This window comes from Panthera onca, chromosome B4 (genome assembly GCF_046562875.1).
Source record: "Panthera onca isolate mPanOnc1 chromosome B4, mPanOnc1 haplotype 2, whole genome shotgun sequence".
NCBI classification, from domain to species: Eukaryota; Metazoa; Chordata; class Mammalia; order Carnivora; family Felidae; genus Panthera; species Panthera onca.
Window position 1 is genome coordinate 26,155,887 of NC_138345.1, and position 71,350 is coordinate 26,227,236.

Sequence of the window (71,350 nt, forward strand, 5' to 3'; positions counted from 1 at the left end):
AGTGCCCCAATTACCCAAAAGAGTACACTCATGGGCAGCTTGGTGAAGCATGAAGAACAGAGAAGACTCGAAAGCTTTCGATGAACCGTCCTGAGTCCCCCTTCCGCTGCTCTTGGGCTGTGTGATACTGATCAAACACGTGACCACTTGGAACTGAGGGTTCAGCCTCTGAAACAGGATGGTAACATCTTCCTTATCCGGATCACGGGATTGCCAGGAGGAACAAAAGAAGTAAAGCCAAAGCTCTTTGGCTTTGTAACGGTTACCGTTACATCCTTCTCCATGGGGTTAACTCTAGGAAACAGGTTGTAGGTTATTTAGGGACCTGTCAACAGGGGTCGGTTTGGGTGTCTGTCTGAAAGAGCCTCCCTCTTGGCTGGCAGGGCAGGTCAAGCTCTCTGAGCCGTACGTCAGTCTGTCATTTGGAGCCTCGGTACTTTGGTGCTTCCGTTACAGGGCTCAGCCAGAGGTTCCCGAAGTGTGGTCTCCTATCAGCAGCCACCTGGGAACTTAGTAGAAATGCAAATTCTCAGGCCCTACCTCAGCGTTTCTGAATCAGGAACTCTGGGGGAGGAACCCACGAATCTGTTTGAACAAGCCTTCCAGATGATTCTTCTGCTTGCTCAAGTTTGAGAACCATTGAACTAGGTCTTAGAGCCTCTGCAGAAACCAAGAACAAGGGCCCCTTTAACAGCCTGTTACTCATCCTTCACAATGTGAGCGGGCAGGACAAAGGAGGCTTAGAATTCCAGACCCAGGAGGGACGTGAGAAGCCATTTGTCCGGTTGGCTCATTCCATAGCTGAGGATTCTGCAACCCCGAGGGGTCAAGCAAGATCTGACCCCAAACCAGGCCGAGAGGTGATGTCAAGACGACTCAGTCCGGTGCTCTTCTCCTCCGTCCCATTTCCCTCTTGCGTCCAGATCACAAATGCCATGCAGTTGCTACTCAAAGAAGGGGGTCCAGCACAGAGAAGCAAAGTCAGGTGGAGAAGCTCGGCTTGGTTAGATCCACTTACCTCCAGCCCAGAGGGCAGGACTCCAGGGGAAGTCATGGCTGCCTTCCTTGCTCCCGGTCTGGAAGATGAAGTTATCTGTAGGTTCTTCGTAATTGGTGGCTCTCCCGTCCATTGTCCTCAAAACACAAATGAGGTATGGACTTCGGAGGCCCTGTCTCTTCCAATGGAAGCCACTTCCCTGATTGGTGTGAAAATTCTGGCTGGTAGGAAGGCTGGGATTCCTAGATGTTTCTGCTTATGCGCTTAACGAGCACTGAGGGTGAAGGTCAGGGATCCCATAGAAGATTTCCGCAGAGGATGGCCAAGTTCTGAGCAGAAGGGGCCTGCAGATACAATCAAGCCATCGGGGAAAGCAATCACTGACAGCTGCCTAGGCAGGTTGGTTCCTGCAGCAAAGACTGACGCCCAAGAATGACCCCAAAGCTCATTCCCAGAAATCCTCTCTTCAGGCTCATAGGACCTGAGAGAGGTTTGGGAGCGGCAGTGATTCAACCCACTTATAAACAGCCTTTGTTCTCAGCAGTCAAATGCCTCCCTTTCTCTCTTTCTTTCTCTCCTCCTTTTCTCAGTCTCCTTCAAATTACTCCATTTGGCAAGAGGTGATTTTACTTTATAATATGGCCGAAATGTTTCTATGGAATCTCAGCTCAGAACGCTAACAAATTTCCTTCTGTATCTTTGTTCACGGAGAAACTGACCCCGATTTACCAGTGAATGCAATGGCCCCTCACACCTTCCCACCTTTTGGATGGGCCAGAAGGTCGTGCCCTGAGCCCTGAGTCTCAGTGCAGCTGGTGTGACCTTGGAGAGCCACGTAGCCTTCTCTTGGTTTCTTCCGCTGTAAAATCAGAGACGGAAGTGATCATTTTCATGATTTAATATAAACAGTGGCTGGCGTGGCCTCATGCAGCTCTTAGTACCCAGAGGAACTGTTTGGTTAATTTCAGCAGTCGAGACTGGCAACTCGTGTAGAGTTGGGAGACTGAATTATCCTGTTAGACCCTTGGCTTTGATCTTGACCCAAATGAGAGTCAGATTTTCATGCCCCATGGCGGGAAGAGTCGGGTAGCTCCAGACTTCAATACAATACTGCCATGCTTGGTTCTGGGGGAAACGTCCATCACCCATCTTTCGGTGGAATACAGATCAGGAGGGGAGGGGATTTTCGTTTAACTCATCTGCGTGGAGGGTTTCTGTCTGTTTGCTTTTTAAAGCTGGAGCTGGCCAAAAAAAGTCTGTGGATTTGTAGAAACAATGCACACATTTAGACTTTAGAGATTAGGAGTCATGCTCTGTGGTGGTTCTGTTCAGTTAACACAGTTCCATTGGAAAATGTTAGAAACCAAGGAATGAACCAAAGTCTTTGAGAGTATGGACTCCTCTGCGGGGAGAGTCCTGGCTTGCCGGTGGGTGACACAGGCAAGGGTGTTTTGTTTAGAACAGTGGTCACTGTTGTTGTCCACGGCTTACCTGGAGTTGCAACCACCACCTTCTCCTGGCCTTACACACAGAGAGAAGCCTGTTCATTGTTGTCCAAAGCCCTAAGAAGATTCTGGAAATAGGGCTCACAGCCCTCTTACTGAGGTCACCACATGACACTGAGACACAGTTATTAAAATATTGACTCGGAATCTTCCCCTCGGTGACCTCGCTACTTGCCCCGACAGCAAATCACAGCTCCTGTCTTCCCAGCTGGGCGCTACTTCCCTCTCACCACAAGGGGGCGAGAAAGACACGCCACCGGCCAGCTCCCTATCGCCCCCCGGGGGGGATGTCCACCCGACAGGGGAACCGACTCTGGGCTGCAAGGACCAATGCAATCCACTCTCCGAAAAATAAAAGTGACAACAGATGTGCATAATGTAGTGCTGGCTTGGGGAAAAAGGGTTACCCTGGTGGGAGTTTTTTTTTTTTTAACCCATTTTTTTCCTCCAGAAAAGAACACATTAGTTTAGGTCACTTTAAGGATACATGGGTAAGAATTCAAATGCGTGATAAAAGAGAGGGTCTGGTGATGGGGAACAGAGGCCCTGTTCCCAGAGCTGTTACTCTTGCTTCAGGACCATGTGATGTGCAGGACATCTGGGAAGGATACTGGGGAGGACAATGCTTTCAAGAGAAGGCTAAGTTATGGTTCTAGGCTAAGTTATGGTGAATCTATTCCTGGTTTCGGAGTCCAGTTCCAGGCACACCTCGAGGGGTACTTACCAAGGAACTTAAAATACTGTGCTAGCAAAAGCTGAGAAAATAAATCTACAATTACATCATGAAGAAAGACAGGAGACCTACGTGGGTTCTTTCTCTCTTTCTCCTTCCTCTTTTTTTTTTTTTTTTTTTTGGTCTGGAATGAGGATATGATATGAAATCACTTAGGAGGAAGGTTGCAAAGGCCTGGCGAGCACAAATTGTCTTTATTCCCATTGAAAGTCAAATCTGTCCAGCAGTCAACCGAAAGAAGATGGGCAGAAGGCATTGTTCAGACACTTGTCAGGAAAGGGATATAGAATGCCTTTTGGTGACACAGGCAGTACAGGGTGGGGAGAATCTGAATCAGTCGAAAGTGGTTTTTGAGATTTTCTCCTTGGTCTTGCACGGATCCCAGCCTTGAATTAAGACCATCTATATTTACGTAGCTGTCTTCACGTGGGCCATCTGCCCTTTGGAGGCTATCATTTCCTGCCTGTGAACCAGTCTTGTTAATGTTAGTAAGGGCTGGGTCTCAGGACTGTGACTAGCTCATACTAGGCTCATTTTGTACATTAGAAAGAGGCACCCCCTCAAGCAGTCACAGCCAGCTTCGGGGTACACAGCCAAGTCTGAGAGTCACAGATGAGCCTCAGCCCTCCCTCCCCCCCCACCCCACCCCCCCCAATCAGGGGGACAGCCTCAGTCTTGAACAGCTCTGGGCAGCCCGAGTTCACTCTTAGGTCCTTACTCTTAGATGAGTTCCAGCGCCCCGCATTTTTCCTACTTCTGGAAAATGACACAGCGTCGTCGTCTTTAATATTCGAGCTGTAGCTGTAATTAGAGCATCTCAGTGTTGCAAGGGACGTCAAAGTGTCACCTGCTCCAACAATTACTTCACACCCCCATCCCGGGACTTCATCTCCGCACTTGGGAACCACACGGTCTCTTCAGGATGCCTCGTCCGCCCCCGGGGGGCATTATTGCTAGGAAGTTCTTCCTTATTTGAACTCTCCCTGGCGACTTCTGGCGGGTGTAGCTGGCACCCCCTGGTCCTTGTTACGCCCTCTGCGATTATACAAGCAAGTCTCTCTCTCTTTTCAATCACTGAAAGTCTTCCCTTCACATTTATCGTTCGATGTGGTATTAAGTGCTATTACTTACCTGATTGCTCTCCTTCATCAAAGGCCTTTTAAGGTGCTACACTGTGCCTTGAGCTCAGGCGTTTTGAAATGGTCGGATCAGTGCAGCCTCCAGTACAACAGTCATCCCTTGGAGCTGGACTTTTTAACACGTATCGGCACCAAGTTGCCCTGCCGGAACCTTGTGTTATTATTCACATCTGTTTTGAAGACACAACGCTTCTAAAGGACCGATGGGTCACCTAGCTGCCTTGTGAAGGCCTCCTCAAAGCATTTCTTGAAAAGCAGTAATTTTTTTTTTAATTTTTTTTTTTTAACGTTTATTTATTTTTGAGACAGAGAGAGACAGAGCACGAATGGGGGAGGGGCAGAGATAGAGGGAGACACAGAATCCGAAGCAGGCTCCAGGCTCTGAGCCATCAGCCCAGAGCCCGACAAGGGGCTGCGAGATCGTGACCTGAGCTGAAGTCGGACGTTTAACCGACTGAGCCACCCAGACGCCCCATTGAAAAGCAGTAATTTTTATTTGACTTGCTGGAGGAGGTAATGTCACTTGCTGTGTTCCACCCTGATTTCATTTTTGAAGCTGTCTTGCACCGAACCTCGAAATGGTCTGCGAGACCATTCTCCTGGTCGTGTCCGATCAGTGACAAAACAGCTCTAGCGAGATGTAACGATGTTTGGCCCCAACCACACCCTATGTTCATGTGCTTTGTTTCCCACGTGGCTTATCTTCAAGACCCCACTTAAGTTCCGGGGTGATGCTGGTAGTAATGGTGGGATCAAAGCGAGATGATGAGGACAGAGTTGTTTCCGGCCCTACCCACCCTAGCCTGGGGGGAATCTGCCCAGACCAGAAGGGTTTGCCCCCCCCCACAAACACACACACACAGCCCCCCTTTTACTATTGGGACAAGTCCGTGTCGCTGGACTAGTCACAAGTGAGAGAGGCGGCGGGGCGAGGCCGAGGACCCTGCCGGTGAGTCAGGCAGGGGAGCGCGGCCGGGCGGCGCGCACCTGAACTCGAGCGCGGCCCCGGGCGGGGCAGCGGCAGAGCCACGCGGGCGGGCGGACGGGGAAGGGCCCGGAGAGCCCCGCGGGCGTGGACTCGGCGCGGGAGGAGCCGAGCGCCGGTGCGGGTGCGTCCGGGTCGGGGCTGGGTGATGTAAAACAGAGCGGGGCTGCTTGGCGCCTCGGCCCCATTACCTCCAATTATAATAATTGGTGCCTCTCTGCCGCGTTTGCTTTCCCCCCAGGGAGCTCGGCTGCGTCTCCCGGTTTCTCCGCCTCGCTCTCCCGCTCCCGGCCCCGTCCGTCCGGCTTGGTCCGCCACCCCCAGCCTCGCCCTCCCCTCTATCCATCTGCCCTTCCTGGACAGTGTCCCCGCGGGGCCGGGGGTGGGGGGTGCTCCCTGGAGCCGACACGGAGTCCCATTGATTGGCCCGAAATGGAGCTGCTGCTGCTGCTGTGCTCTTGCTTCTTTCTACCGAAGCTTCAGAGGGCCTCTTAGGCCCAGGTACCTCTGCTTCCATCCCAAGAAACTGGGAACCAGGGCAAATGGGCGGGGCCTGGAGTTAACCCCCCCACCCCAACCCCCTGGATCTGTCAATGTGGAAGATTCCCCCTTGGCCACCGCCCATCCCCATCACCCTCTGCCTTTATCTCCTGACTCTTGCCGGACTTGGGCTGAGTGTTGGAAACAAGAAGATTTTAGACCTGACGGGGCTTTTGTTTGTACATTACCTCTGACAAAATAAATAAATAAATACATAAATAAGTAAATAAATAAAATCAAAACACGGATTCTTTTCTCTGCATGACCTACATCAATCAGGGGCCGGAACTCACCTATGTCCAGGAAAACTGTGCTGGTCTCCACAGGATGATTTCAAGGATTAGGACAAAAGGAATGTCAGCCGCACCCCTCCCCCCCCCCCTTCCTCCCCTCTTTCTACAAAACTTTGTTAAAATTAGATAGTCACCTAAAAGAAGGATGGCAGGATTGGAAGCATTTGGAGGGCAGGAGCCTCTTCAGCAACCTTGCTGATGATGCATAAAAAAGAGTATGGCTCATGGGACAGTTCATGGCAAATACATCCATAATCAATCAGGATTTTACTGGGAAATTCTTCTCTCTGACAGTGAGGAAGCAACACCAGAGTTCTTTGAAAAATGCAATTGACTTGGAGACAGATAATCTTTCAAAGGAGCCCAGTTACAGGGTAGAAGATACTTTTTGTGTTTGCCCGATGACGAGGGGCATGAATTAGGGCTCCTCCTTTAGTGAGCAGCTACGGTTCTCGTATAACAACAACTTAGCCGACCAATTTGTCTCTGCTGATTCTTAGACTAGCAGCCGTCGTGAGAGCTAACCTGTGTTGGCCAAGATCCATGCTGTGTTTACAGAGATATCACCACCCTGCCAAGACTGGACTGGCAGTGCCCTCATTTCTACTTCAGATTTCCAGCTCCGGGGAGAAGAGAATCCTGAAACCAGCTGAAAAGTCCCGACGCTACCGTAAACGTGTTCGAATGAGTGAAAAATAGACTTGGATAAACTCGTTGTTTCCAAGGAAAATCACTGAACGTTTCTGTAGCGTTTCACGGCTAACATGATGGGATCGCAAGTTACTCCCTCAGCAATCTCTGAGACAGCCAGGCCACCTAGCACTCCGGTCCTCGTTTTCTAGGACAGGAAACAGGGCCACAGAGGGAGCAGTTGAGTTGCTGGTGATAACACCCTGAACGGTGGAGCATGGGTACCAATTCAGGTCTCCCTCTCCCAGGGGATTGTTGTTTCCTCGTCCACAACGTTCTATCATTTCCATTCAGAATTCACTCGTTGACATTAATTCAGTAAAAAATGAAATTTATTCTGGATGACACTGTGAAAGGCATCAAAGGGAATAGAAAGCAGAGTAGAGGTATTTTCCGGTCTTTATTTATAATCTCTTCGAGGAGCCAGAATGAAAAGAGAAGTATAGTAACTATTGTAACCATGCTGCTTCTCTAGAAAACTCTTATTATATTCCTGTGATTTTATGAGGAAAAGCTAAGCGGTATGATGTGGAGCGGGGAGAGGGGGAGGACTGTAAGGAAGCAAATGACTATTCTGGCTGTTTAGTTGAGAGTTGATACGTTTTGTTCACCTATTACGTATAGACTGCAACACCATTTGCTCATAGACATGTCGGCACCTTGGCCTTGAATATCCAAACTACACGTATGGGATAAGCCAGGTGATTATTCACCCCAAAGACCCATCTTTCTCAGGAAACTGAAAAGCTCTTTCAGTTGCCGCAGTCAACTAAAAAGATGGGATATTCAAGATTGTTGTATATTAAACATAATCCAAGAGGTAAAGATGGTCCTTCTGTCCTTGTTTGGAAAGGTGCTGAGTCTTAGGCTCTATAGATGGGCTGCCTTCATTTGGTAACATGGTTATTTTATCTATCTATCTATCTATCTATCTATCATTTTTAAGCAGGCTTCTTGTCCAGCATGGAGCCCAGTGCAGGGCTTGAACTCATGATGGTGAGATCAAGAACTGAGCAGAGATCAAGAGTTGGTCGCTTAACCCACCGAGCCACCCAGGTGCCCCATGAAGTTTATTTTTGATGACAGCAAAACACTCAAGTGGCAAATTCACACTAAATTAATCACTTAAAGGAACTCACTCATACTTTTTTATAGCAAGTTAAACTTTATATGTGTGTATCATATCTACAATATAAGCAGGTATATGTTATGCTTTATGTTGCCAGCCTGTCCACCCACCCTTCCTGCTCTTCCTGGCCCGCAACCTTGATGAGGGGCAGCAGACACATTTTATATCAGCCAGGAGCGCTACCCTAGCCGAACAGACTGCAAAGTGCACATTTTGGTCTCTCCGTAAGCTGAACAGCAGCCTGTGTAACTTGCATGTCAGATTCACTTAGGAGCTGGAAATCCAGAAGCCAGAGGGCAGAGGTTGTGTGCCACAGGGACAGAAGGAGCATTGCATCTGTGTAAGGGATGCTTACGACTGGCGGGGAGAAAAAAACCACGCAAGCAGAAGTTACAAGAGAGTAAAAACTAGAGCTAACGAAAGGATGCCGGCTCGCCAGTAGAGATGTGGGAAGAGACAACCTTGAGAAAATGAGACCCAAATCTTCTCATTTCCCATTCCATGGACACTGGCTTCCCAGCAAGATAAGTAATGCTTATCAATTACCAATTAGCTGTATCCCTACAATAAGCCTATTGTATCTGTACAAGAAACCCCTCCTGAATCAACTAATCTTAAGTAGGTCTCTCTTTCTTTTCATTAAGCAAGTCTGACTGAACAGCGTACTCTAAATGTGCATATTTCAAATGATGTCTTTGAGATGCTTGGCTAAATATATAGGTAGGTGACATGAAACTAGGAATGGGACAGTGGAGAGTTATTTGCATTTAAACAAATTCACAGCAGAATCAGAACTTGTTTGTTAGGTGGCCAGGTGGAACAAAGGATGATTATTGGATATGGGGGTGAATGCATTATAAGTTCTTCCCTGAATATCAGGGAGGACAAGAATTCTGTTCAAGCAAAAGTCTAAATGGTTGGCTGTCTAATGAAAATATCAAAGCTGAATTCAGGTTTGAATGTGAATGTTTAAAAAAATTGTTTTTAATGTTTATTCAGTTTTGAGAGAGAGAGAGAGAGACAATGCAAGCAGGGGAGGGGCAGAGAGAGAGGGAGACACAGAATTTGAAGCAGGCTCCAGGCTCTGAGATCAGCATAGAGCCTGATGCAGGGCTTGAACTCACCAACGGCAAGATCATGACTTGAGCCGAAGTCAGACACTTAACCGACTGAGCCACCCAGGTGCCCCTGAATGTGAACATTAAAAAAAAAAATTCAAAAGAACATAAGCAAAGTACTGTCAGTTAAGGAGATAGAACTCAACAATACTGTTCACTGCATTACTGAACAGCATTCAGGGTCAAGAATGTTCCTCCAATTAAGTAGCAATTTGTTTAAGGTAATTTCTCTGTTTAAAAAAATTTTTTTTAACATTTATTCATTTTTGAGAGACAGAGCACAGACAGGGCTGGGGCAGAGAGAGAGGGAGACACAGAATCCAAAGCAGGCTCCAGGCCCTAAGCTATCAGGGTAGAGCCTGACACAGGGCTCAAACTCATGAACCCTGAGATCATGACCTGAGCTGAAGTCAGATGCTTAACCAACTGAGCCACCCAGGTGCCCTGGTAATTTCTCTGTTTTAAAGGACTGACTTACCATTTTAGTTATAAGAACCAAAGTGGGGGAAAAAACCTGGTTATTTGACATCAGGTAGGCAAAACTAGCAGGCTATTGAATAATTTCTAAAAGTTTTACTGGCTTAATTACATTAACATAAATGAATAGAACAAAGGCTATGGCTTATGGTCAAGGATCATACAGAATATATTTGATGCTATTGGATTATAAATAATACTCATGGTTAACTTCATAAGGTAATGTTCTTTAACCAGGGATATTTCTTACTGTATTCTAAACATAGTTGCTTTCACAATTCTTAAGAAAACTGGGGCACCTGGGGGACTCACTCGGTTGAGGATCTGACTCTTGATTTTGGCTCAGGTCATGATCCCGGGATCATGGGATCAAGCTTTGCATAGGGCTCTGCACTGCTTATGATTCTCTCGCTCTTGGGGTGCCTGAGTGGCTCAGTGGGTTAAGCATCTGACTTCAGCTCAGGTCATGATCTTGCAGTTGGTGGGTTTGAGCCCAGTGTCAGACGCTGTGTTTGAGCCTGCTTCAGATTCTGTGTCTCCCTCTCTCTCTGTCCTTCCACTGCTCACACTCTCTCTCTCTCTCTCTCTCTCTCTCTCAAAGATAAACATTAAAAAATTAAAAAAAAAAAAAAAAAAAGATTCTCTCTGTCTTTCCCTTTGCCCCTCTCCCCTGCTCACACAGTCTCTCTAAAATATAAATAAATAAATAAATAAATAAATAAATAAATAAATAAATAAAATTCTTAAGAAAACTTTAACTCCACAGACACTGCAAGGTTTATTTGTAAGACCCCATAGTGTTTTTGCTAGCTTGCAGGAAGATGGGCATTTCAGAATGTGGCCTTAAGTCTTTTTTCTATCACACTACCTCCTGGACTCTGCAGTCAGTTCATTTTGGAAAAAAGGGGGGAAACAAAGCAAAAAAACGAAAACAAAAACACTTCACTAGACAGCCATTCCTGTAGGCTGGGCTAATCACTCACCTTTGACTTCATTCCAATGAAAGTAAACTTGAGTTCTGAACGCCTAACTTCTGCTGAGAACAAATGACTTTTTTAAAAAGTTGCTACTGGGAATTCGAAGTGTTATCTAACCTCTGTGGATTGTTAGTTGGTAGAAGAAATGTTAGATTCTATCCCTAGACTGTAAGAGTTGTTTGTATGCTAGCCAGGGACATGAACACAACGGTTTCTCTCCGAACAAAATGTACCAAGAGTTATTTTTCATCTGCATTGTGAAGAGAGAGTCATTACTGAAAATGGGGATCACATATAACCTTGGAAAACAATGGCATTATTTGAGTAAGCAGAGACTGGTATTTATAGCTGTGTTAACAAAACGGGTTGAACATACACCACCTTTTTTTTTTTTTTTATAGAAAAAATAAAATTTAGAAAGTTATTCTGTGGTGTAGAACTACCATACAAATGTGTCATAGCAGCATGTTGTGATTATATACTTATATATAATATATATAATGTACATAATACGTATCCATATGTCTGTGGATAAAACGTATCTAGAACACTCTTTGAAGGTAATAATAGTAAACTATTATAACTTTTAATATTATTGTTAGGTCTAGAATCAGCTTTCTCTTCTCAGGCATGCATAGCTGATTCCAGCTTATATTTTCGTAATTCCCTTCATAAGAGTGAAAAGAATTTTGGCCACTGAGTTCATTTCTTAATTTAAATTTCCAAAAGACATTAGCTTTTACTATTTTCTCTTCTCCTTACCGACCTATGTGTAGGAAAGTAATAACTGAATTATTCATAAAATGCAAGTAAAATTCTATAGAGAAGCAATTTGCTTGAGTCTTAAATTGAATTAAAATTGTTACCTATTCTCTCAACTATGAATATGGCCTTATAATTGACATATTATCCATAAAATAATTTTTACTTTCCACATTGATTCAAACACTCTTGTTCACTTAGTTGAAAAGTCCACGTCTGCTCCAAAACCATTAGATAAAGCGCAGACTTGTTTTTCTTAAAACTAATTTCTGGCCATTTAAAAAGCCTGCCCATTAAACTAATAATAAAAACAAAAGAGCTGAAATCATTGTCTGAAGAATGGATCATACATTCTTACTCTGTGTTTGAAACAAAAAAAGTAGATATCCTGGAATGATGAAAGTCAAAATGAATTCAATAAAATACAAGTATTATAGTTCACACCCTTTGGGTTGAAAGTAAAAGAACCTTAAGTAAAAAGGGGAACTTACAGGGGCACCTGGGTGGCTCAGTCAGTTAGGCATCTGACTTCAGCTCAGGTGATGATCTCACTGCTTGTGGGTTTAAGCCCCTTGTCGAGTTCTGTGCTGATAGTTTGGAGCCTGGAGACTGCTTCGTTTTAAATTTTTTTTCAATGTTTTTTATTTATTTTTGGGACAGAGAGAGACAGAGCATGAACGGGGGAGGGGCAGAGAGAGAGGGAGACACAGAATCGGAAACAGGCTCCAGGCTCCGAGCCATCGGCCCAGAGCCTGACGCGGGGCTCGAACTCACGGACCGCGAGATCGTGACCTGGCTGAAGTCGGAGGCTTAACCGACTGCGCCACCCAGGCGCCCCTGGAGACTGCTTCGGATTCTGTGTCTCCCTCTCTCTCTGCCCCTTCCCCACCTCACTCTGTCTCTCTCTCTCCCTCAAAAATAAATAAATTTTTTAAATGGGGCACCTGGGTGGCTCAGTCGGTTAAGCGGCCGACTTCGGCTCAGGTCACGATCTCGCACTCTGTGAGTTCGAGCCCCGCGTCAGGCTCTGTGCTGACAGCTCAGAGCCTGGAGCCTGTTTCAGATTCTGTGTCTCCCTCTCTCTCTGACCCTCCCCCGTTCATGCTCTGTCTCTCCCTGTCTCAAAAATAAATAAACGTTAAAAAAAAAATAAAAATTAAAAAAAAAAAATAAAAAAAAAAATAAAAAAGGGGGAGAGGGGGACTTACCTAGGTGCCTGAGTTAACCTTAATATGGAACCTAAGGACCCGAAGTGGCACCATGTGACTGTGAATCCATTTGGACTTACATCTTTGTCATTTTTCTTTTTCTTTGCACACAGGTGGATTCAGAATTTGTATGTCTCCTGTGAATTGGCCTCTACAGATTGACCAGCATCTCTGGCCAAAGATGGAGGAGAGAGAACTTAATTGGCCCAACTGGGATCATGTGACTACCTATGGCTAGAGGGACAGAGGCCCCTGGTCTGGCTGCCAATGCCCACTACAGAGAAATCGGATATTCTTTGAAAGGCACTCAGAAAGCGTTCACTACAAAAGAACTTTCATCAACACATCCCCCAGACTGCCTTCCATTAAACAAGTATTTATTTGCATTACAGGTAAATCTAGTTATTTCCTGGTGCATCTCTGCCCACTCCTTGCTTCACATTTTATGCTCCAACAACAAAGAATTGCTCGCAGTCCCAACTCCCTATCCCCTACTTACCACCTATATCCCCCAATGCAGTCAATAAATTTCATGCCTAAGTTCCCATGGTCCTCTATGCTTGTAATGGTCTCCTTGCAACTCTCTTTGTTCTTTAGGAGTCATGCCTGATGTCACTGCTTCCAGCAGACCTCGTGGACTTCTTTAACTTCCTGTCTAGTTATCTCTTCTTTCTTTATGCAGCATAACATTGTGCACATAAATCTCTATCATCGCCCCACTCCATTGTTAGTGATTTACTGTTTAGGTTCTGACATCTTTATAACCCCAAACACTGAGCCTGGCCTATAGTGGGCGCTTCAAGATAGTTGAATGAATATACTCTAAAAGCTTCCTTTTAGCTAATGATGGACTCTTCTAGAGTTAAAAAAAGAGTGCGTCCTTATGTGAAAAGTACTGTCTCGTGAACCCCTTAGAACTGTTAACTTGTCAAAGAAGCAGATGTCAGGCAGTTCTAATCAGACTCCTCAGGAGCAAGGGTCAACCCACCATTTGAGAAATGCCTGCAGTTTACCTGGTGCTCCAGCCAGGTTAATTTCCCCCTAAAACTTCTCCCATCTTTTTTAGATGCAATTTTGATCTAGTGAAGTAATGGACAGCGCATCAACTTATGAAATTATTTTATTTTTTCTGCATATAAACATTATTTTTTAATGGCAATTTCATTAACTGTATCCTGTATCCTCTGTGAACTTTCAATAACTTTAATTTACAAGGTTCACCTTGATTTTCGGTCCTCCAGACATGTACATTTTTTTCTTAGTCTTCAAGGTCGTTTCTGTACAATAGTCCTAAAGGGTTTGACTTTACATCTCCCACCTTAGAATTAAATGCTTTTTTCCTCCTCCCCCTCCCCCCCGCTGCCTTGACATTTTTATCAGGTAGGGAAATGTTGGCTGATCCTAAAAGGAAATTTCGCAAATGGTTGACTTGTTAATCTCAGGTTATGGGAGGAAGGGATACAAGAGCATTCCCTCGGATCAAGAGTTTTAAGTTGAATTTCACCTCCTAAAAACCAAACCAAAACAAAACAAACCAACAAAAACAAACCAAACAAACAAAAAAACAGCACAACCTCCAGGAACGCCTTTGGGTACGTTGGGGCGGACAGCCCTGCAAGTCCTAATAAATGAATTAGTATCTCAGAAAGGAGATCACTGCGGGACTGATATTGATCAGAGTCAGCCGGTGTGTTTGCCTGCGATTGTTTGGGGGGTGGTTAATTGAGTGTCAGTCTCGGCCAGTGTCGTCTCGCTGGCGCCGGGTGCTTTTGGATTTGCTAATTTTCGTTAAGTGTCTCTAGCCGGCTACTCGTCCCCTGTCTACCCAGGAGAACTTAGCGGCTCCCACTGATCAACAGTCTGTCTGTCTGGGCTTTATTGATCACAGGGCAGGCGGCTCGAGGCGGATGCGCTGAGAGGGAGGGCGGCTGGGGGAAGGCAGAAAGCAGACCCTAGCGCCCGGCCGCCCCCCTTCCGGGCTCCCGACGGAACCCCCTCCTTGGCCACACGCAAGCCAGGAGGGTTGGGCAGGGGCGCCTTGGCCGTCGGCGCACGCCGGGGGACCGCCACTTGTCCCTGGGGTTCCTAAAGCGCGCAGCGTGGCCCGGGAGGGCTTTCGCAGGCGGCCGCGCGGTCTCTCGCGTGTTTCGGGGGCAACAAAAAAGAAGCCGGCCCAAGGCTGAGTTGTGAGGGTCTCGGTGTCGAGTGCCAGAGACAGACCCGGAGGCTGGGATCGACCCCGCGCCTCCACAAGGTCACGGACGCGCAGGCATCCGCGAGGGGGAGCGCGGGAGACGGCAGCCTCCCAGCCCGCGGCCCTAGACGCCGGCGCCGCCAGGAGCCGCGGGGCAGGTCTCTCCTGGCCCCCCTCTGGGCCCGCCTCCTCGCCGCGGGGATGATTGACTGGAGGCTGGCGGCCAATCGGACGGCGCTGGCGCTGCCGGGGCGGGGCCGGGGGCGGGGCGGTGTCTGGCCGGCTCCCGGCGCGGGGCGCTATTTACGGCGCGGATCCGGGCCGGCTGAGGCGGGCGCAGGCTGGAGCTCGCGGCTGGCGGTCTCTGCGTGCGCTCGGGGAGCTTCTCCCCTCGCGGAGTGCCCGGCCAACGCGGATCGAGGCCGGTAGCTCACGCGGGAGTGCACCGCCGAGCGGAGCGGAGGAGCCGCTGGCTGCGGAGTCGAGTCGCGAAAGTCGTCTGGGCTCCTCCGCGCCCCTCCAGCCGCGCTCCATGCTCCGGCCGCGGCCGGGGCCCTCGCCCTGTCGCTGACGGCGCCCGCCGCCCCGGGCAGCACCCATGCACTGCGCGCTCCGGGAGTCGTAGGCTGCAGTTGCGCCGCGGCTCCGGGAGCCGGCGGGGGCGCCGCGGCCGTGGGGGGCGTCAATGGATCGCCATTCCAGCTACATCTTCATCTGGCTGCAGCTCGAACTCTGCGCCATGGCCGTGCTGCTCACCAAAGGTGGGTGCCCGCCGGCCGGCCCGGGGCGCGGGCTCCCCGGGGAGGGGCGCGGGGGGTCCCGGGGCGGCCGCCGCCGCGGGCCTTTGAAGGCGGCTGCCAAGGCTTTGTTAGCGGCGGGCGAGGTTTCCTCCTGCGCTGGAGCCCGCAGGTCGCGACAAGTTGCCTGTTCTTAGAAGTCGCGGCGGTGGCTTCGCGGCCGCCCCCTCGGGTGTCCCGGGCGCGGCGCGTGGAGGTGGAGTCAGACCTCAGGGCAAGTGCTTGTCACAATGTTTTTGGAAGTCCGTCCGTAGCGAACTTCTGAACGTCTGCAGCCGGGGAGCGGGGCGGTGGAGTGCGCTGGGCCGCCGCCTCCCTGCGCACCCCGAGGGCGAGGGCGGGGGCGGCCGGGCGGCACCGCGCTGGAGTGTGGGGGTGTCCCCGCACGTCTCCACGTGCGGCCCTGTCCGCCACTGTGGCTTTGTGTGTGTGAGTGTCTTTGTGAGCCAGCGAGTGTGCGTGACTCCCTGTGCGAGAGTAGGTGCTCGAAGTGTGTGTCTCTGTGCAGGAGTGTGTGCTGTGTGGCTTCGCGGTGGCTGGGACGAGTAGGCTCTGTCAGCGGTCCCACTTACCGCTCACCTCGTATTTTACACACTACCAAAAAAAGAAAGAGAAAACAAAAGAAAAGAAAGAAAAAGAGGCACAGGTCAGGGTCTTTATTTCCCCCTGCAGGCTTTCGCCTTTCAGGTCGAAATAACCAGAACTCCTAGATTTCAACGTTACCCTCCCCTCACCTCCCCCCTCCCCAACTCCATGAATAGTTGTGTGAACAGATAATTTTTTTTTTTTAACTGGGAAGCGTTATTTCGCTTTTGCACCACCCCCCTTCTCTAATTGCCATGTAGCAGGCATGAGGTTAAAGGATAAGCTAGCCCAGCAAGGATGATGTGCTACAGTATTTATTTATTTTGGAAGGAAGGGTGTAATTAACCCTAAATAACAGCCCTGGTAGCCTGCAGAGGGGAGCCTCCTGGCCCTATCAAAGGCCGGCAGAACAGGGAGGGACTGAGGCTGACATGAAGTCACAGATACCGAAACTATGTGCCTGATAATGATATAATTAGGGGATCAGAGATTTCTGACTGCTGCGGACTTCAAAAGCTTTAAAAGAAGCCAGCAGTCTCTCCTGTAGCCATCTTGACTAAAGCAGACATTTTTGTGTAATCACTACATACAGTAACAAGAAAGGGGGGGGAACAGAAGAGCATTGTTCACTGTTTTCAAATACCAGTCCCCTTTTTGGGCCTTTCGCATGCCACAGGAAGAAACTTTATGAAACGACAGAAATATAGTTTTAATACAGTAATACAAAAGTCCATTCAACTTGTTCAAATGTGGCTCCAATTAAAAAAAAAAAAGTTGTTAGAACTTTCGTAGTTACCTGTCAAAATTTTATTAGACTGTTTTAGGTCATGGCAAATATAGCATTTTAAATAGGCTCTCATAAACATTTAACTTTTTTTCTTTTTCTGTGCTAGGAGTGAGGTGAATAGGATCAGAATGGACTTTTCATCTGTTTTATTTCTACTTTAAATCTATACATGGAATTTGTTAGACTAGGGATATGTAGTCCTCCCCACCTAGGAGTGGTGACCTTTATGCAAAACATCAAGATTGGAAAGAGGAGACAAAAACCCAGCCAAAGCGGGTTTCCAGCCCCAAGGTCTTCCCCGGGTAAGGGACTTGGGCCCAGACCCGGGACAGGGAGCGCAGATTTAGGATAGGAGAAAGACCTCCAGCTTTGGACGGTTTAAAAACTCCCCATTGCCAAAGATCTGTGTTTAGCTGGCAGGTTTTGTTTTTTTGTTTTTTTGGTTTTTTTGTTTTTTTTTTTTTAAGAACCGAAGCATTAGCAGCCTCTGGTGAAAACTGAGCACACCATACGGTGGCCTGGAATCTGGACAGATAATTAAATGAGACACCTTACTCAGGCATTCGCATTCAGGGAGAGGAGGAGGAAGAAAGGAGAGGGTAGGAAGAGGTCTATAAAGCCACAGTCCCTGGTGTTTAATTTCAGAGCACAGGTTTCAGTAACTAGACAGAACTTCAGATTGGGAAGCCGGGAAGGGGTAGTGTGCCTAAGTTCCGTTCTAGTAGCTTTAGTTGTGGCATACGACAGTGACCTGAGTCCACTGTCAGCTATGGTATTAGGGATAGCTCGGAGACCCAGATTATTTCAACTAGAAATTGATGCTAAAAGCTTCAGGGCGCGCATGCAGCAAAATGTTACTAGTGACTTGCAACTCCCCAAATAAGTTTTATAAAGGAAACTTTTAATCACTTCCTGGAGAAAAATTTGAGGTTTCCTTAAGGATTTTTCATTCAACCAGGGGAGGATTTTCAGTTTCAACGTTTCCCCTTTTAGATCCCATGTTGAATTACATGTAAAACTGGGGAGTTAAGGGGCGGAGAAGTTAGCTTTGCCTTTTTTTTTTTTTTTTTTTTAATACCCGCCACCCCTCCTCCCGCTCTCCCCCCCCCCCCCCCCGCCCCCAGTTTTATGACTTTCCATTTGGGTTGAAAGAAATTGACTTTGGCAAGCAAACCACTAATTGTAAACTGCCTAGTTCCTGTTTTACAATATACTGACTAAAAGCTCCTCTGCATGAAAAGATCTTTATAGGCAAAGTTTGCCTTTTCTAGAGAGGTTGCAAATAGCTGCCCAGTTTCATAGTTTTAAAACCTCCTGACCGGAGCAATTTCTAGATTGTTGTGTTTCTAGTTAATAACTTTATAAGGTGTTAGCTAAAGCTCTTAAATCTTGGCACAGCCCTTTAAGGTAGTAAACAATTCAGTAGTTCCGATCAAATATTTATACTGACAAAATCAAAAAGCCTAGCATTTTTATGTTGTATGGTCACGTAGGATTAAGATGAATAAACAGTGTAATTTACCTTACGGTAGAAATTATCGTGATGATTGTTTTCCTTCAAAACCAACAGTAGTATTTTTAATTCCTTGCTAACTCATCAGACGTGGCTGAACTCTGATACTCTGCAATTGGGATTAATACATTTCTAAAATTACATTGAACTGGATTGAAACTTAAGCACCTAGGGCTTTTCCAGTCTACCGGGGACTGCCATTGTAGGCGCTCAGCTGAATATTCTAAAAGTTAGTGCCTTTGATCTTGGCGATTTAGCAGTTGCTTAGGGGGATGCATTATCTGCCCCCTGAAGGAGTGTGACGCAATTTCTCCTTGTTTTCAGGTGAAATCAGATGCTATTGTGATGCTGCCCACTGCGTGGCCACTGGCTATATGTGTAAATCTGAGCTGAGCGCCTGCTTCTCTAGACTTCTCGATCCCCAGAACACAAATTCCCCGCTCACCCATGGCTGCCTGGACTCTCTCGCGAGCACAGCGGACGTCTGCCAAGCCAAACAGGCACGGAACCACTCTGGCACCACCATGCCCACGCTGGGATGCTGTCATGAAGATATGTGCAATTACAGAGGGCTGCAGGATGTCCTGGCTCCTCCCAAGGGGGAGGCCTCAGGTAGGTGGAAGCCCTTTCTAACCAGAACGCTTGCCTGATCTACGGGCTTGTGGCAGCCGCGACTTGGTGTGCCTGCTGCTGTTGATTTTGCTGTGAATGTAATTAGAGACACCGGAGGGAGAGGCATGGCTGGGTGCAAAGATGCATCTCTGTTGAGTCGCTTTTATGTCTGCCTGAGCATTAGATGTCTGTCTACACGATAGGCTTTGCCTGGTTTTTCTACACGTTCAAGACCTCAGAAGACCATTGCTCTTCAGTAACGACAGTCTCTAAACACCTGTTTTTTTATAAGCCTCTGGGCATCGTGTTTGCAACATTCATTTTCTGAAAGTTGCCGAGGTCACTGTAAGCTTCTTTTAGATGGGGTGCGTCGTGCCAGACGGATAGATGATCGTAAGTGTCCAGTCCACAGGAGGGGTTAACACAGTCTCCTCGTTCCTTGTACTCCCTCAGGACCAGGAAACCGGTATCGGCACGACGGGAGCAGGAACCTCATCACCAAAGTGCAGGAGCTGACCTCTTCCAAAGAGTTGTGGTTCCGGGCAGCGGTGATCGCTGTTCCCATCGCCGGCGGCCTGATTTTAGTGTTGCTTATCATGTTAGCCTTGAGGATGCTTCGAAGCGAGAACAAGAGACTGCAGGACCAGCGGCAGCAGATGCTGTCGCGTTTGCATTACAGCTTTCACGGACACCATTCCAAAAAGGGGCAGGTGGCAAAGTTGGACTTGGAATGCATGGTGCCCGTGAGCGGGCACGAGAATTGCTGCCTGACCTGTGACAAACTGAGGCAGGCGGACCTCAGCAACGACAAGATCCTCTCGCTCGTTCACTGGGGCATGTACAGCGGGCACGGGAAGCTGGAGTTCGTATGACAGGGCCTCATCCGCACCCAAGTTCTCGGACGCTTTGAAGGCCTTGAGTTCTGCTGGACAGGAGCACTTTATCTGAAGAAAAACAAACTCACGTCATCATCTGGGAGAGACCAAACGACCTCTGCGGACAGAATCTTGGATATTTCTTCTGAAGGATTATTTGCACAGACTTGAAGGCAGTCAGATGTATTCTTTGCTTTAAAATTAGAAAAAGCAAAGAGAGGACTGTGCACTCAACTGTTACCAGGGTTATTTGCATCTGCGCGAGCTGGAATCGAGCACCTAAATAAACTGACATGTGCTCTGTGTCAGCTCTGACGTCCTGATTTATTGTAAAGATTTAAAAAATATATCTATATTTTTTGTCTGAAATTTAGCCGTGTCTTGTCATAAATTAAAAACAAACTAAGTGGGAAGTGTAAGAAACGACACGTTCATTCCACAAACGAAGATCTGTTGTTGATTCTACTGTTGCTGATTCTGATAAGGTCTCCACTCTAGGATTGGGCTTGACTTTTGTTTTGTTTTGTTTTTTTTTGTTTTGAAACAAGACCAAGATCTTGTTCATTCTTCCTTGTGTATTTGTAATTTTCTCACAGCGTGGAAAATTTCCAAATGTGTACTGCCCATCGTTCAGTGTCTCACCCCCCCCCCCCACCCCATTTTTTGTTAGGACAGTTCTGGTTTTTAGCTTTTATCTGCGAGAAATCTTAGACTTACTTATACCAGGTCAGATAAGATGGATCAGTATCTGGAGTTGCCTTAGCAAAGGTAATATTTCTCAGCTTACTCCAGATGCTCTGGAATGCTTCTTTTTAAAATGTGTCTACCTCCAACCCCAAAAGGAAAGCCAGACCAAACCCACTAAAGGAAACTTCTCCTAGTCCAAGTTAGTCATTGTCTCCTTTTGCTGTTGATTAATTTATCGGTTAACTTTGTGTCAAATCACGTTAAATATTGTGGACCCCAAATTAGCCAAACTTGATTGTATCATGCTCCTAGTTTGCAAACCTTCCTTCAACACAGTGTTATGCTAACTTGTTTTTTGTTTTTTTTTTTTACCTCTCAATGTTTAGAAAGGGTTTCAACAGTGAACGTTATTTGTATCAATTGAGATTTAAAGAACACACAGTACCACTGGGACCCCCTGCCCCTGACATTGACTTCAGCCACTGATAGACTGTGTTTCCATTCCTGCCCGACTTTTCTGTCTGGCAACACTTCTCAGGCTGAATTTAAACCCATGCTGCATTTGCATATTTTTCCCCCAAATAGGTCTTTGTTATCTTACACGTGAGAAGAATTTGCCACATAGGATTTTTTTTTTTCCTCGATTCTTTTGTATATCTGAAACTTCTGCTAAAAATTAACCTATAGTCTGCATATTTGAGTATGGGGTTGTCTTTGATAAGTGTTAAGGGATTCTTTGCGTGTGTGCGTATTTGGGGGAATATTTTATGATCAGCATAATTTGGATCCCTGAAGACAGATGCAGTAGCCACGTTCATGGAAGAATCTGAGTTGCAATGACTAGTCTAAAAACAATAACCTAGATTATTTAATAATTGGTAGACCACAGCCCCATACAAAGTAGGCTATGGAATAAATACACATTTTAATAAATGACAGCATTCGTATTGTGCTTTTTGAGAATTACGGTTCTTGCATGCGTGGTTTACAGTTTATAAAATGGGTTAAGTTTTAGGAGTGGCACTTCTTGAGGGAGCCACAGAATTGTGGGGCCTAACTATGCACACCTGTCTAGGGAAGAGACTTCACTGAAGTTGCCAGTCGTTGGGGTTTCTACCCTCACCTGCACTTGTACTCCAGATCAAATTACAGGAGCTTCGCAGCTTGAAAATGAAGACTTCCCGCTCCTTTGCCATTCTCCTTTCATGCACAGCATCCTACGAGCTCGGCGATTCTTCCGGGTAGGCAGTGTTTGTATTAGCTCTGTGTAGTTAGTTTTCCCCTGCTGGCCCTGCTGTTATTCTCTATTCACCTCATTTCTTCCAAATACCAGTTAACCAGGAACTCGGCAATTCCTTAAATAAGGCAACGAAGGATTTCAAGTCCTGTGTTGGGGGTGCCTGGCTGGCTTAGTTGGTAGGGCATACGATTCCGGATCTCGGGGTTGCGGGCATTGGGTGTAGAGATTACTCAGAAATAAATCTTTAAAAAAAAGAATAAAAAATAGTCTTCTATTTTGAAACACTCGGAAACCAGGAAACTCCATCCTCCAGGAAGGGCCTGGGTCTCGGCGGGTGCTGCGATCACATTTTGTGGAAGGTGAACGTCGAATGTCTCCACTTCCGTGTTCTGCGTTCGCTGCCTCTTGTTCCTTCTGGAAACTCACGAGGCGGTTGACACCTCCCCGTTCAGTGGGGTGGTGGCCCTGTGGCCCCCCCCCCGCCCTCGTGGGCAGACTGGGTGTCCCGGGTGCTAAGGTGCTAGCCGCATAAGAGACTGGCCTTGTGTCTCTTCCTCATTACGAGCCCTTTCCCCTTCATGGTTAGTATTCATAAATACTAAATGAGATATTTATTCACTTGTATTCGCACATGCCCTCGCCACCAGTCTTAAAAGTCAGATCTGGGCAGAACTTGGCCTTTCGACGAAAATATTACAGGTTTCTCAACTTTGATTTTTACCAAGAACTAAATATAGGCGCTCCTTTTGCTTTCCTCTGAGAGGGTGGAAGTTGCCAAGCGAGGAGATAAAGGGCCCTTCATGAAATAACTACCTACCTGATTCGGTGATGTAAGAAAGGTGATGACTGGTTTGTTGGTTTTTCCCTCATAGAGATGTTTACTGTTACTCTGAGGTGACAGTACAAGGCCGGGCTGACCAGGAACAGCCCTTGTTTAATATTGACATAGAACTCCCCCCAAAAGTAATATTTTTTCCAAGTGGAAATTTGCCCAAACCGGAGACAAATGGGACCAAATTTGCCATGATGTTTCTATATCTACACCCCTTACGTTCTACCCCTTTGGAAAAAATGGGTCTGTACGCGGTTATGTCTTTTATGTTCTTCCCCCCCTCCCCCTTATTTTGAATGGTTCAGAGGCTTCCTAGAAATTGACTGGGGTGTCTCTAATTTCTGCTGAACTGATTTTATTAAAAACACGGCACCATAGGGGGTTTGACCTTCTAAAATACCAAACATGTCTGCTTTAGAAAATCACAAAGCTCTCCTCTGAAGAGCTCGTAAATCTGGTTTCAATATGGGTTGATTATAGGCTAAAAGCTTGAAAGCAGTGACATCTAGTATCATGAGTCTGGAACTAGCCTTTTTGGGGCCAGGACAGATTTTTTTCCTTATAACCTCTAATTGGTCCTCTTCTCTGTCTCGGCCCGAATAACGTTAAGCCTCTGAAAGTTACACGGAACGATGAGGCCCAACTCATACAGGATAGTAGTGGTCAAGTGCACTTTGGAGTCTCACAGCCTGGGTTCCAATGCTGCCATTGTCTCTACCAGCTGTGTGAACTTGGGCAAATTACTTAAGCTCTCTGAGTACTCAGTTTTGTTACCCATAAAATGGGGGCGATAATCTCTATAAGATTATTGTATGGAGGTATAGTCGTTATTTCTATTAATATACATGAGGGTCTTGGGTGAACCAGAGTGGCCCAACAGAATATTCCTCAAAATTTGAGAGCTATTGCCTTTCCAGTGGCTATTTACCTGACTGTAGTATTTCGGATTGTGCATACTCAAGCTGAACTGCAGAATGCATATAGCATTTTTAATATTTGTTTTTAATTTATTGCTTTTAGCCTCTCATCTACTAATGAGATATATAATTGTTTCCTTTTGGGTTAATCTAGTGGCCACTGATAACATTTTGGTTTTATGTACCTATTTGGGGTTGTGGGGGGCGGGGTGTGGGGTGGGGAAGGGTGTCCTAGTTAGCAAAAAATCCAGTTCATTTCCCTAGATGAAATTAATTTAGTCAGTGACTCTGTGGGTCACAAGTGTAATGGAAAAAAGGACTGTTTTAGACACCAACTCACTCTTCTTCCCTCTCGTCATTCTGTCAATGTTGTCCTCACTCGGCTGATTTAAGAATTGATCTGAGAATCTGAGATCCAATGAAGTAACAAAATTAAACGCGCTTTCAAAATTTGACAACTCTTTCTTTGGAGTACAGTTTTCGACCCTGAACATGTCCTGGCTAGTCGACTAATGCTGTAGCCCATTTTGCGGTGTGATGGCGTAATTCACCTGTCTGCCATTCTGGAAATTTGGAGATAGACCTGGGGAGGTGTCGGAGACGGGGGTAGCCAGCTAGGGGCATACTGCTTGCAGGATAGTGGCGATTTTCCAATGGATCTGCTTTGGAGAGTTTCAAAGTATGTATTATGGGGGAGGCCTGCCAGCCATATTTCTACAAACTTTCGCCATTCTATGAATATTAAAAGGGATTCCAGGAAAGGCATTGATGAGCTATCCTGGGAGACACTTTGGATAAGCAATTACACAATATCTCAAGGCATCCATCCATCATTCCTCAAGACTTCTAGGAGATTCCTTCCATCTAGTGTAGCTAGTAGCCAGCCGGCCTGTTGGAGGCTATTTCAGATTGCGTTTAGCAGCCTGTATCTTGCAGATCAGACTGATGTTGGATTACCCTGAGCAGAATCCTGAAGAGCGGAGTTGATAACTGTTTATATGTATATAAATACACGTATGTATATAGCATGTATACATATGTGCCATGCTAGCTGAACAGTCTTTGAAATCCTGGACTCATTTTCCATTGAACGAGTTTTCAAGGCAGTGTGTAAGCAGATGTTGGAATTTGTGGGAAGTCAGCAATTTGTTTTAGACACGTGAAGACTAAGTTCGTTGTGATGAATTAATAAAGTCAGAGGCTGTTGTGTAAATTCACTGTGAAAGCTCTCATATTACAAACCTAATGGAACAAAAATTGTTTTAGCAGTTAAAACCAAGAGAAATACAGAAAGCTCTTTATCCCTGGTCTCTTCCCCTTGGAATTTCCCTGGGGAACTGATGAGGACAGTGGAAAAACACCACACTTCTAAAAGCAGTCTCTTACTTTTCCAGTGTTGGGAGTCCACGCCGAGGCATTTCTTTTCTTTCTTTCCTTTTTTTTTTTTTTTTTACTACATTTAGTGGATGTGATTTTGATACCCAAGACTTTCACTCACAGTTGCCTCGATAAATGGGGTATTTCTCACCCGGATTTGGGGATTAAACTGTGAGCTCCCAGTGGGGAGGGTGATCTCCTTGTGATCCAAGGAGAGAATGAAGTGAAGGGAGAATGAGATGTCTTGCAGTAAGCATCTGAATCCAGGCTGTCAGTAAATAAACAACTGTCTTTCTCTTTGGTTTCCCCACTCTTTCAACTATCGTTTAATTTTTTAAAATATTTTAAAAAATGCTTATTTTGAGAGAGAGAGAGAGGGGGAGAGAGAGCATGAGCACACGAGCAGGGGAGGGGTAGAGAAAGAGGGAGAGAAGAGAATCCCAAACCAGCTCCATATTGTCAGTGACGAGTCCCATGTGGGGCTTGAACTCACGAAGGGTGAGCTCATGACCTGAGCCATGACCTGTGCAGAAATCAAGAGTCAGATGCTTAACCCACTGAGCCACCCAGGCACTCCTGAACTATTGTGTTAAAGAGTTACAATGTCGTATGGGAAGTCCAAAGGAAAACAAGTTGCTCATGAAGGGAGTTAAGGAGAAGCAATTGAAATGGATCTGAAAATTAATGAAGCATTGCTAAGGTCAAATGCATCCCCACCTTTTAAACTTGGTGCCCATCTCCAAGCTGATTTAAGGATACTACTTTTCACCTAGAAGCATATCCTTATTCTCCATCAAGCTAAGAATTGTACTTTCATTCTAGGTATTCCGAAGTATCCAAAGTTGTCATCACACGGTGTTTCTCCAAGGAATTAAAAAAAATAAGCCGCTGAGAGTTTTGTTGGGCCAATAGGTGAAGAACCTGAAATCCGCAAGCTATTTCATCTTCAACCTGCTTGTCCCAGCCACACAGGGGTAACTTGGGCGGATCCTTTTTTCTCCTCCGGAACTGAACCTCTCACCAGAGGCTATAATAAAAGCAACAAATATCTTGCTGCGTCCTGCATTCAAGGTCACACCAAAGGTTAGTTACACATTACCCACCCCTCTCCACACACCTAGCATCTTCATTAAAGGATTACCTTTTACTTCAAAATCCAAATGGCTCTTATGCATCCATTTGTACTTTTATAGTTGAGTCTATATGTTTCTTTGATTATCAGTGTTCTCTCAAGAAAATTACTTATTGCGTAGGTAACTTTAAATAATGAAGTGCAAGTTAAAAAACGTGTGCGTGGGGAGGGGGGGATGATCATGACTTCCTAACTATTGTTTCTAGTTTCCCATAAGCCTTTTATTTATTAAAAGTATTTTATATTTATATTATTTATATTTATATTTATATAATAATGTATAAACATACATTTATATTTTCTACGAGCGCTGGATCAAACCGTCAACAGGCTTCCGGTAGCGTGTGTTAAAAATACCAGTATGGGGTGCCTGGGTGGCTCAGTCCGCTGAGAGGCCGACTTCAGCTCAGGTCATGATCTCACAGTTCGTGAGTTCAGGCCCTGCATTGGGCTTGGGGCTGTCAGCAACGTGGAGCCGGCTTTGTATCCTCTGTTCACCGCCCCCCCGCCCCTCCCCCTTGCATGCTCGCGTGCGCTCTCTTTCAAAAATAAATACAAAACATCTAAAAAATGTATTCTTCCTTACCAACCTTAAAAAAAATATGAAAAAAGTGTGGAAAAGAGCAGCCCCATTTCTTTAAAAGCAGCAGTGTTGTCAACATTCAAACGCAAACTGTTTGGCAGGAAAGAGGAAACGTACCTATTCTCTGTGCAAAATCCGGGGCAGCACTGATCGCGCTGGAGCTCGTTTTCCCCTGGGATTCTTCGCTTCTGGCTACCGAATTCACAGGCTGACATAGCCTGGAGGTGGTGCTGCTTGGAGACTAAGGCGGGGGGGGGGGAGGGGGGGGAGGGGAGGGGAGGGAGGATTGTCCATCCGGGATTGCTAAATGTCAAGGGTCATTTCCCAGCCTGACACTTGATTGTGAAGCAGGTTAGGAGGTAAATCTTGCAAGGCCCTGGATTGTGACAAACGCTATTGGTGGGCAATAAAGTCCGACCGCCTTAAGCGGCTTGTTTTAACAATGGGAGGTTGTTTGTTGGCATTTGTATGCAAATTGTGGTGAGTGGCTAACAGGTTGCTTTGAAATGCTGAATTTGTTTATCCCAAAGCGGGAAGCCCGACCTTTTCTTCGTGGGCAGAAGATTTATGGAGCTCTTTTTTTCATGGCTCTCAGCATTGAATTAGGTCCAGCAGGGCCCCAGCATTGTCATTAACTCAGGTTGGGCTTCAGGGGCGGAAGTGCACTGCTGGTCCCCAGACTGACCCAGACGGGGGTAACCTGCTGGGAAGCCATGGGCTCACAACGTTCTGGAGTTTCTCTAGGTCCCCTGGCTAGGGCTGAGCCACCAGAACAGCAAACAACTGAAAGGAAAAATACTCCTGTCTTCAGAATATCCATCACATAAATACCTCGTCTGGAAAAAAATAAATCGGCCATTTCCTTTGGCTTCGTCTTCATACCTATTCCGGGAAAAAGCACCTCCCTCCTAGGCCAAAAGAAAGACCTGCCATTGAGTCTCTCACTGGCTTGTGTCTTCGTATGAACTTTTTAAGTCAAAAGCCTTTGTTCGAAGTGCTCATCCTAACATTTTTAGAGTCTTTATAGCCTCCGTGGGTGTGTATGGTTTTGCCCTCAGAGGGACCTGGGTTCAAGTTCAGTTTCTTCATTTACATAATGGGGATAATAATATTATCAGCACTTTGGGTTGTTGGGGGGATTAAATGAGATGATGCAAACAAAGGTTTAGCTCGATTCTTTGCAAAGCTGTAAACGTTAGCCGTTCCTACGAGATACTATTCCTTTAAGGGCCCTCGAACCGTCTAGAAAAGACACACAGGTGGTCAGCGGTCATCACTCTTACTTTACGGACTGAATAGATTCAAAGATTTAGCGATGCTTAATCTCTTTTATTTGTGAGTGTCTTTCATTTGCTCAATTTCACCTTTCCATGCTTATATTTTGCTCTAGACAGCAGGAAAGTACTCAACGTTGAGGCGAAAATATTGAAACGACAACATCCCTTGCAGGAAAATGCTGCTCCTTAGGAACAATTATCGTGCTGAACATCAGCACAGGACAGTTTGTGCTAACACTGTCCCAAATCAGGAAGGGCACGTTATCTGCTCCCTGTTCCAGCAAATACCTGTTTTTGCACATCCTGTTAATGAATACACACCTGTCGAGCGTGTTAGTTTGCTCTGCTGACTTAGTTGACAGAGGGCCAAGCCACAGTTCACTGCATTGAGTACAGGCGGCAGGAGCACTGCGGCTGTCTTGCTGCTTGGGGGTTCGGGTGAAGGGCCTGCAAAGGTCACCCGCACAGGAGTGCGAGAGGCGAAATAGAATTTTGTGTCAGACTGCATTCATAAAGAAGGTTCTTTCAATAATCTGTGCTTCCAAGAAATGTGTTAGACTAAAAACACAATTCAGCCTTTTTTTTTTTTTTAAAGTGCACTTATTTATTTTGAGAGAGAGACACACAGAGAGAGAGAGAGACAGAGAGACCGAGGGAGGGGCAGAGAGAATCCCAAACAGGCCCAGTGCTAACAGCATGGAGCCCCATGTGGGGCTCGATCCCACGGACCGTGAGCTCATGACCTGAGCCGAAACCAAGGGTCGGATGCTCAACGGACTGAAGCACCCAGGCGACCTTCCGCTTTGGTAATAAAGCTGATTTGTCACTTCCTGTCATTTCCTATTCCTTACTAAGAATGTTGTGACTCGTATGGTTCTGCGCCTTTTTGTGTTCCTGTATGTTAGCCTCTGGTGTGTGTTCCCTGAGATAGTGACAGATCGGCGGGACTTCTGCAAGCCCGGGAATTTGTCTGTGTGCCTCACGTGTGAGCACAGCATCTGAAAGCAGCCACCTGACACTTGCTGAGGATGTTCGCTGAGTGAGACACGGAAGCCAGTTGCAGACACATTTCTCAGCTGACCAGCTCTTAATCTTAAGCCTTTCCACTCATTTTGGGTCTTTCCCTTTCCCCTGTTTCTTCTGACCGCCTTGGTCATGGGCTTTCTGGCTGAGGATAGCGTCCTATCTCCACTGCTCCCTTTAGACTTGAGGTTTCTTGCCTGTCTATGGCTCCCCACAGCTCACGCCGTCTCTCTGGGTTCTGCCTCAAGCTGGTTCTGACCCCTTTTGCCCTGGCTTCATGTCCTTTCTCTCTTGATCACGTATTTGGCTTTTGCTTTTCTGCCCAGCCGGTTTGTTTTCCAGTGACTTGATTGGACCGTCGCTCTTGACTTAGGCTTTGATTGGGAAGCTCTCTCGCGTTAACCTTGTGCCGTGACGTCAAGGTCCCGGACCAGACCTGGGTGATCCTGCCTGCCTGGGCCTGGAGCACTGGTTGTCTAGATACAGCCTTGACTACACATTCAACAATCACGTTGTACGTCACCTCACCAACCCCCCAGACACACATAGCCTTACCTTTCCTGGTGGCCATTCTTTATCTGCTAAGAACGTGGGGTTGGAACTTAGGGACTTAGGGGGTATGAGGTAAACTGGGGTGCTCAGGCCCAGGAAGGTGATGCAGAGAAGGGGCCACTACACCTGGGACTGAGAATATACTGGCAATTTCTCTGGGGCCCTTTGACCCCACAAGTCACTGTCCATCCCTCCAAGGCCCTTGCCTGATAGCTCTCATTGAAATCTGAACTTCCCCAATTATAACTCCTCTAATTCTTGTCGCAGGCAGAACAATTGAGGAGCATCCACTCTTTGGTTAGACTAAAAACACGATACAGCTCCGATGAAACTGAGTGGGTGCCTTTGACTAGGAAAATGGAAGAGGGAGCTTCTCCCAGAGCCACCGGGGTGTCTCCTCTGGGCCGTCACGGTGGGGATCCTGGGAGAGCTGCGAGGTGGGGGTGCGCACACGCGCCCTGGCCCATGCTGCCCGCCGCTAGGGAGGGGGCTTGTCAGTCTCCTCGGAGAGCGCACGCTCCAACTTGGCACTTGCCCCCTTCCCCCCTCCCCTCCCCCCCCCTCCCCCGCGCCGGGGTGGGGCCTGAGCGTCAGAAGCTGCACAGCCTCCCTGCGCGTTCTGGCGGGTTCCTCGAGGAGCCCCGTCGCCCGACGCCTGGCGCAAGGCAGGTGAGTAATAAAATCTGCGGCGGCTGCAGCCGCAACTCTACTGACCCCATTCTTCTGGCTTCCGCCGCCCCACCGCCCAACGGGGATGAACAGTCAGCCAGCAGTTTTTGCCAAAGGAGCCCTTGGTTCAAAGATTCGGTACCGACGAGTGAGATTTAGTAAGTCGCGCCCTCTTCCAGCTTCATCCTTGTTCTTAAAATGACAGTCGCAACACCACTTTTCTAGAGTGCTAGTAAGCCCCTTTGCTGCCCTTGGGAAAAAGCACTCGAAAATAGGAATTACTGTGAACATGCTACTTTGAAATAAAGATAATTTATTTTTTCTCCTGTGTTCCCATAGGTTTTTTTTTTTTTTTTCCTTTTATGGTTTATTTATTTTGGGGCGGGGGGAGGGGTGCGCAGAGAGAGAGGGGGACAGAGGATCCAAAACGAGCTCTGGGCTGACAGCAGAGAGCGGATGCGGGGCCGGAACCTATGAACTGAGATCATGACCTGAGCCGAAGTCAGGCGCTTAACTGACTGAGCCACCCAGGCGCCCCTCCACATTTTTCGTTTATATTTTTAATTCTACTACTGTTTAATTTTTTTAAATGTTTATTTATTTTTGAGGGGGGGGGGGAGGGCCAGAAAGAGAGGGGACACAGAATCCGAAGCAGGCTCCAGGCTGTGAGCTGTCAGCACAGAGCCCCAGTGGGGGCTCAAACCCACAAACCGGGAGATCATGACCTGAGCCAAAGTCGGATGCCTAACAGACTGAGCCACGCAGGCGCCCCTACTTTTTAATTTTTTAATTACATTTGTTTTTAATTGTTTTTGAGAGAGAGAGAGAGACAGAGCGTGAGTGGGGGAGGCTGAAACAGGCTCCAGGCTCTGAGCTGTCAGCACAGAGCCTGACTTGGGGTTTGAACTCCGGAATCATGACATCATGACCTGAGCTGAAGTCAGACGTTCAACCGGCTGAGCCACCCTGGCGCCCCTCTATTACTTTTTAAAATATAGGTTTTAATCGTGTCTCCTTTCTCTAATATTTATAAGTAGCCAGCCATGAAGTTTGCTTTAAGAAGACAGAAAGTGGTGGATACAGCAGTTATATGCTTAAGACCATCTGTCCTTTTCTTCAACCAATAAAAAAGCACTACCCGTTTGAATTATTGTTTGTAATTGAATTTACGTTGACAATAAACCTCAGGCTTAGAATTTGAGCTGGGTGGGTAGGGAGAGAAGACAGAAAAGTCCAAACAGTGTAATTAACAAAAGTGGGAGAAGCTTTGTTGGGTACAGCTTGAAACAAACACGAGGATTGCCCTTAGTGTCTTGAATAAAATGAAACAATATAAAAAAGTATAACCTCCCTCCTCACCAACCCCCCCCCCCCCCCCCCCCCCGCCAAAAAAAAAACCCTGGTGAAAGTTGTGCTTAAAAATAACCTTCATCTTTGTACTTTTCCCCTACTTAAGACAAATATTATGTGACAATAAATTTGCCTTTTGTTTTTGAAAATTTTCTACAATTAGCTGGAATGTTAAGATAAGTAGACTTTGTCGGTTAGGAATAGCAAGAAGGAATATTCATATTGCTTATTGATCTGTGCCCAGATGTTTGATATTTAAGTGGTACTTAATGATTGCAAATTTAGGGGGTCTGCTGCCTGCTTCACAGTTCCAAGAGTGGCTAAGTGACTTGCCCAAGGCAATGGGCAAGGATTTCTGCCCAGGATCATCTTTCTTCCAACAGATACTGAAAACTTGTGGCAAAAATAAAACCAGATTCACACGATTTTACTTCTGAATGGAAACTTTACAGTGGCGCTTTGTCTCTGCCTTTTAGGAAGGCAAAGCCATGCTCAACCCTAACCACATTCTCTCTGCCAAGTCCTGCCTCATCCGTCCCAGTGAGACCAGGAGAGAATTCTCTGCCCTGCTTGTTTCTGGGGCTTGGGGGATGAGAAGAAATTCGTTCTCTTCATTGCAGTTTTAATTCCTTGAGGGATGATTCCACATTTATTTTTATTTATTTATTTTTAAAGTAATTTCTATGCCTAACATGGGGCTTGAACTCAAAACCTCGAGATCAAGAGTCATATGCTCTACTAACTGAGCCAGCTAGATGCCCCAAGATTCCACATTTTATATCTTATCTTATTCTTCAACGTTCCGCATTTTATTCATTTTGTGTTATTTTATTATTTTTCAAGATTCCATATTTTATATGTTGTTCTGGCAGCTGTGGGGAGAGGATTTTTATTCTCTTCTCCGACGACCCCCTTATTGTGGGGATTCAAAAAAGGGCTCTGTCAACTTTCCTCTTTCTGACTCTTGGAAAGGACGTAGAAATGGAGTAAATACGCAATCTTATCCTTTCTCTTACTTCCACTTGCTTCTTACCTTCCTATAAACCACCTTCCTAACCAAAAGAAGCAGAAATTAGTTGGTTTTGGTAAACTTTTTAACAGTAAGTTTTAAATTTTAATTCTAGTATATATAACATACTGTGTTATATTAGCTTCGGGTGTATGAAATAGTGATTCAACAATTCCTTGTATCACCTGATGCTCATCATGGTAAGTGTACTCTTTAACCCCCATCACGTATTTCACTCATCCCTCCACCCCCCTCTTCCCTGGTAACCATCAGTTTGTTCAGTGGAGTCAAGAGTCTGTTTCTTGGTTTGTTTCTCTTTTTTCCCTTTGCCTGTTTGTTTTGTTTCTTAAATTTCACATTATGAGTGAGATCATATGGTATTTGTCTTCTTCTGACTTATTTCACATAGCATTATACTCTCTAGCTCCGTCCATTTTGTTGCAAATGGCAAGATTTCATTCTTTTCTATGGCTGAATAATATTCCATTGTATATATATGTGTGTGTAGACCACATCTTCTTTATCCATTCATTAATTGATGGACACTTGGGCTGCTTCCATAATTTGCCTAGTGTAAATAATGCCGTTATAAACATAGGGGTGCATGTATCCCTTTGAAATAGTTTGTATTTTTTGGTTAAATACCGAGTAGTGTAATTACTGTATGGTAGGATAGTTCTCTTTTTATTGAGGATCTGGTGAACTTTTGTGGCCTATATTGATGAAACTTTCTGGAAGATATTTTATTTTATTTTATTTTATTATTTTATTGTATTTTGTTATTTTATTTTAGAGTTATTTTCCCCTTAGAAACATAGAAGTACTTGTAGAAAAAAAAATGATGTGTCAAATTCTCTCTTTTAATAGTCTTATTTTTTAATTTTTAGTAAGAACAGAGAGATCCTGGTGGAATTTCAGTGAATAGTATCAGGATATATTTTGGAAAGCCAGGAAATGTCAAACTTTGTGTAAATTGGTATTTCTAAGGCTTCGATAACACTCAGAAACTGTAATTATATCAGGACAAGGTCTTTTTCAGCAAAAGAGGCTCAAACAACTTTCTTCATGATTATGCTTTGACCACTCCATTTGCTTTATTCATAATACTGTCCTAAAAGAATTTCCTTGCAGAAAACAGTCAATGAACCTAGCATAATGGGAATTTTCTACACGATTAAGTTCATGGAAGCGTACATTCTATTTCCAGAATAATCAACCAGTCCAGAGACACTCAGCTTCTCACTGTACGATGAATAGTTGATATTTCTGAACTAAAGTGAGCAGTATTATGGGAATTTTCAGCCACTGATAAAATGCTAGAATCAGAAAGTTAAGACATCAAGTTACATGGAATGCTAAACTTAAATCTAGCGTACAAAGGGGCACCAGAATGACTAGCTGTGAAAGGTCAATGTTTAACTTTTCCAAGTATTGCTTAAAAGAAATGTATGAGGCAGGAAGGGGAAGGAAAGAGAGAGAGAGAAGCTTGGTTGGTTATATCAATGCATTAAAAGCTGCATTGGAACAAACTTGCAAAGAACAAGAAGAAAGTTTTTAATAATTTTCAAGAAGTCTTCATGTGCTATGCAGACCTAATTTGTCTTGTTTTTCTGTATTCTACGGATACATATATGCTGAAAGAGAGAGGGAGATGAAAATAAGCAAACAAAAAGAATGGGGGGTGGAGAAAGAAAACATCAAAAATTATTAGAAGAGTAGGTGGATATTAATTTTTTTTCTTGGGTTTGGAAAAGGGAGCCAAATAGGACAGTTTAATATTTACTAAAACAAGCCCCAGGATCACACATGAGCTTCCAAGTGGCAGTTAATCTGGTACCCAGAGTCTTGAGAGCTCAGACTGGGGTGTAAAGAAATGCAGGGTCTCCAGCAAGAGCCCTTTTCCCAGCATCTGTACTGATTCACAGCAAAGGTAGACCCTGCCCCCTCCTACCCTGTCAATTACTCATCATTGTTGTTTATTGCTCCTTCCCTTTACCTAGTCTCTGCTGGCAAAACTCTCAGGCATCCATGCTCGGGGCTGGTCCACGAACTGTTCTGTACTGGTTTGAGATGAGCATAAAAATTGAGAGTAAGCATCGAGAAACTTTTAAGCAACTCAATGGAGTCATTTAATGTCTGTAGAATCTAATGAAAAACGGGGCTTCGTTTTATGTATCTTTGCTCTGAATTTCATTTCAGCTAGCAGTTTATTTTTATGGTATTTTACAAAATATCATCTGTGATAGGTTGGGAAAAAATGGTCTTATGTTACAGTTCGTCTGAAGCACTGCTCTGGAGAACCAGGAGGTAGTGCTTCGAAGGTAAGGGTAACACACTTTTCTAAATGTGGATGGAGTTTATGCTATGCATTAGGGGAGGGCCAAACATTTCTCCCCCTGAAGAGCCCAGTCAGAAGCAAGAGTGTCTAGTTAGTGACATTTTTTACAGCAGTGGTTCTACAACATATTTGTCTTAGCACTCTATTTAAATTTAGAAAAATTCAGTTTCCAGGTGCTCATTGCTAGTATATAGAAATACAACTGGTTTTTAAAATACTTCCTTTGTATTCTGTGACCTTGTTAACCTCACATGTTTGCCCTAGCATTTTGTTTTGTTTTGATTTGGTGGAAGCCTACATAATTGATTTCAGGCTTTTCCCTTTTTCTTAATACTGTCAATTTTCCTCTAAGCCCTGCTTTAGCTGCATCCTATACATTTTTTTATATTGCATTTTTATTTCCTTTTAATCCAAACTCTTTTCGAATTTTCCTTGTGCTTTTTTTTTTTTTCACTGATTCATGGATTCTTTAGTAGTGTGTTGTATGTCCAAATTTTTGGTGATTTTACAGATATTTATTGATCCTTGTTGAATTCCATTATGGTCCACGAACATCCTTTGTATAATTTCAATTGTTAACATTTGTTTAAAGGGATGTTTATCACTCAGAATATGTTCTATCATGGTGAATGTTGGGTGTTAGGACTTGAAAATAACGTGTGTTAGACCAAAGTAGGGGTTCTGGCCCAAGATGGTGAGGCTCCTAAATTCATTTCCTCCCAAAGACACACTGAATGTACTGTTTATGTAGAGCAGTTCCCTCTGAAAGAAATCCAGAAAAGAGGTGAGCGATTCCTACACGTCAGGTTAATGAGAAAATAACCACATCGAAACAGGTCTTCACAGACCCTCAGCTACCAGAGGCCACTAAGAACAAAGAAATCAGCTTGGACAATCAAAAAAGTTTGAGAGACACCCAAGAACTTGGGCTGGGCTGAATGATAAGGTTCACCACACAAGACCACACCAGCAAGAGAGGTAAGTGTTTTATCTCATGAGCAGAAAAGGAAAATGAACAAATAGAGGAATATATTCCAAACAAAAGAACAAGATAAAACTCTGGAAACAGGTCTTAACGAAACAGAGATAAATGATTTACCTGATAAAGAGTTCAAAATAATGGCTGTAAAATAATGAATGGACAAAGTGGAAATTTCAACAAGGAGAAAATAAAGTACCACATAGGAGTCACAGAGCTAAAGAATACAATAGCTGAAGTAAAAAATTTTTTAAATATTTATTTATTTATTTTGAGAGCGAGCAAGCAAGAGAGAATCCCAAGCAGGCTCTGCATTGTCAGCAGAGAGCCTGATACAGGGCTTGAAATTAGGACTGTTAGATCATGACCTGAGCTGATATTAACAGTTGGGCGCTTAACCAACTGAGCCACACAGCCACCCTGAACTAAAAAATTTAATAAAGGAATTCACATAAGACTAGATGAAGAGGAGGAAAAAGGAAGCAAATACAAAAATGGCAGTAGAATTCAACCCATCAAAGGAGCAAAAGAAAAAAAAGGCTAAAAAAGAGTGAAGATAGTTTTAAGGATTTATGAAACACTATCAAGCAGACCTATATGGATAATAGAGGTTCCAGAAGATAAAAGAGAGAAAAGGAAGAAAGCCCATCTAAGGAAGTAATGCCTGAAAACTTCTCTAATCTGGGAAAAGAAACAGACATCCAGATCCAGAAAGTCCAGAGAGTTTCAAAGAATATGGATCCAAAGAGACCCAATTAAAGGAATATCACAATTAAATTGTCAGAAGATAAAGACAAAGAGAATCTTAAAAGCAGCAAGAGAAAAACAACTTGTTGCATAAAGGAAACCCCATAAGACTATCAACAGACTTTTTCAGCATAAACTGTGCAGGTCAGAAGGGAGTGGCACAATATATTCAAAGTGCTGAAAGAAAAAAACTGCCAATTAAGAATATTCTACCTGGTAAAGTTGTCCTTCAGAATTGAAGGAGAGATAAAGTGTTTTCCAGACAAACAAATGCTGAAGCAGTTCATTGGTACTAGACTGGCCATGTAAAAAATGTTAAAGGGACTTCTTCAAACTGAAACAGAAGGATGCTAATCAGTAACAGGAAAATATGAAAGTATAAATCTCACTGGTAAAGGTAAATACATAGATAAATTCAGAATACCCTAACGTTGTAATGGTGGTGAGTAAAGCACTTATAAATCTAGTATGAAGGTTAAAAGATGAGTAATAAAATGGAATTACAATTGTTCATTAATGAATATAAATGACATGAAAAACAAAGTGTTGGGGGAGGAGAATGAAAATGCAGAGCAGAGCTTTAGTATATGTTGAAATTTAAATTGTTTTCAGCTTAAAATAGACTGTTATAAATATGTTTTATATAATCCTCATGGTAACCACAAAGCAAAACTTATAATGGATGCATAAAACATAAAAATAAAGAAATCTAAACATATCAGTACATAAAGTCATCAAATCACAAACAAGAGAAAAAGACAGGAACAAAGGAACTACACAAAACAGCCAGAAAACAATGAAAACAATGGCAATATTAAGTTCATACCTAACATTAATTACTTTAAATGTAAATGGGCTAAATTCTCCAATCAAAAGACATAGAGTAGCCAAATGGATAAAAAACAAGACCTAACTACATGTTACCCATAAGAGACTCACTTCAGATGTAAGGACACATATAGACTGAAAGTGAAGGGATAGAAAAAGATATTCCATGCAAATTGAAACAAAAAGAAAGCTGGTGTAGATATCCTTATATCATACAAAATAGACTTTAAGACAAGCACTATAATAACAGACACAGAAGGTTTTTCTGGCTTCTTTCTATACTTTGTAGGTTTGTTTGTTTGTTTGTTTATTTGTTTTTGAAATCCAGATATCTTGTTTCAGACAGTGGAGGCCGAAGTAAATGGATTTTATGCCTGGAAATGAGCACTTTTTTGTGGCCTAGGCATTTAGTGTGTTTTTTGGGCACTGTGTATCTGGGTCTTGGGGGGTGGGTCCTGACCTATACCAGTAATGGAAACTCTCTAATAGTCTGGATCCAAGGTACATTTCTGCCAGGGTTAGAGAGTTTTTTCTCTTCCCTTTCCCTCACTTTCCTGGGTCTTCACCAGTGCCCTAAGATGACAGTTTCCTGTCTTTTCTGCAGCAGTTTAAACCTCCATGAAAGTGAAGAAGGGTCTTGTGCCTTTCTTTCTGCTCCTACTGTCCCCTCCCCAGGTTTATACCACTCTTGCCCCCAGGGTTTCTTGTGAGTATCCAGTGATGTCTGGAGAAGACCCTGTGAGTGTGTGTAAAGTCGTCTTGTATCTGAGGCTTCTGGGAATTCCCTATCCTCGCAGTAACCCATATTCAGCATTTAGCAATTCATTTGCCATTTTAGCTGAATTCTTCCTACCAGCTTGTATGATGTGTGGTGGCATCGGCCCCAGGCAATCAAGCACTCAACTTTTTTCTCCTTGTAGGTTCTTTCCTTTCCTTAGATTTCAGGTTAGTTAATTGCCCTGAAACCTCAGGTTTCTGATAGGCTCAAGAAAAGTTGTGAATTTGCAGATCACCTGACATTTGTTGTTGTTGTAGTTGTCGTCATTGTGAAATAGCAATGCTCTTTCCAGCTTTCTAGAGCTTAAGCAAAAGCATGAACTTTCCCAATTATTAAAGACCAAAAAGAGTTTTAGTTATTGTAGGTTAATCTATAGATACTTGTCATATTACGAATTTAAATGAGAAATTTAGAAAATATTTATTAACTTATTAAAAAATAACAATAATATATCCATTATAAGTTGCTATGAATAACCCATTTTATTTATTTATTTATTTATTTATTTTTTTAACGTTTATTTATTTTTGAGACAGACAGAGCATGAACAGGGGAGGGTCAGAGAGAGAGGGAGACACAGAATCTGAAACAGGCTCCAGGCTCCAAGCTGTCAGCACAGAGCTTGACACGGGGCTCGAACTCACGGACCGCGAGATCGTGACCTGAGCCGAAGTCGGCCGCTTAACTGACTGAGCCACCCAGGTGCCCCTGAATAACCCATTTTAAATTTTAAATGAAAAGTAGCTACATTTTCCAAAAACAAAAAAAATTAGTGAGAAGAGTGATTGTGTAAATTTTTGAAAGTCTCTTTAATGTGTGGATTAATAGAAGATGGCTATATTCTCATATCTGCCTCTGCATTTCAGTCTGTTGCAGTATCACTCATTGTGAAGTCTCTGGAATACTCCATTATACCTTAGTGAGAAAATGAGAGTAAAAAAGACAAACAACATCTTATTAGGAGAATAGTTTTGAACTTGTAGAACCCCCCAAAGGTCCTCAGACCTTTGAGAACTTCTGGCTTACAGAATTTGCTCAGGCAGTAATAGAAAGTAATAGAAAATAGGGGCGCCTGGGTGGCGCAGTCGGTTAAGCGTCCGACTTCAGCCAGGTCACCATCTCGCGGTCCGTGAGTTCGAGCCCCGCGTCAGGCTCTGGGCTGATGGCTCGGAGCCTGGAGCCTGTTTCCGATTCTGTGTCTCCCTCTCTCTCTGCCCCTCCCCCGTTCATGCTTTGTCTCTCTCTGTCCCAAAAATAAATAAAAAAAAATAAATAAAAAGCAAAAAAAAGAAAGTAATAGAAAATAGAAGTAATTTGCTCAGAAAGTAATAGAAAGTTTGCTCAATCAGCAAACAAAGCTTGAATATCCTCCAGTATATGTGTATTTGTTCACAAAGTATATATACGCCTAACATCCATCTGTTTATTATATATAGTAGTGAAGCAATTTCTTATTGTTAAGCTAAAAATAAGATGAAACAGAAAATATAGTATTTCCTTCCTCACTCCTTTCCTGCCATCTAATGTACCCTTGACCCTAATTTGGAGGACACTGTTTAAGAGGAGCAGCAGGGACACTGAAGTCCTGCTCTCTGGGACCTTTGCTCCCAGAGTGTGGTGAGGCTTGTTCCTAATGTCGTGGGCAGTGAAGAGTACGATCAAGAGATGAACCCAATGGTCTGCCAGGAGGCGGAGACTAGGAGTCAGCCGTGGAACCGGTGGTGGATGTAGGAAGCCACAGGAAAGCAGCATGCCCTTGAGATGAACGACACCGTGGGATCCTATACTTGGCAGTGTCGAGAAGTCACACGAATATTCGTCTCACAGGCTATAAAATACCTCAAAACATCCCTCCAAGGAGTTCAATTCTGTGATGGAATTCTCTATTTGGATCTGGATTGGAACCAGCATTCAGATTCCTTCAATAAGAGGGTATTGGCAGATGGGCTTGCTTCGTTCCTTCCTGGTCCTGGAGCAGAGCATTGGGTTCTAGATTTATGCGAGGATTAGACTGTTCCTTGACTACTTTCATACAGTTTGAATGCTTTTCTAGCTGGATGTAGGAAGATAGTTGTTTTTTAAACTTAGTTTTCAAGGAAGATACCAGAGCCCTATAGCTTATGAGTATGAGGAATGTATTAGGTTATCTTTTGCCTTAGTGACAAGTAACCCAAACGTGCAGCTTAAGACAACAAACATTTATTCACGGTTTCTATAGGTCAGGAATAGTAACAAGTGCCTGTGGTTCAGAGATGCTCACAAGTCTGCAGTCCGGGAGTTGGCCGGGCTGTGGTCAACTCAAGGCTCAACTTAAAGAGGACCTACTTCCAAGCTGACTTGCTTGGCTATTGGCCACAGACATCAAGTTTCTTGCCAAGTGGGCCTCTCCCTCAGGTAACACACAACGGGCAGCTGGCTTCCCTCAGAGCGATCCAACAAGAGAACAGAGGATGCCATGGTCTTTTTGTATCTAATCTCAGAAATAATGTCCCCTCATTTTGCTGTATTCTGTTTGTTAGAAGCAAATCACTAGGTCCAGTCCACCCTCAAGGGGAGGGGACTCCAGAAGAGATGGATTTCAGAGGGGAGGGACCTCCGGGGCTATCTTGGAGGCAACATACCACAGGAAGGGAAACCACTACCTAATTTCCCACTCTTGGTCACTGAAATGTTGTTCTTTATCTTTATTGCGTATTTACTAGAACAGGAGGACAGGAGGACAGAACTTTATCTGACTTGCTCACCTGATGCACCTCCAGGATCTAAAATGGACCTGGCATGAGGGCATGTCGTGCTCAGTAAATCAGTATTTGTAGAATGAATGCGTATATCTCATTAAGTGATGGCAATAGAAGACTCACTATAGAGTCTCTCAGTCCTTCTTGTATCTTGTTTTGCTTCTTAATGATTATTATTTAGAGAATGCAGGCCCAAGGAGAATGGCATTGGTAATCAGTCCCCACTCCAGACTTTAAAATACAATTTCTCAGAGTGAATTCAGAACCCTGGTGCCCGAACACCTCAGATGAGCGAGAAATCAAAAGTGTTTGCCGAATGCCTAATACGCACATGAAAAGATGCTCAACGGTACTCTAGCCAAGAGGGAAATGCAAGTCAAAAGCATAATGAGATAGACACACCCGGATGCCTGGTCTTACAAACAACAATAACAATAGCAGCAACAACAGCAATAAGAAAGTGGAAAACAAATGTTGGTGAAGCCGTGGAGAAATTGGTGTCCTAGTGCGTTGCTGGTGGGAATGTAAAATGGTGCAGCCAGCGTGGAAAACATTTTGGTGGTTCTTCCAAAAGTGAAACACAGAATCAACATATGGTCTAGGATTTCCACTTCCTAGGTATATATCCAAAAGAACTGAATGCAAGGATTCAAATAGATATGGGCACACTAGTGTTCAGAGGGGCATTATTCACCATAGCCCAACGCTGGAAACAATCCAAGTGTCTACCAGTGGATGAATGGATAAATAAAATGTAGCATTTACATAATATAGCATGTTATTCATCTATGGAAGGAATGAAGTTCTGACACAGGCTATAACATGGATCAACCTTGAAAATATTATGCTAAATGAAATAAGCTAGACTCAAATGGAGAAATATCGCACGATTCAGGAAGGCGCATCGGGGAGGGCAGGCTGCTTTACTCAAGTCTACCGATTCAAATGCCAATCTCATCCAGAAACACCTTCACAGACATACCCGGAAATAATATTTAACCAAGCGTCTAGGCACCCCGTGAACCAGTCAAGCTGCCACATGAAATTAACCATCACCAGGGCAAAATATCTTCCAGATTCTAACTGCTGCTGGATGGGCCTCCCAAGAGGAACCTCGCTCTGGTCAGGCCTGGTGTGGAAATGGTGAGAGGCCAGCAGAGAGACCCCGGCTGATCTGGACAAATCAAAGACTGACAGAATGGGACACAATTATGCTTCAGATTCAGTTCAGTTTCATACAGAATTATCTGTACTAGAGAGAGGTTAAAAATGCCCAACATATTTAAACAACTTCTCCTCCTCCTTCTCCTCCTCCTCCTTCTCCTTCTCCTTTTCCTTCTCCTTCTCTTTCTCCTCCTTCTCCTCCTTCTCCTTCTCCTTTTCCGTCTCCTTCTTTTTCTCCTCCTCCTCCTCCTTCTTCTTTTTCTTCTTCTTCTTCTTCTTCTTCTTCTTCTTCTTCTTCTCCTTTTAGAACTGGTTTGCTGAATAATGAGCCATCTATAAGATTCCTGGTGATGTCCAGTGAGGATCTGTGGTAACTTTGCTTCCACCTTCTGGTACAAGCTTCAAATTAGCAGCTTTGATTTGTGTAGTTTCAGACATCAGTGATTTTAGTGTTCTGACCTTTGGTCGTGTTCTCTTCCAGAGAAGCCACGTTTATGTATCCACTTTTAGAATTCTGGGAGCATGAAGATGGCTCAAGAGGCTGAGTTTGCCATTACTTCTGTTGACTTACCTTCTTCAATCCCTGGAAGATTTCCAACTGACTCTGTCAAACCTGTTCCCAAAAAAGTGGAGTTTGGTAAAGGCAGTCTCTCACTCAGTACTTCAAATTTGGGGATTTCGCTAATTATTGTCTGATTATCTATTACTTACTAATTATATCCTCTGCAAATCTGGATGTTCCTTATGATGCACTTCGAGAGGCCGACCCCCTGCGTGAGAAGATAGTCTCTATTTGCTGCCGTAGATCACTTCTTGCTCTGTAAATTGCTCCAGAAGTTTCCTTTTGCTGGGAGCAGGGTGTCATTTTGAGTGGCAATCCGGTTCACGAATGCCTTCTCCTTTTCCATCTGTTGTCACCTTTAAACGCGTTTGGGCAAAGCTTCACCACAAAGGATGAAACCAGATGTGTCTTTCTGTGCATGTGGACATTACGGTAGTTGTACCTGTACAGTAATCAGCTGGGGGTGCCAAACAGTGCGGATGCTTCCCTCACTCACTGGGAGAGGGGTTTCAGATGGACTCCACTGCATTTGCTTCGTGTGAGACATCCTAGACCCTCCCACTTGGCCACTTGGGTACTTACTTCAGGCGAAAAGACAAAAACAAATCAAAGCAAAACAAACAATAAAAAAACAAACAAAAGCCCCCCCCCCCCCCCCCCCCCCGCAACCTGCAAACCATTAAAATAATGTCCAATCTACTCCAGACTTTTGGTACCAAAATCAGAAAAGAAAGACGATTGGGTGTGGGAGCCTCACAGATGGCCAAAGGCCTTATGGCAACTTTAAGGGTAAAACTCTTCAAGCAGAAATGCTGCCTGAAAAAGAGAAGGAAAGCTTGCAGATGAGAAAATGAATCAGACAAGTGACCATGAGTTTGAAGAAAATGTAGCTATCTTCCTCCTTTTTGTAAGCTTGGGATGGAAAAGGCAGTCATTGTGGGGATAAATAATCCATCACTGGGAGGGGTGGGGGAAGGGGAGAGGTAGTTTGGGGAGTAGGGAGAGAGCCCAAAGCCAGATGCCTGCACACAAATAATAAAATGTTTTCCCTTGCTGTCATCTAAATGGGGAATGAGAAAGGATCCAGGGATAAGACCAACCCCTGAAGCGGCTTGGGGAAATGCGTGCTGATGTTTCCCATTAAAGCAGCAGTAATCATGGTAGCACTTCACAGAATGCATTTCATGCCTGGGATTCCACTGGGCTTTAACGGAAGAGGATCTGATTCACACCTCCTACCAAGAGAATGAATTCATTTTCAGTTCTCAGGGGTGGCACGAGGGACTTCTCACCCGAGCTTAGAGTCATCAAATCGTAGAGCCAAGTATAGCCCGAGGTAAACTAGTCCGATACCCTTTTCTGATGGGCCCAGAGAGGTTGAGTGACTGGCCCAAGGTCACAGAGCTACTCAGTAGAATTGCTTGGACTAGAATACTTCAGTTAGGGTTCCTCTGGATCCAAGTGGTCACTTTTGTAACTATGTGCCATTGGGAAAGCCACCTAACCTCACTGAGCCTCAGTTTTATTGTCTAGAAAGTGTGGATAATCCTAGTACCTACATCAAAGGCCTGTTGCAAGGATTAACTTAGTTAATACGTGTTTCAAACAGTGCTTGGCACATAGTAAATATTAAATGTTAGCTGCTAGCTATTATTAGCGGTTGTTCGTTTTAAGGGTAACATTCATTAAGAAAAAAAAAAAAAGGCCGATGTGACCTCTTCCCATTTGCCACACTTTTAATACAACCGGTTGGGATGGAAATGGGAGATAGCACCGGTGGCCGAGTCCCTTTTTGCCCCAGACCTTGAGCAACTTGGCTGCTAGATTACTGGGAGTCTGAAGCGGCTCTAGCTTTGTGAGCCCCCTCACTTCCGGGGCAGTTAGAGACTTTGACAAAACACCCATCCTGGCTCCTGGTTAGGTCTTTGGCGGAGGCTCTATGTGGCAGCCAGGTTGAATCTGGGAGGGAGGGGAAGCATACACCCTCTGGTTTTGTTCTGGTCAGGACTGCCTCACTTGATTAGAGGCAAATAAATCACTGGACTCTACTAGAAGGCACAGTCAGGGGCTGTATGTTCTGTAATTCCAGAAGCTCTACCACTCTCTCCCCTTCGGTTTCTCCTTACTGTTGGCAAATGTCTGATCTGTGGAAGCAATTCCTTTACATAAGACGCCAAATCCCTATCAATAAAAATCCTGAGGCAAGAGCTAATGTTTGGTTCATTATCAGTTATAGTTAACGCCAACAGGTTCTATTCTTTCTTGCAAATGCATTTTAATGGGGGTGGAGGATAGAGGAAGGAGCTGGGGTGAGACGGGTACTGGAGATACTGCAATGGGGAGAAAAAGATTCAGAATTCAAGGGCAGATATGTTGGAAGATGGTACCTTTTTTACAGTTCAGTCTAATACGGGAGGTACCGGAAACCAAAATAATCTACAATCAAGTGACAGTAACCTGTCGCCATTTTGAATTCCATAACAACCATAGGTGAACCATTTCCATGCCTTGTGGGTCTGGATACTCTCCATAAATGCTGCTCTCCCAAACCAAATCTCTACTTTAATGATTTATTTCCCTCCCTCCATCTGAGGTAATTTGTCAAATGAAATAACTTATGGGAAAGGGTTCTTTGACATGTAAGGGGCTACAAAAATGTTTTGGTAATACTATGGTGATAATGAATTTTATTTTATTTTATATTTTTATTTTAGAGGGAGTGGGGCAGAGGGGCAGAGGGGCAGAGGGAGACGGGGAGAGAGAGCCTCTGACTGTGCTTTCTAGAGAGAGCATGGAGCCCAATGCGAGGCTGGAACCCATGACCTTGGGACCATGACCTGAGCCAAAATCAAGAGTTGGCTGCTCAGTCGACCGAGCCAACCAGGTGCCCCAAGGATGTCTTTAAACCACTGCACAAGGGCAGGTAAGCTAAGCCGACCACCTACCGAGGTAGATGGAGGCTGCACAGAGAGGAGGAGCAGCATGGCCTCATGAGTCAAGCAAGCCTAGGTCTACTCCTTGGACAGGTTGCTTACCCTCTTTGGGACTCATATCTGCCCCATCAGAGAGCTAAATAAGGAAAAAATATGCTAAGCACTTGGTACAATATTTTGCTCCTTACTACATGCTTATTACTATTACTATTGAGGCAGAGATACTATGTCTTTTGAATGTAACTCAGATTCCAGCAGTGACAAATAGACGCCATTAGCCAACATCCTCCCCTAGCCTCTTGTGCAGAAATCCCAACTTCCGCTTTATTTCACGTTTTCTCCCCCTTACGGATTAAAGCACTGGCTGGTAGGAATTTTGGTGAGTAAATAGATTTGGGTCCATCTGGCACAAGAAAGTTCTGACGATGGCTTTGAACCGTGTTCTGTATGAATCCGCGGTGGCAGTGATGTGCTGTCATGATAAAAGCCAAGAAGCATGAGGCATTCCATTAAAGGAAGCAAGCATTAACTTTCCTTTCCCAGCCTGGTTACTCGGGACATTAATCAGCCCATAAAAATGGGATTAAGTCAACTCTCAATTTAGTTTTGTAGTTCACCTTTAAAATGTAACCGCTCGTTTGTGTTTTAATATCGGGTGATCACATTTTAGATGTAATGAGAGAGCAGGGATATTTTCCCACAAATTTTCACGGGGATTCGTGACTGCAGATGGAACCCTCCCTGAAGACGTAATGAACAATTATTCAATCTGGGGAACAGCTTTGGAGGGGCCATGCCAGCTGGGGGTATAGAAAGTGAGTTTCCTAAAAGCTGTATAAATGAGAGACCAGAGCAAGCCTCAAACATACACTCAACTGTTTTCTCCTTTGTTGCCTAATGAAGATGGTGTAATAGGAGGAGCCGATGAGTTTGAAACTCCGCTCTCGCCCTGAATCCCCCAAGGCAAACAGATGGATTTGTAAATCCTTTTCTTAAAGTCTTGCTGGATGGCAAAGCCTTTGCTGACGTGTGGAGCCTGAAATTGTCCTGAGTTCGAAAACATCCTCCTCAGCTTTAAAGGAACTTCCCCGACTCTGTGCTAAAGGCTTGCTTTTCATTTTTCCTTCCCCAGGACACCCTGCTGGAAGGTATCTCCGGGTTCACTCCGGGCCAGAACGCCTTACTACTCCCATCTCCAGAGGAAAGATTAAGGCTGTAGTGAGTTTTCCCATCAAACTACATTTTTCATTTTAAATTACTAGTCTTTTAAAACTTTTTGTTCTTTTTCTGTCTTTTTTTAAAAGTTTATTTATTTTGAGAGAGAGAGAGAGAGAGAGAGAGAGAGACAACATGAGTGGGGGAGGGGCAGCGAGAGGGGGAGAGAAAGAGAATCCCAAGCAGGCTCCTTGCTGCCAGCAAAGAGCCTGACACGGGGCTTGAACTCACGGAACTGTGAGATCATAACCTGAGCCCAAACCGAGTCAGATGCTTAACTGACTGAGCCACCCAGGCGCCCCTAAAGTACTAGTCTTTCCTCTGAGATTTTGTTCTTTCTCTCCTTTTCGTGTAAATTATGTTCTGTAAGGGGATGATTTCTTTAAATGTTTATTTATTTATTTATTTATTTATTAAAAAACTTTTTTTTAACATTTATTCATTTTTGAGAGTGAGAGAGACAGAGCATGAGCAGGGGAGGGGCAGAGAGAGAGGGAGACATAGAATCTGAAGCAGGCTCCAGGCTCCGAGCTGTCAGCACAGAGCCCCACGCAGGGCTCGAACCCACAAACTGCGAGATCGTGACCTGAGCCGAAGTCGGATGCTCAACTGGCTGAGCCACCCAGGTGCCCCCGGGAGATGATTTTTTTAAGGTGTCTTTTTGAGATAAAATAAAATGTTTTTGAAAAAAGCTCTCTTTCAGAAAATTTGCTGTAAAGTCCAAGAGTCTGGGAAACACCGGTTTAGTGTAATCCCTCCATTGTGCAGTTAGGAATCTAACGGCAAGGCCATCGCACTTCCCCATGGCTGCTGAGTCGGTGGCCGAGCTGGGACAGCACCAGGCCTGGTTGCTTTTTGTCCATTAGGCTGTCATCTGGAAGTTGACAGAGAAGGTCTTGCTAAGTGGCCAAGGGAAACCGGACATCGTTCCTGGTGGCGAGAAGCGTCATTAGACCACTCCACGGGGTCCCGCTTTAGCACGATTCTGAAAGTGGGTCATGTCAAGGGCAGAGAAAGCCTCACATGTAGATGAGAGCACGACTGTGGTGAAATTCATCATGGCTGACTTCACCTATTCACACCGCCCGACAGGCATCTGCAGGTAGCCGAGTACGTGATCTGGTTCTGCAAGAATGATGCCTGTGTGTGCATGTGTGTGCACCTTCACAGAGAGTGGACGGTGGGGAGGGTGCCGTGGGGCATTCTGGCCACCTTTCGTAAAGCATTGTAAGGCTTGAGCTTGAACCGCACCAAAATGCTGCTGAGTTGGTCCACGGCCCAAGATAAATTCATCCCACCTCAGACCAAACAGGACAGTCCTCTTAGGTCAAAGCAGGATTTCTAAGAAGGCCGTAGGCTCCTAAAGGATCTTTTGGTTCCCACTTATATCCCCAGGGTGTAAGGAAAGGATCCCAGATGCAACCTCTTCCTGTTGCTGTGTGAGCATGAATTAAGTGATGTGACGTCCCAGGGCTCAGGCTGCTGAGTGCGATGAAGAGACACTGGTCCCCCTCATTCCCTCCCGTCCCCGTCCCTGTGCTGCAGAGCACATCTTTATTCTGGATTGGTTCAGAGCAGGCGGTATGTGGGTGAAGCGGACCCAGAGAAGTCTGGCGCCCCGCATGAGCAAGGAGTTGGGACTTGCTGCCAAGTGGGGAGATGTCCAGGGCCAGCAACAACCCCAAAGGGTAAAAGCGCTGCCTGGATTTCGTGTTGGCTGAGCTATGTGCTACGTGAACGGGAGAGGCATCTGACCGCAAAGTTCAGACACGTTCCGAGTGGCTTTTCGGTCAGCCCCTTCTTAGAAAGGCTCATCTGCTTCCATCTGTTGTCTGAGATTTTTAACGTAAAATTGTTACGTACCTGGGGATAGCTCCCTACGGCCTGAAGTCCGTCCAGGTGAGGTGTTGACAAAACACGTGATACTTAATAATCTTCAGCCTGCCTAGTGCTTTTCCCTAGAGCAACTACTGCTCTTATCATCCGGACTGCTAGACCAGTCACCTCTCACGAGTTTATTCTAGATAGAAGGTTTTTTTTTTTTTTTTTTAAATTCACCACCTTGACCTGAAAAACGCCAAGCCCAAGGATGCCGATTCACATTGGATGTATTTTGTACCAAGCACACCCAAATTCTCCTCGATCATTCCTTTTCATTGAAGACGGGGACTTCAGCACGCCGGAGAAAACGGAAGACCATTGGGTTCCTCCGGGCCTATAGTCCGGACTCGGCAGCCAAGATGGTGTTTCACGAAGCCCACTTATCTGAGCAGGGTGCATCTAATTGAAGCATTTAGCCTTCGGTACGGGCTTGTCCTTAACAGCATCCAAATGGTGGTTCTTTCTAGTTTTATTAAAGGAGCCGGATCCTTCTCATAAGTTTTCCATTAATGGGATTATAAATTGATATAATTTTAAGTCCAAGAATGCAGAACTGGTATGTGGTAAACATAAACATGTGTTTGGTGTTAGATGCAAACTAGTGTAGCCAAAGTGGGCAAGTGTTGTAAACTTCAAACATAAAACAGATGTCAGGTAATTAGAGGCATGTAAGTGATGGCAACAGCAGTGAGCTGTAGCAGTGAAATGAATTGTTAGTTTAGGCAGGAATCGCCGCGGCCCTGGTGGATTGATCACGTTTCTAGCTGCTGTATGAACTTGATGTTACCCTTGTCTAGGAGAATACAAGAATGGCTTTTTTAACTCAAAGGCAGGAAGTCCAACTTGGGAGCGTGTGAACCACAGTCCTCGTTTTCTGAGTCTGAGGAAACGGACTGGCATTGCCTGTTGCAAAACGGCTTACCTAGTTGGTGAGCAATTAAGAGATTTTTTTTCTCTAGTGTTCATAGGAGAGGCTTAGAGCACTTTGGGAGGAGTCTGGTCGGATGGCTGGTAGTCTGTGCCATAGGTCTCCTCCCGGCGGTGGGGCAGGGGCTGCTCACATGTGCACAGGTGACAGTGGTGTATTTTAGGGAGTCCTTTCAGCTTTAGAGCAAGTTTCACAGTTGAGTCAAACTGAAGGTGAAGAAACCCTTGCTGTAATTTTCTGATGCCCAGAAAGTTAAATTTTAAGCAAAAGTCTTGGATTTGGTGGGGACGGGGGGGGGGGGGGGGGGGGAGGTGGAGGGTTATGGGATTTTCTTCTGAGGTACCAAACTGAGAACACCACCTCTGACTAGTTTTTTTGGAGTGGGAAATCACTATTAGCCAAAGGTTCATTTTAACAAATTATTTCCCTTCTTCCTTCCTCCCTCCCTCCCCTCCTCCCAATTAGAGAGAGAGAGAGAGAGCTCGGTTGGGGGAGAGGGGCAGAGGGACAGGTAGAGAGAATTCCAAGCAGTCTCCACACTCAGTGCGAGGCTCCACCCATGACCCTGGGACCGTGACTGGAGCTGAAATCAAGAGTCAGATGCTCGGGGTGCCTGGGTGGTTAGTCGGTTAAGCATCTGATTCTTGATTTTGGCTCGGGTTGTGATCTCACGGTTTGTGGGATTGAGCCTGGCATGGGGCTCTGCACAGATAGTGTGGAGCCTGCTTGAGATTCTCTCTCTCCTCTCCTGCCCCTCCCCCCACTTGTGCCCTCTTTCCCTCTCTCTCTCAAAATAAATGAAGAAACATTGACAAAAAAAAAAAAAAAAAAACAGAGTCAGGGGCACGCGGGTGCCAAAGTCGGTTAAGCATCTGACTCTTGGTTTTGACTCAGGTTGTGATTTCACAGTTGTTGAGTTCAGGCCCCCTGTTCGGCTCTGTGCTGACAGCATGGAGCCTGCTTGGGACTTTATCTCTCCCCCTCTCTCTGCCCCTCCCCTGCTTGCGCTCTCTCTCTCTAAAATATAAATAAATACAGCTCAGAGCCTGGAGCCTGTTTCAGATTCTGTGTCTCCCTCTCTCTCTGACCCTCCCCCGTTCGTGCTGTGTCTCTCTCTGTCTCAAAAATAAATAAACGTTAAAAAAAATTTTTTTAATATAAATAAGTAAACATTAAAAAAAAAAGGAGTCAGGTGCTCAACCGACTGAGTCACCCAGGTGCCCCTTAACCGAGTTGTTTCTGATTTAGTGGCCTCAAAATCCAACCACTCTGATGTCATCAGTGCGTAACCGAATTCAGGTTTCAACAGTCCTACTTCCGGAGAGCTGATAAAGAGCGTGCCTCACTTTTGCATTAATGGATATAAACATGTGTCCTTTGTCTAGATGTCCACATCTTGCAAGCATTGAAGGAAGATGCCTCTTCAAGGATGAATTTGAAGAAGAGCCTGCAAGCTCTGGGGAGGGTGCAAATGATAGATAACATCGACTTGTGTGTTATGCGCTGGCCCGAGGCCAAACCCAAGCAAGTCCTGGAGTTCAAACCACCTTTTATGTCAGAGTGCAGCCCCTTCTGGGGATAGTGTAAACACTGTTGATGAAGTGGTCCTCCTTTCCTTTATGACACGAGGATTTAGAGGTGAGGCGACTGGCACATCCAACCAGAGACCCTTCACCCTCTACCTGCGGCCCCGTGAAATCATGAGCGTCCCCCGCCCCTTCTACCATCGCCAGCTTCCGGCTTTGAAACAGTCAAGGTATTCTTCTCGGGGACGACATTTCGTCCAGGTTTTCAGAGGCTCATGTCTGTCTTAGGTAAAGGAGCGCTGGGCTTGGAGGTGACTAGCCTGATGCTACTAATTTTCAGGAAGGGGAAATGTCTTGGTCCTCAGCTTCCACTTTTATAAAATGGGAATAATGATATTTGTCCTTCCTACCTCCTGAGTTGCCCGGTGAACTGTGAGAATGCTTTGTTATGCTTTATTAGTATTGTTTTGTGTGTTCACGCTGCTGTTGCGGGAAAGCCCTTCTCCCGCTTCACCAGACCATCTCCCCTAGAGCCTTCCGGACCCCGTTCACAGGTCCCCTTCTCTGCTAAGCTTCTTGGCTCCTCAGTGCAGAGTGGTGGCCCCCCCTGTTCTGCCTGTCAATCAACCACATTGTACAGCCACTGTTTACACGTTCATCTCTACCACTGGACTCTGAGCTCCTTGAGCAGAGGGACAGCGTCTTAGTCTCTTTGTGTGCCCGTCTTCCAACATCATAGCCAGCCGGCTCTAGCGGATGCTCAAGAAAAGTGTGTCTAATTGATGCGTGGAGGACACTGGGTGGATCACGCGCTTGGGTGGAAGATTCTAGGCCACCGAACTCTTGTAATAACACACGGCCTTCTGTTTTGCCTTCTGGGCCAGAAGATGGCCAAGGAACAGAGCCTCACTTGGTCATGGTCGGATCCAGGCGGCGCAGGGCAAAATCTTCCTCAAGGCTTCCCTGGAATTGAAGGAAGGTAAGGCCCCATAAGCCATCATATTCACGCTACCCGCGAAGAGACTCAGCTTTCACTGTTGTGCTTCAGTTGGATAATATACGTGAAAGGGCTTTGTAAAGTGCGAAGCATCAGACAGCTGCAAGGTATTGTTCTCTGTGTGCTTGCCCCCAGTTTGATGTTGAGCTTTTGAAAGGCTAGCATTGTGTCTTAAACTTCTTTGTCTTCCCTTCGATGATAATCCCAAAGATTCCCTTCAACTGATAATCAGCACTTATGCATTGAATACACAGGTCCTGACTTTCACCTTTATAATTTCCCTTCATCTTTAGCCACCATAACATATGAGGGCAACACCGACCACACATCGCTCCCCTCTCACGTCCCTTTCCGCACTTTTCCCCACACATGTCAATGGATTATTAGAACTGCACTTAATGGAGTGTGGCTGTGCATGCCAGGTTGGGTGTTTGCAAATGTTCCTCCTCCATATCAGTCTAAAAAATTATCACTGAATTAAAAAATAAGGATATTTAGTTGAGAGACTCTCATTGGTTCTGATTATCAAAAATGTTGGCAGTTATCTTTATTCTTTCTTTCTGGGTATTTCACATTTCCTTGGATGAAGAGGAAATGGTGAAAAGTGCCTTCCATTGTTACTTGATGTGTATTTGATTTGTTTTGAATTTAATTAACGTTCACTATATATTACATTTCCACTGCACAGAAATGCAACCTATGGGGGTGTGTACAGGAGAAAAAGTATGGTGCTGTTATAAAGGAGTTTAAAGTATGATTTAGGGGGTGGCAGATATAAATAAAACATATCTTGTAATAAAAAGGTATGTGTAATTTAGTGATATATAAATCTAACTCTATGTATATACAAATACATACAAATATACATGTGAAATAAATGCTCTGCAATTTAAGAAAAGGGAATCTCTTTGAGGAAAATAACCCTTAGGTTCTAACAACAGGGTTGTTTGTATGAAGTTTCTTATTTAAACGTGTTCTACGTTACATAGTCTTTATACATAGAAGATAAGAAAGTGGTGGGGACCCGGAAGGAGAGAAAGAAAGTGATGTTTTGATTTAATAATAGGCTGCTGAGTCAAATTTCCTGAGTTTAAATCCTCCTCCTAAGTGGACCTTGGCACATTTTAAAATCTGAATCTCAGTTTGCTTTTCTGTGAAATGTCAACAAGAACAGAGTCTTCTTCATAATGCTGTTGTAAATATTAAATAAGCTAACAAATGGGACGCACTGGACACAGAACTCGCAGTCACTGAATCTGAAGCATTGGTCGATAGTATTTAGCCGGAGCGTTCAGGGTTTTACCTGCATTACCGCATCGGGTCCCCAGCTGTCCTTGATGAGAGGTACCCTGCTCTGTTTCCGGGGTGAGCTAACATAGGTGACTGCTTTGCACAGTGTTGTCCATGTGAGTCGGTGCTCAATAAATTATTCGTTTGCTCATTAATTGAATCGTCCCAAGCGAACGAGTTATATATCTGAAGTACTCAGACCAAGCACTCAGCACAGGTGGGTGCTGCGTACCTGTATGCCGCCCTTGTCCATTCTTCCCTCCCTGCTGCCTTCTCCACTTGGGAAATGGGGCAGAGAACGGGGGTGGGGGGGGAGCATTTGGTGGAGGAAGGCTCTGGGTCTGGGGACAGGGCTGCCATTACTGTCTAATGACGGTTTCCTGAGTTGGGCGGCAGATGCTGGGAAGCAGCACCTCCCTTGTAATTAACCGTTTGGCTGCTGAGCTGAGGGTGGCTTTGAAAGACACCCAGGTGACAGTGGGGTGCCTGTGGTCTCAGACTGCAAAATTACACCGAGTCAAGAGCTAAATGGCCTCTCGCATCTACTCATTTTCTCTTAAATTACATATGATTAGGAATGTAATTACCACTCCTTACTCTTTCCCCCCCAAACACTATTTTTCTTTGCCGTACAGTGCTTTGATAGGGACAGGACACGCGGAGGTTGTGCTCAGGGCTGGGGAAGGCCAGGGATGAGAGCAAGAAGAGAAGCCCGGGCGGTGGCGGGGGGTGGGGGTGGGGGTGGGGGGGGTGGAGCCCACCCTTTGTGGCACTGGCGAGCTCGGGAGTTCAAAACAAAAATCCAGGGGCAAGAGTGGTAATTAGAAAATGTATGCAAAACGCTTTGATTATTGAAATCGTACCTGCCCAGGGTTCCTGGGAGAGTCTGAAATGATATGTGTGCTTACATTAGAATTATAAAGCTCAGCTGTTGATCTTTTTATTTTTGGAATGTCTATCCCTCTAATTACTTTACAGTCCAAATGATTAAAAAAAGGAGCAGAGAGCAACAGATGAGCCCAAATTGCTGTGTTTAAAGGAAGCGGGGTTGTCTGTTTGCGTGGGGCTCTCCCTGTAATGAAAGCCACTGCTGGGAGCTGTTTAGACAAACTCCCAAGCCGGGCTCCGCGCTCCGGAGCCATCCAGGCTCCCAAATGCGAGGGTTCGTTCCGCTGGGGCAGCGTCTGTCGGGACAGGGGCGGCGGGAGGAAGCTCCGAGCTGTGTTTTGAATTAATGGGTTCAGCTTCATTTTGAGTACAAGCGGGAGGCTATTTTAGAAAAACCTTCCCAGGCCGGCCGTCACTGATGTGGCAAACTCGGCCTCTGCGCAGACAGTCTCGAAATAGACACGTCTCAGCGTCTGGAGGGCACACGCCGGGGCCTCCCCTTCCGAGAGCGCGGCCCCGCGCGACCCCTTCGTCCTCCGAGGCCCCGCAGCCCTGTCGCCGCGGCGCGCCTCGCCCCCTCTCCAGGCTGGACGGAGGCGCCCCAGCCGCAGTAGTTGAAAGGGGGGGGGGGGGCGGCTGCCGCGAGATCTCTCTGACGCGTGGCAAACGGAGCGATGCCGGAGCCGCTCCGGCCAACATCACGGTCAAGGACGTCCCTCCCCAGGTGCGCTTCTGCAAGCGCCAGGTGGGCGCCGCCCATTCCAGCGCCAGGTGCAAGGGACTCTGCACACGTGGCTTCAGACGCCACCCGCGGTGGCTTCCCTGCGCTGCAGGCCACGCCTCTCGGCTGCAGCCACGTGGGGTCAACGTTCATTTCCTCACAGGAGCCGCTCTTGGGGCGAGGGAGCTGTGGACAAGCCCACCTAGGAGGGGCTCGCTAAAGAATTTGTGTTATTAAAGATAGCTTAGCCCTCACGGCGTTTCCCCGCGTCTCTTAGCGACTGGAGGGGAAGTTAGACCAAAGGCATTTCGCTTTTGCATTGATTTCTTAATTAAAAAATATCTTTCTTTTCATTTGGCCCAGGCCAAGTGACCTTTGGATTTCTTGTGAAAATATGGGGGGATTTTTCAGAGTGTTGAAATCGGTCATTTCACATAACCTGAAAGAGACCCCCCCACTTCTTCATCAGTTAAAAAGTAGGCGAGTTCTTTGTTTGCAAAATCTTCAGTGTTTCTAACTTGTTCTGGAGAAGAAATAGCAGATGAAGTCAATACAATCTGACCACTGAATTAATTTTCCAAGTTGATGAACTTGGGCCACATTTCTACAATTACAGGTTTCCCTTTGATGTTGAAGAATTAACTCCTGCCCCCCCCCCCCCCAGAGTATCTCCATATGTTTGTTTGTTTGTTTAGGAGAATATTTTGACCTAGGAAATTTACAATCTAAATGAATGATATGCTCTCCACATTAAGGTGCAATGGATTTTCTATGGACTATTCATCCATATTCTCAACGTTGATGAGGCAATACATAAATCACCATCCATCTTTCCCCCTGTGAGGTGATGCTTTTGGTAGTGATATGGTGTCATGCTTTGCAAAGGGCAGTCTTATCTAATATTTTAGCCTCCTACCTTCCTCTTTAATCTTCTTGAAAAGAGTTTGTGCATTTAATTCCAATTCCTGGATGGGCAAGAGAAGGCCGAGATTGTTTAGGCGCTGGGCTTACTTGTGCTTATGCCAATGGAAATGAGGTTTGAAACTACCCGTGGATGGAGTCTAGCTTGGTTATTTCCACTGACCTGTGTTGCCAACCCGGACACAGGCCAGGACGTGAACTGGTTATACCTGAGCTCAGTAGAGCTCTTCATGTAGTGGGTGTTCTCTCATCGGATTAACAATCTGTCAACGACATACAGTGGCAGGCTACGGGTGCTAGCCAAGAAAGCATTTTGCAGCGCTGTATGTGAGGTCATTAAATAGCGAGCATAAAAGAAAGTTAAGCTTATAAGATTCGTAGCATTATCTCCTGTGACTAGGCGGACATTTAATTAGTGAATTTTTGTAGACTACCGAGCAGTGGAAAAAGCTGAATTTAATGTACGCATTTAATGTTAAAACAGAGTGTAGCACTTTCTCTCCTCCCGATCCTTCCCCCAAACCAAATTAATAACAACAGTGCTTTTAAATGATGGTAAGAAGAAAACAGATTGAAGGCATTAAGTCGGGAGCTTTGGAGTTTGGACATTTGAGAGCCCTACGAAATGGACCAAAAGTGCTCCTATCATCTGATGTACTTAAGGAATGGCCCCGTGTGGAGAAGCAGGTGCCTTCTGGTTTATGGTAGATTTTGAATGAAAAAAAGAAAACAATCTCGGTAGGCGAACTCTTCCCCCATTTTCCGGGAACAGCTTGTATCCACATTTGCATATTTTAAAGGGCTAACAGTGACCCCTTTCCGAATCCTCCCCTCCTCACCCCTGCACACATAAAGATCCCTTAAACACGGCCACCACCAGCCTTCCCTCAGGGATTTGGCATCTTTTCTTCAGAACAGAGCAGAATATATTGTGGTAAAAATGGGCTCAGGTAACCCCGTGATCAAAAGAGTTCGGAAGAAATGTCTGTGGACTGTAACTGTTTGCAGGAATTTGGCAATCCGGTGAAGAAAATGCCAGCGAGGACGATTAAGAAGGTCTATAGTCTCCGCGGTCAAAAGCAGGCATCAGCGGACAATTGTTACAGGGGCTAATTGTGTAGGAAATGATTTTTCTTGTGCCACATATTGTAGTTTTAGGACAGATTCAGTTTTGTTACTTTTTCTCCCCCCAGGGTGGCACATTAATATTAAGATATTTGGAAACCTTCACTACAGAACATGATTTCAGAAATAATGAAACAATAAACAAGAATCTGGTATTAATATTCTGTGGGTTTTAAATTTTATGCCATTAAAAGATGTAAGGATTAGTAATTTCATGTATCCTCCAAAGTAGAACATGCCTTAGGACACACGGGTAAATGATTCATGTGGAGCTCAAACATCTGACATCAAACACTCGGGCTCACAGATCGAGTCCCTGGTGCTTATTGGCTCGGTCACGATAATACCTCATTAATTCAAACCCCAGAAAGCCAGGTTTGGGGATGAATCAGGTTGAAAAGACGCCAGGCTGAAGCTTACGTGTCTGCATATTTGACACACTTTGCTGAGAAAACTAAGGATTGCCCATAGTTAGGCCAGGATGATGAAAGGGAACACACACGTCTTGAGAAGCACCAGATACAGATAAACCGTCGAGAGGATACATACGATTTATGTAACCTCGATGTCAGAACAGGTTCCCTACAGGCCTCCACAGAGCAACTTTTATTAACCTACAGCATGCTCTACAAAGAGCCGCCTTTTCTTGTCAAGTACCTTCTTTCCAGAGTGTCGGAATTAGCAAAGATTCTTCTCTACTCATTCATCTTTTATAGAGGGCACAAGTGGGATAAAACTCCATGAAGACACATTTTATTGTATCAAAAGAATTTTTTTTTTTAATGTTTATTTATTTTTGAGAGAGAGGGAGGGAGAGAGGCAGACTGCAAGCTGGGGAGGGGCAGAGAGAGAGGGAGACACAGAATCCGAGGCAGGCTCCAGGCTCTGAGCTGTCAGCACAGAGCTCCACGCCGGGCTCGAACTCGTGAACCGTGAGATCATGCCCTGAGCCGAAGTTGGACGCTTAACCGACTGAGCCCCCCAGACGCCCCCCACGTGAAGACATATTTCAATAAAAGCAATCAAGGAAATGTGCTCCATTTTCTTGGTTCAGGAGAGGAGAAGGTTGTCTTTCCATTGGTAGACCAACCGCTTCCCCTGGAGACGCCCAGGCTGTAGCTCTCAGCCTTGCAAGCCCTTCTTTCAGAGGGCATTTGCCTTTGCGAGTGCCTCTGTGATCGAGAAGGGGTATGAATGCAGCCGGGACTCTCTGGATCTTGTACTTTGGCAAATTTACCCTCAAGTCAGCCGGAACATTCTCTCATCCAACCGGAGGGAGGAGGGGAGGAGAGCCTGCGCCCTGACGTCCCAGGACACATCACCTGGTGGCCTGGGAGGCCTGGAGTTCGCCTGGCCTCCTCCCCAGAGGTACTTTGTCATTGCACCTGTTCTTGTCCTCAAGCAGTGTTAAGTGCCTTGGCGAAAAGCTGGGGTAAAAATGCACATGATCTGAGCGCTCTAGGTTTGAGGCTGGGGACACACCAAAGCCACTGAGCGTCCTGTGGACTGGATGACTAGTCGGTGGAGTGCAGAGAAGCCAGGAACTCCGATTCTAACGACGCTTCTGAAATCCGGAACAAATTTCTCCTCCCTCACATTGCATAAATGGGACTCCAAAACGCTTCTCAATTCGTAAGGATCAATGTTACTGCTTTGCTTTGCCATGGCAGTATTTCACGGAGAAGAGTCTTATCATATCATACATCCCTCTGAATCTTTGCAGTGAATTCATTGTGCAAATTCCTGCTCCGCTAGAGAAATAAATACTTCTGCAAAACATTTACCTTGCCTAATAGTCTAATCTTACGCCAACATGGCAGTAACACCTGCCAAACAGAAAACCCCTGGTGATCCTGGATTAAATAACATTAATATTATTTTTGGTAGGCCAGTAGGATTGTCCAGAGGACCAGTGATAACAAGGATTTGTGCGGCTGGGGAGACTCTGAAGAAGATAACCCTAGAATAACATGCTGTATTTATATCAACCAAAGGGGACAGCACGCGATCCAAACAAGGACAAGATTCAAAGTGGGAAATACGAATGGCTTATATTTGTAGAGTGCAGGGTAGCTTGTGAGATGCCGTCATACGCAAAGTCGTATGCTTGTCCTCCCCATCTGTGAGGATTCCTGGGTAGGTATGATTAGCCCCCTCTTAGGGATGAGAAAACCGAGGTTTGGAAATAGTAAGTAATTCAGCCGGTAGGTAGGAGAACAGGGTTTAAAGCCTAGGTATTTTAATTCTGACTTCCATGTTTTTATTACAGTGCCACTAATAGGAAATACGTTAGAATGAGTTGGTGTTGCTTTATGAGTTTCTGGTTAAGACTTTCAAAATAAAATCGGTATCAAGGGGGCACCTGGGTGGCTCAGTCGGTTGAGCATCCAACTCTTGATTTTGGCTCGGGTCATGATCTCACAGTTCGTGAGTTCGAACCCCGCATTGGGCTTTGTGTTGAGCATGAGGAACCTGCTTGGGATCGTCTCTCTTTCCCTTTCTCTCTGCTGCTTCCCTGTTCAAGTTCTCTATCTTTCTCACTTTCTCTCTTTCTCAAAATAAATAAATGAACATAAACAACAACAACAACAAAAAATAAGGATCATAGAATGAAGCTGTGAGTTCTCCCACTGGACACTACTCCATGGAGCCTTTTCCTTTAAAGGCCTCGGGAATGTTATCTGCCTCAAGGAGAAACATCCCTGATGTGCATACGTTTAGAAAGAAGGAAAGAAACAAAGAAAGAAAGAAGGAAAGAAAGAAAGAGAGAAAGAAAGAAGAAAAGAAAAGGAAAGAAAGAAGGAAGGAAGAAAAAGAAAGAAAGAAAGAAAGAAAAAAGAAAGAGAAAGAAAAGAAAGAAGAAAGAAAGAGAAAGGAAGAGAAGAAAGAAAGGAAGAAAAAGAAAGAGAAAGAAAGAAAGAAAGAAAAAGGAAAAAGTCAAGGCCCAAGGCAAGGTCAAGTAGTAGGTACAGAGCAAAACCAGGACTGAGGGAGAAGGTGCCTTTGCAAATACTCCCCCGGCCTTCAGCTGGGGGGTCGGTGTGTGTGGGGTTGCCCTAAAGCATGCAAGGGCGTGGGGACTTCTAAGAATGTAGGTTTTGAGTCAAAATAGAAACTTTTCCTTAACATTCTGACTCAGGGGGAGATTAGAAAGTAGTGGATGGATTAGACGAAAATGCTTCAGTTAAGAATTTAATCCTGTTAGGCAACAGTAAGTCACTTTTCTTAAAGGCTCCTGCTTGCCAAAAAGTAGAAAGAAATTAAAAAGAAGGGCGCATCCATAGTTGGTGAGATAATTGTTTCTGAAGAGCTGCCTGCCCAAGGCCTCTTGAATGCTAGTTTTCTTTCAGTTTGCACGACTTTCTCTTTTGAGGAGAACAATGGATTTTACACTGGAGTGTGAGCCATTAGCATGGGGCTGTTTCAGCCTGGTGTCTGTGTCTGTGGGGGGCGGCGGGGTTGGGGGGGGGGAGCTGGCAAAGACTGAGGGTGTGGGGGGAGCGGTATGTGAGGGACTCTGGCTCTATCCCTGTTGCCAGAGTTCAGTGATGCAGGGGGAGTAAGACGGAAACCGAAACCAAATGGTTAAGCTGAGTTTTACTTTGCAGACTGGGAAGCTGATTCAACCTCTTCCAGTCCCCTTGCTTCCCAAAACTCCCCTTAAAGGGTGAGGACTTTGCTTAAGATCTGTTTTTTGTTTCTACTGTTTCCGTTGTTGTATTTAAAATGTCCCTTAGTGGAGGAGTTGTGGCGGTGGGGGGGGCGGGGGGGAGATAATTGGCATGAAGGAGCCAGGGGAACACATATTACTTGAGTGACTTTCGACAGCAGAAAAACCCATAAATGTACATAAAAATGATCACTACATGCCTAGAACCCTTGCATTGTGGGTAAGGCCTTCTACGGTTAAAGAGTCTGAGGACAGATTTCAGAGAAAAACCAACCCAATATACAGACCCAAGGAAATGCTGGAGACCAATGGCTGAAGCTCCTGTTATCTCCTGAGCCCAACATCAAATCCTAGAGAGTCGCACAAAGTCTTCGGAATGATGCCTCTTTCCAAGCTGTCCAGAATCAAGTTGCAGAGACAAGAGAGAAATGATTCTATCATCTATTGGCCATAGAGGCCATATTTAACATCAGGTTATGAGGACAGTTCAGAGTTGATAACTAAATGTACCAGGCCAAAAGACATTTGTCTTTCTGTTGTCTTGTCCTACCATATTGGGCAAGAGATTATGAGAGGCTCTCCCTTGGATCTACTACTATGGGAAAAAATATATTATGATTACTATTCATTTGGTATGGTGGTTAATTTTATATGTCAGTTGACTGGGCTAAGGTCTGCCCAGACCGTTGGTGAAACATTATCTCAGGGTGTGTGTGTTTAAGGGTGTTTACAGAAAAGATTAACAACATTTCAATGAATACACTGAGCTAAGAAGATTGCCTTCACTCAAATGAGCGAGACTCATCCCAATCCTTTGAGGGCCTGAATAGAACAAAAAGGCAGAGAAAGGGTGAATTTGCTCTTTTTGCTAGAGCTGAGGTCTTCTGCCTGCAAACAAAGGTGCTCTGTGGGTTTGGACCGCTGGCTTTCCTGGGCCCCCAACTTGCAGATGGCAGGTCACGGGACTTCTCAGCCTCCATAATCTCGTGACTCAGTTCCTCATAATAATCTTTTTCTATATGTCTTGATATATCCTATCGGTCCTGGTTCTCTGGAGAACCTTAATGTACTCAGTTAATAAGAGGTGTGTGTCCATACTGGGTGAGGAGTGGTGCACATAATCCACGATGGTGCTAGACATTTTGGGGGCTACAAAAAGAAGGCACCAATATTTACAGAGGGAGTTTTACCTCAGGGACACTAAAAAGATATATAAAAAATATTTACACGTTAGGGTCAAAATAGTACTTCCCTTTCATTGGCAACCTACATGCGACTCTGGATTTTTATCTGCTCAAATTAGCAGGAAATTCAGTGTTTCCTTCATCATTTATTCAGCAAATGCTTACGCGTGTCTACTGAGTCAGGCTTGTTGGGGCTCCCAACAGAATATGCTCACGAATTCCCAGAGAAGCTCACTCACAGTGGCCTTGGTTATTTTGGCCTCTTGCTAGGAGAGCAAACACTTGATGCATCCCTTGAGGCTGGTGACTCCATGAGTGTGGATCTGGGTTGGTCTGGAGGCTGGCTGGGTTGGTCTGGAGGTACCAAGCTGGTACCAGTGCTGCTGCTGTTGCCTTGGACACAGTGTGCCTGTATCTGGAAAGTTCCTGCATCGTCATCCATTGAATCCTCCCACAAAGTGAGTAGAACATGACTCCTTGTGACTAGACTGTGATTAAATCAGGAAGGAAATAGAAAGCCCAGGGAGTCAGATGTCCAAAGTGTCCAGACACTTATCATAGTGGTACTCTTGCTTTCACAACAGGCATATTCATTCATTCATTCATTCATTCATTCTTCATCCACACAGTTTCTTATTTGCTAATCGTCTCCTCCAATGTGCCATAAATGGTTCCAGCCACTGGGGACACAACGAACAAGACATTGGCCTCTGCTCTTTGGAAAATACATTCTAATAGAAGGAGGTAGGAAACAAATAAGCAAATGCAGTAAATGGTGTGTCTAAGACCTGAGGAGGAAAATAGTCGGGGAAGAATGCACTGGCTACTCTCAGACGGGCTAAGATTGCCTGAGAGTGTGGAGGGGTGAAACTGCTGTTAGAAATAGGTAGACAGGAGAGGTCTCACTGGTAAATTGACGTTTGATCCAAGAGCTAAAGGATGTGAGGGAGTCACAAAGGCAAAGGCACCCGATGGGAGTGTGCAAGTGGCCAGTGTTCAGACCTTAGTGAGTACAGAGGAGAAGGGTAGGGGTTACAACCCTCCTTCCCTCCCTCCCTCCCTTCCTCTCTCCCTTCCTTCCTTTCTTCCTTCCTTCCTCCCTTCCTCCCTTCCTTCCTTCCTTCCTTCCTTCCTTCCTTGTCTTCTTCCTGTCTTCCTCTCTCCCTCTGTCTGTATCATATCTGTCTATCTATCATCTATGTATCTATCTAGTGATAGATGGATAATTTAATTTTTGATTATGTAATACATTCACAACCAACAGGTATAGAAAAAAGAGCATTTCATTCTATGATGGGCTCTTGGACATATTTACTAGTTCTATGACTTTTTAAGTTTACATTTATTCCTGCTTTTATATCTTTTCTAATTCTTTTTCTCTGCTTTTACCGGAGTTAAATGCTTTGTTTCAATTTTTCTCGTAAGTATTTAAGGCTATACATTTCCCCCTGAGCACTGCTTTGGATGTGCTTTGTGGGTATTCTCTGGCTTCATTAGCGCTCTTCATATTGACTCATATGGCCTCTTTCCTAGGCATAAGCATGTCATCAGGGTGGCTGGGTCAGGACAGTGTTTGAGCCACACAGACTCACCATTGTTTCTCAGCCCTTAATGAGAGGATTTGCATTTCATCTCCAACCCTCATGAAGAATTCTCAGGGACCTTACAAATCTGTGCTCCGTGTAATCAGGATTTGGTTGGTGTTTCCAAGCCCATCAGACATATTTTAACGGTTTTGCATAGCAAAGGGAAGATGTCCTTTTTTTCCTCCAAGGGCTCTTCCTGTTTCGGTGGGGCAAATAAGTTGATGGGCAGAAGAATTCTATCTGACTCTACTCAACAGCATTCATGGGTCAAACACCAGTGGATTGGGGGTGTTACTGTGAAGAACCCTCCCTTGCCCAGAGTCAGGGCCCACACATCTACTCACACCTACATTATTTCATTTAAGCTTCATGATGATTTTGCAAGGTAGTAATTTTTATGCCCACTTTCACATACAGACACAGGTGCTTCAGAAGGTCAAATACCTTACATGAATTTGAGGGCAGACAGGGGATTCAAACTCAGGTCTGCTTTTGAATTCAGACCTCTTCCACTGTCCTTTTTTGCCTCCCCAGAAGTTTCACTATTTTTCTTCAATTACATAGCTATGTCAGGAAGTGACACGTCCTTTCTAAGTTGTTTTTCAAGATAATCAAATCTTAGCCCTTCAAGCACCAACAATCTGAAAACCATTGTAGATCTAAGTATTTCTAGAATGTGTGATATGTTTTTCTATCTTCTTAAACAGCACATTCAGCAGATTTTGAATTTTGGCTTGATGATTCACATCATCTTTATGAACATCAATTATTATGTAATGCTATATAATATAGGGAGTTTAAGTATCTTGCCCCAGGCTAGACAGCTGTTAAGTGGGGAGACCATTTAAAGGCAAAGCAGTCTGGCTCCAGAGCCCATGTTCTTAGCAACCTTGTTAAGATGCCTCACTGAGAGCTCAAAAGAGTCAGAATCACGGTGGGGTGAAAATGACTTGTTCCCATGGGGTGGGTCATAAAAAGCAGGGAGGCGGGAACTGATGGGGAGTTGAGGTTCTATTTTACTGACATTTCAAGCCAGAGAAATGCTAGGTCAGAGCCAAAGTCCAGAAAGGATCAAGTCGGAGTTAGGCAGGGGTGTATTGCATTCAAAAACAAAGAATTAGATACCAAGGAATCTATAAATGGGAGGCTGAGATAAAAGACATATGTTAGAGTTTCTTAGGGGGACCGATAAATAGCACCCTCTGTCCTGCTCAGGTTTTGAAAAAACCGAGAGACCCAGAGCATCAGATGAAACCACAACATTTCTTTATTTTTTTAAAATATAATTTACTGTCAACACCCAGCGCTCATCCCAACAAGTGCCCTCCTCGATGCCCATCACTCATTTTCCCCTCTCCCCGACCCTCTTTATTTTTGTTAAAGGCTAAGATAGAAGCCACAGCGTCTTGTGAGAACCAGATGGGCCTGCAAAGGAATTCCAGAAGTTAACATACTTCCCCCATGCATGTGGGCGTGGAACAGGTGAGAGTATGAAGGACCCCCGGTGCCTGCAGGTAACTTTGCTCCCAAGAGACAAAATGATAGAGCAGAACCCAGAATACCTCTAAGTCTTCTCAGAAGTCTTCCCGCCTCTTGAACCGAGGGGGTAAGAGGTGGAGAGGGGCCAGAAGTTACATTCACGGAAGCCCTCTCACGTGGGAGTAAACACAAGAAGTCCCTCTAATATTACTGTGGACAGATTTTAATTGTGCCTCCTGCCACTTTTCAGCCACCCCAGGTTCAGCCGTTGTTGCTACTACTTGTCTGCCCCATCGTGATGGTAGTGGTCTGGAAATGCTAGGGAAAGAGACAGGAATTAAGGTGGGATTTCAGAGATGGGATGGATTTAAATAAGTAGAATCCAGGCAGGAGGAAATGATCAGAACCGAGAGCTATTCATTTCACATTCAGGGGACGAACACGGGATTTGACACGTGTGAAGAGGTTTGGGAAAGGTAAGTGTGCAAACCATACCTGCTGATGAAGTGGTAGGTTGCCAGAGGTCCCGTGTGGAATCGGTCCTGTGACTGAGTTTTCTATCCATGAAAACAAACAAACAAACAACCTGCAGCTGTATAAATGTCCTACGCTTTATGTTAGTCATTTGCCTGTTTGCTGTCCTTCACGCTAATCTCTTGATTGCCTCCCTGTCTTCTGGGTCTCCACATCTTCAACCACATGCATGACCCCTTCTCTGTATTATATTCCCTCTGCTTGGAATATCTAGAATTGGTTTTCATTTTCTGGGCTGAACTGGACTGACCTACCTCACCCCCTCCCACTCAGATTCAGTAAGATTTATGACACGATAACACGTACATGCCCCGGTGCTGCTTCCCCTTGCAAGGCTTCTAAGTAGGATCCCAGGCTGAAGAGGAGCATGTCAAGATTTGCTCCTTGGAATGATTACTTTGATTAAATGTGGAGGAGCATCGTAGATGCCGATACTGGGAGGGAGACCTTGGTTGGAGACAATCACAATAGTCCAGGAGAGAGATGATGAGGCTCAGAGTTGGGTATTTGTGTTGATGGAGGAGGAGGGTGGGAGGGTAAGGGACCTGAGAGATTCTAAAGAGCCAGGCATGGCAGGACCAGGTCCCTGACTAGATGGGGGTGTGTTGGGATGTGTAGGAGACTAGAATGATTCTCGGGGTTCTCCTGGGCGACTGGATGGAACTCACGCTCTTGCCTGAGCTGGAAGACCCAGGAAGAGGAGCAATTGACTCTGGGGGGATATCGTTCTGGTCTTCAGGTGGCCAGGAGAGAAAAGGTATTAAGTCATCAGCACAGGAGGTGCGGGAAGCCATGGGCGTAAGTAAAGTCCCCCAGAACTAAAGGCAGAACACGGAGAGCACTAACATGGAAAGGGAAGGCAGAGTACCGAGTGGGAGCCACCAAAGAAATCTGGGGAGATCCGGGAAAGAGTGACACCATGGAAACCATGGGAGAGCAAGTTTCAAGAAGGGCACAGTCATCACTGTCAAATGTTGTAATGACCAAAGAGGGCCAGTCAACAGAGTTGACAATTAAAAAGGTGAGGACAAACACAGGTCAGCGGCAAGTGTGGGGGCTGGCGTTTGGATAAGTTTATGCCTGTTGGCCATGCACACGCACACACGTACACACGTGCACACCCTTACCAGTAAGAAACTGCTTTTCAGAATTGTATTTTATGTGAGAAAGGCAGTGTCGAATATCATTTGACCAGTCTAAAGGAAAAGAATGAGGCAATATTGAGCTGCCTTTTCGCTGTCTTCTGTCTGCTGCTCTTTCGTATCCTATACACATATAATGCGGCAGTCCCGTCAGGAGGCCAGGAGAGCCTCCAGGGGTCCGACCTCTGGTCCCAGTCTGCACGGTCGGCAGAGTAAACCCTTTAAGTCCAAATCAATGGTGTCAGAGTGGTTTGGCTACAAGACGTACTCTCCCGTTCTGCTTAGGACGCTTTGGCTAGTTTGGTGGGCTACATCCCCGTCTCTAAGAGTTCTGTGTATTGTTTTGACTGTAGTTTTTGGTCCACGACAGCAGTGCTGCTGGACACAGGGCCATCTAGGTGACAACGTTTCCCGATGCCACCTGAGAGGACAGTGCAGACAGATAGGCCTAGAGATTCATTGCTGTCACCACTGGGATGGTTTTCCATATTTTACGACCAAGACTATTGGCCCATAGTCTCCTGGGTGAGGTGAGGTGTGGTGGGTATGGAGGGGTTTGTGGGGGGGCCGACAACTAAAGCCTTTATGAAAGGATATTGTTTTGAGCCCTCTTCCTACCAAAATGTCCCTTGGGCCACTGCACAGAGGTGCCAAGGTGAGAGCTGAGCCCATTTGCTGGACTGAGGGTTCAGTCCAGAGCCAAGAACAAGATCTTTGGCCTTTGGCAGGTTGAGGTATTTGTATCTCCAAGAAGCCCCCAGAGGGCCTGTTGTAGACGCCTCCCTGCAGCAGTGGTCAGGGCTCTCTCCTGGGCCACACACTGGCTCCCCTGGACAACTCTGTCGACCCCAAGGCCGGACCCTTGGTGCCCCGCCCCATCCCCTTCTGCCCCCGAAACGGTGATTCCGTTGGTCTGGGACAGTCCCGACATCAGAGTTCTCAGGATGGAGGTGGAACTGGCTGCTGGACCAGCAGCCGGCCAGCGGCCCGAGGATTTGGGGGCGATGCAGGGGGCATCGCTGGGTGATCAAGCCCTGAGACCTGGTAATTTTTCCCATGGGGCCATAAAGGTGGCTTCTGAAGGATACAGCAGTTATCAGACTCTGCCTTCACCTCAGAGGCTCCCAGCGTCCAAGAAGAGAAAGCCGGTGCTTGATGAAGCAGTCAGGCGACCATTCCTTTCCACCCACCCCTTAGATACAGCCACCATGTCACGGGGGCCCTCAGCTGCGGGGGGCTGCTATAGGGAGATGTGAGGGGGCAGCTGGACAGCGAGAGAGGGAGGACAGCTTAGCAGCAGTTGCAGCGAGGAAAGGTACAAAAGGAATAGTTCCTGAACTTGAACCTGGACTGTAACAGCCGGTCCGGACCTGCCGGATCAGCCAGCCCAGTTCTCCCGTCTGTCAAATATTGGCGTCATTTGTAAATTCCCTGGAAAATCACCAGCAGGTAAATGAAGGGAGAAAGAAGAGAACAAAATAAAACGAACCAGGGACTTCCAGGCTCCGAGGATGGGCAGATCCCAACAGGAGGGAAGTTCCGTATAAAATCGGGTTATGACAGTAGTTCTTTCGTTAGCACTGAGAAAAGATTTGATCTGGTTAATGTCTAAAAGACACAAAGGCAACTTCTGGAGGAAGCTGGTTCCTCATTCATGCTCCAGAGGCATAGGCTCATTCATTCACTGAATATTTACTGGGCACCTACTGTGTGCGAGGCAGTGTTCCAGATTGTAGAGAAGACTGGTGAACAAGACAGGAAAGGATCCTAGCCAGCGGGAGCCCAGCAAGGTGTGACAGGAAACAAATGCATAGCGGACAAGGGCTCGCTGGTTGGAAGCTCGTGTGTGCAGGTGAGGTTGCTATTTTCTTTTCTTAAATTTTTTATTTTTTTAATGTTTATTTTTGAGAGACAGAGAGAGAGAGAGGGAGAAAGAGAGAGAGAGAGTGCGAGCGGGGGAGGGCAGAGAGAGACAGAGACGTGGAATCCGAAGCAGGCTCCCGGCTCTGAGCTGTCAGCACCGAGCCTGATGCGGGGTTTGAACTCATGAGCTGTGAGATTGTGACCTGAGCTGAAGTCCGACGCTTGACCGACTGAGCCACCCAGGCGCCCCTAGGTTGCTATTTTAAGTAGGGGGATGGGGGAGGTGCTTACTAGCAGGGGATGCTGAGCAGAGGCCTGGAAGGACATGAGGAAGCAAAGCACGTGTACAGCTGGGAGGGACAACAGGGCAAAGGCTGTGAGTGGGAGCCCGAGCTTGTTGGACATGGCAAGGAGGCCAGTACGGCCAGAGGGAAGTGACCAAGGAGACAGTGGCGGGAGGGAGCCTGCGAGGCAGTAGAGAGCCTCACTTTCACAAGACCTTGTGTAGTAAAGACTTACCCTACCCGAAGACAGTTCTGGTCTTTGCCCTTGACTCCCGGCAGGTGATCTGTAAAGCCTTGGGTAGAATGTCTTCACTTGGGGTCTGGGGACACACTGGATGGCCTAATGATGTGATTGGGGATGGGGCTTTGGGTCACATGGTGCCAACTGGATCTCTGCAGGGGCTGGAGACTAAAGCTCAGCCATGCAGGCAGTCGGTCATGTCCATGTGATTGAGACCCAGTAACAAATCCAGATTCCAGGTCTCAGGTGGGCTTCTCCAAGTGACAGTACTCTGTGTGTATCGTCACATGTTGTTGCCGGGAGAAGTCCGCACTGCCCCACGACTCCACTGGGAGACGCCAAGTGGAGGCTGTGTGTGTGCAACTCTCCTGGACTCTGCCCCACGCACCTCTTCTCTCGGCTGATTTAAGCCGTATCTTCCTGCTACGCTAAACTGTAACCATGAGTAGAATGACTGTCGGTGAGTCCTGTGAGTCATTCTAACGTGTCATTGAACCCGGATGTGGTCCTGGGTCCTCTCCTTAACCTGACAGGACAAGGCCTTAGGACATTTTATGGACTTTGGCTTTTGCTCCATAGGAGTGGGGGTCCAGTGAAAACTTCTTTTTTTTTTTTTTAAATTTTTTTTTTTTTTTAACGTTTTATTTATTTTTGAGACAGGGAGAGACAGAGCATGAACAGGGGAGGGTCAGAGAGAGGGAGACACAGAATCTGAAACAGGCTCCAGGCTCTGAGCTGTCAGCACAGAGCCCGACGCGGGGCTCGAACTCACGGACCGCGAGATCATGACCTGAGCCGAAGTCGGCCGCTTAACCGACTGAGCCACCCAAGCGCCCCATCCAGTGAAAACTTCTGAACGGAGAGTGACATGATTGGGCTTATGTTTTTTAAATTCATTCATTCATTTATTCATTTTTATTTTAGAGGGAGAGAGGGACTCTCAAACAGGCTCCGCACTCAGCATGGAGCCCGACGCAGGGCTCAATCCCACGACCCTGGGATCAGAGCCTGAGCCGAAATCAGGAGTCAGAAACTCAACCCACTGAGCGCCGCCACCCCCCCACCCCCACCCCTACCCCAGGCGCCCCTGGCTTTGGTTTTAATGAGACTGCACAAGCTGCTGTGTTGAAAATAGGCGGAAGGGATGATGAACATTTTGCAGGCTATTCACACACAGTTCAGGGGAAGGGCTGATGGTGGTTCAGACCCGAGTGGCAAGAATTATATTGGAGTATAGTCGGAAGGTGGAGCAGAGGGGTCTGCTGATGGACCGGGCAGGTCAGGATGACCCAGGTTTGGGGCGGAAGCGATGGGAAGAGGACACGCCCACCGCATAGCAGGAGGCACACAGGCAGGGGGTGGGACCGATGGAGTATCGCGTAGGGTGTTTTTGAAGTTCCCACGTGACACTAGTATTCAACGGCTGCAGAGCCGATTTAATCCACAGGGTGCTGCCTTCACCCTCAGGAAAGTGGAGGAAAATATATATGTACGCGCATAGGTGCATACCAGTGTGTGTGTATCTAGAAAATGTTTCCTCCAAAAATGTTGACCCCAAAAGTCAGAGTTGTGACTTCTTCCTAGGAGCAACTATTTATCCCCACGGATGACAAGAGGTGGACATGGAAAAGTGGTTAGAGCAGGGAGCGGGGGTTGGCTTTTCTGATGCCTGTCTGTCGTCAGATGTGAACGTAGGCCCCGCACGCGGCCCGGTGCCCTGAGTGAGCGCCGAGAGAGTTCTGTGGTGCTCAGGAGTGGCCCATTGTTGGGCAGGCGGGTGACCTGACGAAGTTGTATTTGAGAGAGGTGGGTCAAGTTTCCCTTTCCATCGTCAAGCATATGCAAAGGTTGAGAAACGAATGTGGTATTTGCTCATCACCTCACCTGGAATAAGCCTGCATTTATGAAGGGCCCATGGCTTCTCTTGTGAAGGGCAAGAACTTGGGGGCATTGTGCACTCCACAAGGTCGTAAAGTGAAGAAAGTGAAATTAGTCAATCAAACAAGGCAAACAGGTAACATCAAGACGTAGGTGAGATAAAGCTACACAGAAGACACAGGAGAGCCCCCCACTGGAGAAGCAGCCCAGCTGGAGAGCCAGTCTCTGGAGTCGGGAATAAGGCGAGATGTGGATTCTGCCCTGCTCTCCTCTCCTCCTACCTTCCCCTCCCTTCTCTTCTGCTGTCCCCTCCTTTCCCCTGGGCCCTCTTTCTCTCTTCTCTTCTCCCTTCTTATCCCTCCCTTA

The 71,350-nt window shown here is 45.6% G+C and overlaps 1 protein-coding gene and 1 long non-coding RNA gene across 2 annotated transcripts; one reads left to right on the forward strand and one right to left on the reverse strand.

The window, feature by feature from the left end:
• The first annotated feature begins 15,041 nt into the window (after positions 1–15,041).
• Positions 15,042–21,544, forward strand: BAMBI (BMP and activin membrane bound inhibitor). The gene is made up of 3 exons (XM_060659074.3): positions 15,042–15,508; positions 18,754–19,041; positions 19,495–21,544. The coding sequence occupies exons 1-3, from the start codon at positions 15,433–15,435 to the stop codon at positions 19,911–19,913; spliced, it is 783 nt and encodes a 260-aa protein (XP_060515057.1). The 5' UTR covers positions 15,042–15,432; the 3' UTR covers positions 19,914–21,544.
• On the reverse strand, positions 19,494–26,923 carry LOC144616964 (uncharacterized). The gene is made up of 2 exons (XR_013556923.1): positions 26,802–26,923; positions 19,494–19,985 (listed from the first exon to the last, which is right to left on the reverse strand). It is a non-coding gene; the product is annotated as an uncharacterized LOC144616964 (long non-coding RNA).
• Positions 26,924–71,350: the final 44,427 nt, after the last annotated feature.

What these genes read in the sequence shown, in the direction of transcription:
- BAMBI (XM_060659074.3), top strand. Translation starts at nt 15,433, where the DNA reads ATGGATCGCCATTCCAGCTACATCTTCATCTGGCTGCAGCTCGAACTC. An exon ending in GGCCGTGCTGCTCACCAAAG is followed by an intron (nt 15,509 to 18,753) that starts GTGGGTGCCCGC and finishes CCTTGTTTTCAG; the next exon opens with GTGAAATCAGATGCTATTGT. An exon ending in TCCCAAGGGGGAGGCCTCAG is followed by an intron (nt 19,042 to 19,494) that starts GTAGGTGGAAGC and finishes GTACTCCCTCAG; the next exon opens with GACCAGGAAACCGGTATCGG.